Genomic DNA, 72089 nt, shown 5'->3' on the forward strand with positions numbered 1-72089 from the left:
TGCAAAGCAGGTGAAAAAAAAAAAAAAATCCACTTTTTCCACAAATGTGTTATTGTAAAGACAGATTTATTTGTAAAGCGAACATGAGAATGAAGAAACACACCCCAAAATCCATCACCCTGTTTCTCCTGTTTTCAAAAGTACCCTCATTGTGGCCCTAAAACGCTGCCTGGACGCATGGCAGGGCCCAAAAGGAAGGGAGCACATGGAGGCTTTCAGGGCACAATTGAATAAATTATAGGTCCCATATCATGCATTTAGAGGCATTGAGCTGCCGAGCTGCCTGAACAAAAAAAAAAACACCCAGAAATGACCCCATTTTAAAAACTAGACCCCTAAAGGTATTCATCTAGTGGTGTAGTGAGCATGCAAAAGAGAAGTGAAGCTGTGTATTCATAACGGATGCATGTCGCTATAGACGTATTTGCCTGTATGACTATATCTTGCTAAAGAAGCAGTTGTCCCTCATCTGTGCCATTATGATGTCATTGTGGACAGAATTCTGTCCTAATATAAAATCAGTCAGAGAGGAAAAAATAAACTGTACTGGAGTGACGGGCAATATCTTCAAAAAAAAAGGGAGGAAAATGTATTCAACTATGTTGCAAACTCGAGTCTGTTCACTGAACACCTGCGCGGCTGTCATGACAAGGTTTTTTTTTTCAGTGACTGGTTGTACAACGTCTCTTTAGCTCCATCAATCCCTATATGAGGGATGAACGTGCCAAGTGACGCGGTACACCATAACAGGCCCCTGCCCGGCAAGGTAGGAACCGTATGTGCACAAAACAACCAACGGTTAAAGTATATATAAAGGGGCAGTGTCCAAAACCATCTATAGGAACAGTAAGGGTATGTTCACACAGGCGATTTTCAGCCGTTTTTCGAGCCATAAACGCCCCAAAAAACGGCTAAACATGCGTGAGCTGAACACCTCCAAACATCTGCCCATTGATTTCAATGGGAAAACGGCGTTCCGTTCCCACGGGGCGTATTTTACGCGCCCGTTTTTAAAGAAGGCCGCGTAAAATAAAGCCTCGTAAAAAGAAGTGCATGTCACTTCTTGAGCCATTTTTGGAGCCGTTTTTCATTGACTCAATAGAAAAACAGCTCCAAGAACGGCCGTAAAAAACGCCGCAAAAAACGCAAGTTGCTTAAAAAACAGCTGAAAATCAGGAGCTGTTTTGGCTTGAAAACAGCTCGGTATTTTCAGATGTTTTTTTTAAGCGTGTGAATATACCCTAAAGGATCACTAATCCCCAAAATGATGTCAGTATTTCCAGAAGCATTGTCGTGTGCAGGAGGTCCTGCGAAAACCCAAATGTAGTAAAGCCCATAGTGTATTGATTAGGAACAGCTTGATTATTAGTGATCCTCCAAATAAAAAAAAAAGATCATGCCCGTATCACCAATTAGAAATATTAATAAAAATAACAGCTTTGTTCAAAAGAAACAAAATGATCTAAAGTATGAAAGGGTTAAAATATTTTCTGAATAAATAAACTCTACTACCTCTCCCAAAATAATTCCTCCCAACTTGGAAAGCTCACAAACTAAAATGAAAATATAAATTCAAATTGAGTTGAAATGGGCACATCGGGCAGTAGAAGCGTCTATCCCTCCTCCTTCCATGCTTACTGGAAATCCGGCACCTTTTTTTGGGGATATCTTTGCGTCTCGGTGGAAGGGACGGGGTGAAGAAAATGGCGCTCTGCAAGACTTTGCACATCCTCAGACTTGTAGGGTTATGCAGGGTCATTGGAGTAAAATAGGAGACGCTCAATAACCTCCTCCTGGAACTGGAGGAAGGTGAGCGTTCCTTGTGTTTTTTTATAAAGTACAAACCCATTATAGGTAGTGATCTGAATTAGGTAGATTGCTACCTTTTTGTACCAGGCCCTGGTCTTCCGCTTCACCAAATACAGTTGAAGCATCTGGTCCGACAGATCTACACCCCCATGAATTTATTGTACTCTGTCACACAGACAGGCCTACGCTTTTCCACGATGGCCCCCTCTCTCTAACAGCCACCGTGGTGCCTGGATGCATAGTGGACAACATATAGATGTCCTTCTTCTCATTCCACTTTACTACAAGTAACTGCTCGCTAACCAGTGTGAATGACGCCCCCCTTTCCACACGTCTGGACACCAATTGCTTTGGGAATCCCACCCTGTTTTTATGGACTGTTTAGCAGGCCCCTGTATTTGCAGCATGGAGGGATTTAAAAAGGGGGACACTGCTATAAAATTATCAGTGTAGACGTGGTACCCTTGGTGCAGGAATGGCACCATTAGGTCCCACACAATTTTGCCGGATGTGCCAATTGTCTATGGGCAGCCTGGGGGATTAATTTGGCGGTCTTTGCCTTCATAGATCAAGAAACCACAGGTGTAACCTGTTGTGCTCTCGCACACTTTATATAGTTTAACGCCATATTTTGCACTTTTGGAGGGGATGAACTGCCGGAATGAAAGAGGGTCTTTGTAGCTAATCAGGGATTCATCCACCGATAAATTTTGATCTGGTGTGTAGGATTTGAGGAAAGATTCTTGTAGGAGGGAAATGAAAGGCCTCAATTTATTAAGGCGACCGTAGCTTGGGTAATTTCTTTGGGGGACTTGGGAGGTATCTGTAAAATACATGAAGCGCATTATAGATTCATATCGGTATCGGGACATAAATGCTGCAAATACAGGGGTAGTGTGGACAGCTCTTGATGCCCAGTAGGAGCGGATAGTTGTTTTTTTGACCAACCCCATATTTAGAGTTAGTTCTAAAAAAAAATTAAGCTCAGGGACACTAGTAGGGGTCCATGATGAGTAGATGGATGTGGGTTTCTGTGCAATAAACTGTATTGCATAGATATATGTCTATTGGACAATTAACTCCAGGACTTGGTCACTGACAAATATGTGGAAGAAGTTCAAAGGGGTATAATTAGCAACATCCACATTTATTCCTGGGATTGCTGACAGTTACGGGACCTGGTCTGATGTATGGAGGTCTAGACACCTGGATACACAGCAATTGTGTTACTCTAAATCTTCGGATAGACTCTCTCTGATAGATCTAGCAATTGCTAATGAGAAAAATGCGAGAATAATTAAAAAAGTTCAATATGAGACAAGAGGTTTATCCAATCACTTGCCAATGTTGGTAGAGATCCTTTCTAGAAAATGGGGACAATGCCATTTTGAGATTAAGTATTTTACAATACAGGACATTTGGACAACACCATAAAACAGTAGTTCAGCTTTTTTTTTCTTCCGTGAACGTAGGTTCTGCTCCTATATCCGTTGTCTGGGAGGCTTTTAAAGCATTCTTTAGAGGCACGATGGCTTCTTTACAAACATGGAATCCCATATGAGGAGTATATTGGGTATCAATATTAACTTATGACAGTTATTCCTCTATTGGTGAGTCCGGACCAGACTGGTTTCCTTCCTGGTAATTCAATCTCCTGTAATCTTAGAAAGGCCTTCACTAATATCCAATATGGCGGTATCAGTTTTCCAAAGGGTGCATTATTGTCTCTAGATGCTTGTAAAGCGTTTGATACGGTGGAATGGGACTTGTTATGGGAGGTACTTCGGTCATTTGGCATTGGGGATAATTTGGTGAAATTGTCTCGAGGCACTAGACAGGGGTGCCCCATTTCCCAATTTCTGTCTCTCCTGCTTATCGAGGTCTTGGCTGTTAATATAAGAAAAGATAGTCGTATAAAAGGCTTTTTGAGGGGCGATATTAAAGAAAAATATTCTTATATGCTGATGACATGTTATTATTCCTTAGAGATACATCTGATATTGTTCATGTCATTGAAGTATATGAGACCTTTGGCGAGTTTTCAGGAGTTCAGATCAACTGTGATAAATCATTATTGATGGTTTTTTACTCCAAGTATGTATTAAAGGCTTCAGCTGGTCGACTCTATTCAATACTTACGCATTAGAATTTCAAGGATAATAACAGATTATGTGCCACTAAATATTCTTCCATTATTTTTTACTTTATGACACAAGGTTAGAATCTGGAATATGATATTACCCCAATATGCGTCACGAATAGCACTAATTAAAAGGGTAATTTTGCTGTTGGTACTTCATACTTTTGATAATGCGCTATTATGGATACCTAGAACTATTTTTATAACTCTCCAAGCAATTATTCAGGAACTTATTGTATTAAATATAATAGACTTTGTCGACCAGTTCAGGAGGGGGTTTTGCCCTCCCGGAATTCTCGAAATATTTTTTGGCATCTCAATTGCAACCCTTTTTGTATTGAAAGCACTTGACTGTCAACAAAATAATATTGCTTGAGAGGGGGGTGGGTGGTCAGGATTGGAGTGTTTTTCAAATATTAGAGCTAGGGGCTTTGAATAGTTCCCAATACTTCTCTGACCCTTTGTTAAAATTATATGTTAAAGTCTGGCAGGAGACCAAAAGTATCCTTTCTTATGGTGGATATCTAGAATTTGCACCTCTTTGGAATAATCTTCATTTATATTAATTTTTTAAAATAAAGGACTCACAGTTGTGGAATAAATACGGGATAACGCAATTATCACATTTATTTGATAATTGCAACCAGAGGAGCTTCCAGGATCCCCAGATGGATTTTGGATTATCAAAAAATTGCTAGTTATCGTATCTTCAATTATATCCTGCATGGAATGTCACCAAAGATAAACACAAATTTAGAATTAAACCATTTCCCGTTGGGGATATGTTATAAAATAAACTAAGTAATAGGGTAATTTCACTATGCTAAAATTTGGGATGTAAAAATAATATGGAATTAACGAACAAAAATAAGTGGATGAGTGATTTGGGTTCAATTAATGAATCTCAATATGAATCGATTCACAATAATTTGGATTATGTTTCACATAATATGGCACATAGATTTTCTCACTATATGGTACATGCCTAAAAAATTAGTTAACCTGGGATTTAGATCCATTGATAGCTGTCCAAAGTGTGGCTCTTTGGGAGCAGATTTGATTCACTTACTTTGGAGATGCCCAAGTTATTGGTGTCACTTACTCAGGGATCACAACTTTTGATACAGATTATGATGAAAGTTTGATTTTGCTAGATGACTGGAATTGATACTATATATAATAAAATACAGGTAATACTAACTCTTCAATTACTGTTCTTGGCAGGTTAGAAATACTTAAAACATGGATATCTGGTAACCCCCCACTTTTTCTCATATGGAAGAAGCAGATTTACAAGACAATACTTTATGAAAAGGTTTACTATGCTGAGGAGGCTAGAAGTAGTTATTTCAAATCTAAATGGCAACCATGTATTGAAACCTTGGAACAAACTGACAGAAACTTTGTCCTAGAGATTAAGTACATTTGTGGTATTTATTTATGAATTTATTTATTTATTTATTTATTTATTTATTTTTAAATGTTCTCCTTTCCGTTTAAGGGGTGGGGGGAGTTGGCTTTAAAAATAACTGAAATTTGGGTAAATTATATAGGAAGCAATAATAGTTATACTATTCTAAAAAATGTTTTGTTAGGAATCAAATATTGCTCTGTTTTGGATAAAATAAAACAAATAAACTGTTTAAAAAAAAAAAAAAAGGCCCCATGATGTCCCATCTGTTCAACCGCCAATTGCCATATAATAGGGGACTTGAAAATGATGTGAAAGGAATGTAACAAGGAGATATTAAAGAAGGACAACAAAAAAGACAGTAGGAACCCCACTATCGACAACTGGGTATAAAGAAATATATCCAGCTAGGTCTGGGAGATTCCCCAAACCAGAAGCTTGATACCTACATGGGGAAAGTGACAGGCGTAGAAGGCGTAGAAGGTGACTCAGCTCCTATTCGTAGTAACAAATTACGTAAGGGTAGAGTAAGCGGGTCCAAATTTACAATTACAATACTGATAGCGTTTTCTGATCAATTACGTGTGGACACAGTAGGAAAGGAAACAAATCTCGACCGAGCACGACCACCAGGCCACCGCAGGAGAGGGTCAAGCCCTCACCCTCAGCGACCCCCACCGAGCAAACCCGAGATTCATCAATTCAAGTATTAATAAATGCAATGCAATACAATAACTCAAATCAGCTATCTTCACTTGAAGAAAACAGAACATTAAATGGAAAGTAAAGCATTGTTGAGACATTAAGCAGACATTGAGCGGGTTCTCAGGAGGTGGTAACCTCCGGCCATGAGGTCAGAAGTCATAGGGATATCGTCGCCTTGACAGTCTCTGAGGCAACCCGGTAGGTGATGAAGGGGTCTGAGGATGAACTGGTTGGGCTCTCGGCTCAAAGTGAAAAACTATATCCAGTGAGACAATTGAAGATGTGGGAGATAGCAAGTCACCTGGAACACGAAGAGTCAAAGAGCGTCCATCATGGCGCACTGTTAGAGCGAAGGGGAATCCCCAACGAAATGGCAAGTTGCGGTCTTTGAGGACATTAGTGAGAGGGCAGGGAGCTGCTCTCATAGTCAACGTGTATCTGGAAAGGTCCGGGAGAATCTGGAGTAAGTGACCATCAAATGTAGCTGCAGGATGTTCTCTGGCTTTCATAAGTATCTCCTCTTTTATCCTGTAGTGATGCACTCGACAAATGATGTCTCGCGGTTTGTTGGGGACTGGATCCCGAGGACGGAGGGCTCTATGGGCCCTGTCAAGTTCAATCTTGGTGGAAGGAGGAGAGTACAGGATGCCATTGAAGATACATACTAATGTTCAAGCACGATCTTGGGTGGTTACAGTTTCTGGAAGGCCTCTGATGCGGAGAGTATTCAGCCTGTTACGGTTTTTTAAATTGTCTAATTGTGATTGTAAGGCCACAATATGCATAGTGTGAGTTCTAAAAGTGTTCTGAAGAGATGTCACACACAGTATATTTAAGGTTGTGTGTTCACTGTCATTCTTATCGACCAACATCAAAAAGCGTAACCTTGTTATTTAATATAATAAATTATCATAATTTTATACATCTTTATTTTGAATGAGTAATGTATAGCAGCGCCAGGTGTGGTCCCCTTTTTTCCTATTAACCTCAAATCCTATATCCTGAGGTAACAAAACCTGTTACCGGGTTGGACCGTGGTAGCAGCTTACTATCTGGTCTTTTATTCTCCGCTGACATCAGGGTTGTGCCCGAATTAGCACAACTCCATTTGGTTGAGCATACTACTTATCTCATCTATCTAGACATCCCTCCCTGCGTCATCTGCACTATGTGGCGCCGTGCATCTCTACTTTTTCTCTTTTAGCTCTGAAGAGATGCCATCATAGTTTGTTCCTTGGTGTCTACATGAGAGGACAGATAGGTCCGATTGAAATTTGGAGATTTCTTGTGTGTGCATTTAGCTATGATACATCTGGCATATTCTGCCATGTCGTCCCTGTACAGAGAAGTACGTAACAACATCTGTATGTCCGACAATTTGGAAGCTCTGTTATTCTCCTGACTTGAGGAGGTAGAGTTGACCTGTGATCTTGACTAGCTGATTTGATCTGCAGGGCATAAGCCATCCGTGAGACCGGGTGATTCAGGAAGGTGCTCAGGTACCGGAGATTGTGTGGTCAGTAGGCTTGGGAACCCTGATAGGTGGTCCATGGGAGAAGCTATGCCATCTGGCACAAGACGAGATGGCTTAATCAGCCGGGGGGGGGGGTCTATAATAGAGCCCCGGGTTTGACCAGCAGTGGCCCTTGGTGGAGAAATAGCCCCAATTCGTGCCGCATTACCTCCCACCTGATGCACCCCAACGTCCAGTGGTCATACTTGGGGTGATGGAGGAGATGTTGCTTCTCCTCCCTGCCCTGCAGCAATGATGGAAAGGCTGTCCGGTGATCGGTCGCACGAGCCAGGCACTTGTGTCACTGGAGGGGTCCGCAATTGAAGGCTGGACTGAAATGTAGAAACACCCAGCTGCAGCGGAACTTGCACAGCAGTCAGCAGTCCCAGACAGGGTTCAGAGTCTCCCAATGGTCACTGGCTCGGGCTCCTCCACCTTACATAGTTACATAGTTACATAGTTAGTACGGCTGAAAAAAGACACATGTCCATCAAGTTCAACCAAGGGACGGGAAAAGGGAAGGAAAAATTTCTACACATAGGAGCTAATATTTTTTTGTTCTAGGAAATGATCTAACCCTTTTTTAAAGCCATCTACTGTCCCTGCTGTGACCAGCTCCTGCGGTAGGCTATTCCATAGATTCACAGTTCTCACGGTAAAGAAGCCTTGTCGCCTCTGCAGCTTGAACCTTTTTTTCTCCAGACGGAGGGAGTGCCCCCTTGTTTTTTGAGGGGGTTTTACAAGGAACAGGATTTCACCATATTTTTTGTATGTGCCATTAATATATTTATATAAGTTAATCATGTCCCCCCTTAGTCGTCTTTTTTCTAGGCTAAATAGGTTTAATTCTTTCAATCTTTCCTCATAACTTAAATTCTCCATGCCCCTAATAGTTTCGTTGCTCTTCTTTGTATTTTTTCCAACTCCAGGGCATCCTTTCTATGAACTGGAGCCCAGGACTGAACTGCATATTCTAGATGAGGCCTCACTAATGCTTTGTAAAGTGGCAATATTACATCCCTGTCCCGCGAGTCCATGCCTCTTTTAATACACGACAATATCCTGCTGGCCTTTGAAGCAGCTGATTGACACTGCATGCTGTTATTGAGTTTATGATTTACAAGAACACCCAGATCCTTCTCAACAAGTGAATCCGCCAGTGTAGCTCCCCCTAGGACATATGATGCATGCAGGTTGTTGGTACCCAGATGCATAACTTTACATTTATCTACTAAACTTCATCTGCCAAGTGGACGCCCAAACACTTAGTTTGTTTAAATCTGCCTGCAATTCATGAACATCTTCCATAGACTGAACTATATTACATAGCTTGGTGTCATCTGCAAAAATAGAAATAGTGCTATTAATCCCATCTTCTATATCATTAATAAATAAGTTGAATAATAGTGGTCCCAGCACTGAACCCTGGGGTACACCACTTATTACCAGGGACCATTCAGAGTAGGAATCATTGACCACAACTCTCTGGATACGGTCCTTGAGCCAATTCCCAATCCAATTACAAACTATATTTTCTAAACCTATAGTCCTTAATTTACCCATTAGGCGTCTATGGGGGACAGTGTCAAATGCCTTTGCAAAGTCCAAAAACACTAAATCCACAGCGGCCCCTCTGTCTAGACTTCTGCTCACCTCTTCATAAAAACAGATTAGGTTAGTTTGACAACTTCTGTCCTTAGTAAAACCGTGCTGGCTGTCACTTATAATACTATTTATTGTCACATAATCCTGTATATAGTCCCTCAATAGCCCCTCAAACATTTTCCCCACGATGGATGTTAAGCTTACTGGTCTATAATTACCCGGGGAAGACCTAGAGCCCTTTTTGAAAATAGGCACCACATTTGCGCTGCGCCAGTCCCTTGGCACTATACCAGTCACTAGAGATTCTCTAAATATTATGAAAAGGGGGACAGAAATAACTGAACTAAGCTCTTTAAGAATTCTAGAGTGTAACCCATCTGGTCCCGGGGCCTTGTGCACATTTATTTTATTTAATTTAGCTTGGACCATATCTACATTCATCCAATTCAGTATATCAACTGATATATTAACAGCACTGGCACCGGCTACATCAGCTGCTCTTTCTTCTGTTGTATATACAGAGCTAAAGAACCCATTTAGTAACTCTGCCTTCTCTTGATCCCCTGTGATCAACTCCCCATTACCATTATCTAGGGGTCCTACATGTTCAGACCTTGGCTTTTTAGCATTTATATACTTGAAGAATTTTTTGGGATTTGTTTTACTATCCTTGGCCACCTGCCTTTCATTTTGTATTTTTGCTAATTTTATTACATTTTTACAGATTTTATTAAGCTCTTTATATTTTACAAAGGCTACAGCTGTACCCTCAGATTTGTATTTTTTAAATGCCCTTTTTTTGTCATGTATTGCCCCTTTCACAGAAGGTGTAAGCCATGTGGGGTTTAATTTGAGTCGTTTATACTTGTTACCTATAGGAATAAATTTTGCACTATAATAACTCAAAGTAGATTTGAAAATCTCCCATTTATCATTTGTTCCATTATTTGACATTAGTTCTTCCCAGTCCATATCCTGAATTGCAGCCCTCATCCTGGGGAAATTGGCTTTCTTAAAATTAAATGTTTTTACCTCCCAGCCTGCGTTTGTTTTTTACAGTATAGGTAAAATGTAACTATATTATGATCACTTTTACCGAGGTTTTCACGAACATTGACATTCCCAACAAGATCTGCATTATTAGAAATGACCAGATCCAACAGAGCTTCACCTCTAGTCGGGTCTTGCACAAACTGGCCCATAAAATATTCCTGCAACAGGTTGAGGAAATGTCTCCCCTTTGCAGTTCAAGCTGAACCATGACACCAATTAATATCCCGGAAATTAAAATCTCCCATTATCACTACAGTACCCGCCTGTGCAGCTCGCTCCATCTGTTTATATAGCTGAACTTCCATCTCCTCAGTTATATTGGGGGGTCTATAGATTACACCAAAAGTAATTTTTTCAGTGTTTACCTCCCTTTCTAGTTCCACCCACAAGGTTTCAACCTCCTCACAGTATTCACCCACTATTGTCTCTTTCAGACTCGCCTTCATATCATTTCTCACATACAGACATACACCACCACCTTTCCTATTTGTCCTGTCTTTCCGAAAAAGTGTAAAACCCTGTAGATTTACAGCCCAGTCATGTGAAGAGTCCAGCCATGTTTCAGCAACACCAACTATATATATATTTTCTTCCAGTATCAAGGCCTCCAGCTCCCCCATTTTGATTGCTAGACTTCTGGCATTTGTGAACATACACTTTAACTTGCCTGTCAGTTTTTCACTTTTATTATCAGAAATGTGATTTGACATTAACCCCTTAACGCCGAAGGACGGATATATCCGTCCTCAGCAGCTGCTAGTTCGCGCAGGAGGACGGATATATCCGTCCTGTGATCGCGCGGGTACTGACAGTTTACCCATGCGATCAGCGGCAGGAGCACGGCTGTTATACACAGCCTGGCTCCTGCTGCAACTGCCGGAATCGAAGCACGCGCCGATTCCGGCAGTTTAACCCATTAAATGCCGCTGTCAATAGTGACAGCGGCATTTAATGTGTTTGACAGAGGGGGGAATTCCCTCTGTCTCCCGATCGGCGCCCCCGCAAACAAATCGCGGGTCGCCGTCGGGTTTCCATGACAGCCGGGGGTCTAACAAAGACCCCCAGGTCTGTCTTCAGCATCTGCCTGTTAGGCGATGCCAGAGGCATGACCTAATAGGTTGCCTGTCAGTTTTACACTGACAGGCAATAATGCTTTGGTATACGAAGTATACCAAAGCATTATATATGCGATCGGCATATCGCATAGTGAAGTCCCCTGGTGGGACTAAAAAAAAAAAAGTAAAACCGTTAAATAAAGTTTGTGAAAAAAAAAATAAAAAAAATTACAGTCAAAGTCAAATAAAACTACTTTTTTGCCCCAAAAAGTGGTTTTATTTAATAAAACGGTCAAAACAAATCACACATGCACATATATGGTATCCCCGCGATCGTAACAACTTGACCAATAAAATGAACACATTAATTAAACCGCCGGATGAACGGCGTCCAAAGAAAACGCAAAAAACAACGGCAAAATTCTCTCTTTTCTCCCATTCCCCCCATAAAAAATAAAATAAAAGTTCATCTATAAGTCCTATGTACCCCAAAATAGTACTAATGAAAACTACACATTGTCCCGCAAAAATCAAGCCCACGTACGGCCACATCGACGGAAAAATAAAAAAATTACGCCTCTTGGAACGCGGCGATGCAAAAACAAGTAATTTTTTTCTAAAAGGGTTTTTATTGTGCAAACATAGAAAAAACATATAAAACCTTTACACATTTGGTATCCCTGTAATCGTGCCGACCCATAGAATAAAGTGAACATGTTATTTACGCTGCATAGTAAACGGCGTAAATTTATAACGTGAAAATTAATGCTGGAATAGCTGCTTATTTTCAATTCTCTCCTAAAATAAAGTTAATAAAAGTTAATCAATATGTTATAAGCATCTAAAAATGGTACAATTACAAAATACAACTCGTCCCGGAAAAAACAAGCCCTTATACGGCTATGTCGACGGAATAAAAAAAGAGTTACGACTCTTGGAATGCGACCGTGAAAAAACAAAAAATAATCCTTGGTCATTAACGTGCAAAATGGCCCGGTCATTAAGGGGTTAATTGGGCCTTTTTATTTACACTGATGTTTTGTAATGAAAGGATCTCCTTATCTTGTTGTCTAGTCCTCTCCCCACATTCTGTTTCTCCCCCCACCAATATAGTCTGACCCCTCTCTAACCTGGCTACCCCTTTTTTTCTACATTGACCTCCCTCCTCAGCCCTAGTTTAAATACTCCGCCACCCCAGCTAGAATTCTCTCCCCCAGCACAGCAGACCCCGTTCCATTTAGGTGCAAATCATCTGCAGAATACAGTTTGTACCCCAATGAAAAGTCAGCCCAGTGCTCTAGGAACCCAAATCCTTCTCCTCTACACCAAGACTTAAGCCATGCATTTAACTCCCTGAGCTCCCGCTGTCTTTCCTGTGATGCGCATGGCACACCTTGTGTCTGCATGGTGCGTGGACCACACCCGTTATGGAAAGATGGCGTCATTTCCGGTCTGGAGCGCGTGGCATTGTGACCGCTCCTGGTGACCGATTTCGCAGTCACCGCAGAGCACTACGCAACCCCAGAGAGTGTAAGGCTGGGAGGGGAAGCCCTCATCAGGCATTCCTCCATGGAGGAGCGGCTCAGTCGGCCATCTTGGGGTGAGTATGGAGCTGGAAGTTCCAGCGGCTCGTGCCGGTGGAAATAGGACTGAATGTCCCCCTGTGTGTCCTGTGGAGGTGATGGGGGTCTTGACTTGCCTTTTTTTGTGCTTCCCATGTTGGATATAGGCAGCCAAAAACCTGCTTTAGTGCTGGATACCAGAGGAGCTCAGACGTGCATCCTTACTCATTCATGACTTGCTACATCCCTGCAGTGCAGTTTTTTTTTACTTCGCAGCATGTCAATTTACTTAAACGTAAAGAAGGGGATTATGATATGGAAACATACCCTGGAAAAAGCTGTGTGGTGAAACTCGAGTCGGGTCACATGCTGGACCTCGGTGTTTCTCTATATTACTTTTATCTACATACTCGTTTATTGTGTATGTTTGTGAGTATAATTAACTCTTAGTTTTTACCATTGCGTTATTACACCATTGGAGGTCGGTGTTTTTCTTTTCCCTTTTTAGAGGGAAACAGGTATGGAGGAAACAGACTCACGTTGGGAAGACATGTCCTCATTATGAACAATGGAGATCCTTAAAGTACAACATGCTTTGAGGGCATGTGACCAGATGTGGCGGAATTGCTCTGGAATTCCGCTGCGGGCAGTCTGCTGCGGAAATCCGCAGCGGACATTTTCTCCATTGCTTTCCACAGCTTTTTAGTTAGGTTTGTGCACACGTTGAGGAAAACTCCGCTACGGACCATAGGCTGCGGTGCGGAATTTGGTGTCCGCAGCATACACTGGCTGTTGCGGATGTGTAGTGGACTTGTTGCGGACTCATTGCGGAATTTCTCCATTGACTTCAATGGAGATTCTAAATTCCGCAATGAATTCCGCAGATGTTATGTGTGTTGCGTAGCGTATTGGTTTTACCAACATGATATTTCTTCATTCTGGCTGGACCTATGTATTTCTAGGTCTATAGCCAGACTGAGGCCCTATGCACAAGAAAGTAAAAACGCCCGTAATCACGGGCCGTTATTACGGTACGGGCAGGCCCATAGAAGTCTATGGGGCTCCCGTAATTACGGGTGACTACGTGTGTGCGTTGCTAGGCGACGTCAGGAGATAGTCACTGTCCAGGGTGCTGAAAAAGTTTAACGATCGGCAGTAACTGTTTCAGCACCCTGGACAGTGACTACCGATCACAATATAGATCAACGTGTAAAAAAAAATAGAAGTTCATACTTACCCAGAACTCCCTGCAGCCAATCATAGGCCAATCACAGGCCAATCCCAGGCTGCAGCAGTCACATGGACTGCCACGTCATCCAGGAAGGTCGGGCTGGATGTTGAAAAAGGGACGCGTCACCAAGACAACGTCCGGGTAAGTATGAATTTCTTTTACTTTTACTAGGGAAAGGGCTGCCCCTTCTCTTTATCCTGCACTGATAGAGTGTAATGGCAGGGTAAGGAGACAGACAGGTGAGCCCTAATCTACCTGCCACTCAGTCCCCGCCTACTTGCAACAGCCTGTCCTAAGCGACGGCACACAACTGGGCGACGGTCCCCACGCTCACTAAGTGCATGACAGACAAACAGACAAGGGTACACAGAAGCTAAGGGAAATGGGGCTGTTGCCAACGGCAACCCCGTGAGCAACAAGAATAGCGAACGAGCCGAGTAAAACCAGGAGTGGACAAGGTACAAAACGCAGAGCAGGAGAATAGTGAACGAGCCGAGTCAAACCAGGAGAGGACGAGGTACAAAACGCAGAGCAGGAGAATAGTCAGTCAAGCCATGGTCAATATGAAACAGAAGACAAGTAGTAAGTGTCACGAAGCAGGTTAGTGGACCCACTAGGCCGTACCGCCGCAGCGGGGAGGCAGCTGGCCAAACAACAGGACACCCCAGAAATACAATGTCCCACACAAGGGTACCTGATTAGTCCAGATTGTGGCCGCAGTTCTGGCACAGATGAGATGGGTGCAGCAGATGGCGCCAAACGTGGTGGATGACACAGGAGCCGCAAGTTGCGCCAGATGTGGCGGATTCCTCCGGATGTGGCAGATAACACAGGACGTGGTGGATTCCTCCGGACGTGGCGGATTCCTCCGGACGTGGCAGATGACACAGGACGTGGCGGATTCCTCCGGACGTGGCAGATGACACAGGACGTGGCAGATTCCTCCGGACGTGGCAGATGACACAGAAAGTAGCGGATTCCTCCGGACGTGGCAGATGACACAGGACGTGGCACGGCTAGACACTAGGGCAAAGCACGGGAAACAGGAACGGGGAACAAGGTACGGGTAACAACAGGAACGGGAAACACTAAGGGACCATTTGCAAGACAGACTGGGAAAACTAACAACGCTCAGGCATCGAACTAGGGGGCTGGACCCCTCTTATAGCCCAGGGTACTCACGGGTCAAAGGTCGTTCAAGATGTCTTGCGGGCTCCGGCGGAGGTGAGTGGATGCAAGCGCTGGCGTCTCCTGAGGAGGAGGCTGGGGCCAGCGCTTGCCGACTCGTGGGTGCGGCTGTCAGCGGGAGGCTGGAGCTGACAGCCCGCAGCCACGGACATTACAGTAAGCAGCAGCAGCAAGGCCAGGAAACAGACTGAAAAGAATCACAGGCAAAGGAGGAGCAGGAATTGAGGGTATAAATAGACAGAGGGTGGGAGCCAGCTCCGTCTGGCCAGGCTGTGATAGGCTCTCCCACTCCTCATCCTCCCAGGCTGATTGGTGGACGAAGGGGGTCACTCGACCAGACTTAGGAGCAGGTGCAGAGTGAGTAACCACGGGCGTCGACACAGAAGCTGTGTCTGGCCGATCCTTTACAGTAACCCCCTATTATGAGGGGCCACTGGACCCTTACTAGGTGGACCTGGCTTATAGGGGAACCGAAGATGGAACCTCCTGAGCAATACTGCAGCGTGAACATCCCGGGCGGGTACCCAATTCCTCTCCTCAGGCCCGTATCCTCTCCAATGGACCAGGTACTGGAAAGAGTCTTGGACCATCCTTCTGTCCACAATCTTGGCCACCTCGAATTCTACCCCTTCAGGGGTGAGAACAGGGACCGGAGGTTTCCTCGCGGGAGCCAAGGATGGGGAGCAGCGTTTCAGGAGGGAGGCATGAAAGACGTTGCGTATTCGAAAAGACGGGGGTAACTCCAGTCGGAAGGAGACAGGGTTAAGTACTTCAATGACCTTGTACGGCCCTATATACCTGGGAGCAAATTTTTTGGACGGGACTTTAAGGCGCAAATTTCTTGAAGACAGCCACACCAGATCCCCGACTGCAAACAAGGGGTTAGCAGAACGTCTTCTATCTACCTGGGTCTTTTGTATGCTCTGGGACACCTCTAGGTTCTTCTGAACCTGGGCCCAGACTGTGCACCGTTCACGATGAACGACATCTACCTCAGGATTGTTGGAACCACCAGGTGAAACGGAGGGGAACCGTGGATTGAACCCAAAAATACAGAAAAAGGGGGAGACCCCTGACGAGTTACTGACCCAGTTATTAAGGGAAAATTCAGCGAGGGAAATGAAGGAGACCCAATCATATTGACAGTCAGAGATAAAACACCTTAAATATTGTTCTAGAGACTGATTAGTCCTCTCCGTTTGGCCATTAGTTTCAGGATGGAAGGCCGAGGAGAAGGACAGATCAATCTCCAACTTTTTACAGAAGGCTCTCCAAATCAATGAAACAAATTGTACCCCTCTGTCAGAGACAATATTGACAGGAACCCCATGGAGACGCAGGAAGTGTTTGATAAAAAAGGTAGCTAACGTCTTAGCATTGGGTAGTTTCTTGAGGGGCACAAAGTGGCACATCTTACTGAAGCGGTCCACTACCACCCATACCACCGACTTGCCTTGAGATGGAGGCAGATCGGAAAAAAAATCCATGGAGATATGGGTCCAAGGTCTCTGGGGAATGGGCAAAGAACATAGTAAGCCCGCTGGTCGGGACCTGGGAGTCTTGGACCTAGCACAAATTTCACAAGCGGCGACGTAGGCCTTAACGTCTTTAAGCAACCTAGGCCACCAATAGTCTCTGGCAATGAGGTGCTTGGTGCCCAGGATGCCTGGATGGCCAGATAGTGCAGAGTCATGATGTTCCCTGAGTACCCTTAGCCAGAATTGCAGAGGAACAAACAGCTTGTTCTCAGGAAGGTTCCCGGGAGCTGAACCTTGATCAGCCGCAATTTCGGAGACTAAGACAGAATCAACAGAGGAAATGATTATACCTGGGGGCAAAACACAAGCAGGATCTTCCTCCGAAGGAGGGCTGGCCATGAAGCTACGCGACAGTGCATCAGCCTTAATATTTTTAGACCCAGCCCTATAGGTGACCAAAAAGTTGAATCTAGTAAAAAATAACGCCCATCGAGCTTGTCTCGGGTTTAGCCTCCAAGCAGATTCTAAGAAAACTAGATTCTTGTGGTCGGTAAGGACCGTAACCTGGTGACTAGCCCCCTCCAGGAAGTGGCACCACTCTTCAAATGCCCATTTAATGGCTAAGAGTTCGCGGTTGCCAATGTCGTAGTTACTCTCAGTGGGTGAGAACTTCCTGGAGAAGTAGGCACAGGGACGGAGATGGATGAGGGACCTGGTACCCTGGGACAAAACAGCACCCACTCCCACCTCGGACGCGTCAACCTCCACGATAAATGGCTCCATTTGGTTAGGCTGAATCAGCACTGGGGCCGAGATAAAGCATTTCTTAAGGATCTCAAAAGCCTGGACCGCCTCTGGAGGCCAATGGAGGAGATCAGCACCTTTGCGAGTGAGATCCGTAAGAGGCTTAGCGATGACCGAGAAGTTAGCAATAAATCTCATGTAATAATTAGCAAACCCCAGGAAGCACTGTAACGCCTTCAGGGAGGCAGGTTGGACCCATTCCGCCACAGCCTGAACCTTGGCAGGGTCCATGCGGGATTCATGAGGAGTGAGGATTTGACCCAAAAATGGTATCTCCTGCACCCCAAACACACATTTTTCGGTTTTAGCAAACAGTTTGTTTTCCCGAAGGGCCTGGAGCACCTTCCTGACATGCTCAATGTGGGAGGACCAGTCCTTGGAAAACACTAGGATGTCATCAAGGTACACTACAAGAAATACCCCAAGGTAGTCTCTTAAAATCTAATTTATGAAATTCTGGAAGACCGCGGGAGCATTACACAACCAAAAGGGCATGACGAGGTATTCGAAATGACCTTCGGGCGTGTTAAACACAGTCTTCCACTCATCCCCCTCTTTGATGCGGATAAGGTTATAAGCCCCCCGTAGATCAAACTTAGAGAACCATTGGGCCCCCTGAACCTGATTGAAGAGATCAGGAATCAAAGGAAGGGGATACTGGTTCCTTACAGTGACCTTATTCAAGTTTCGGTAATCAATGCACGGCCTAAGACCACCATCCTTCTTCCCTACGAAGAAGAAGCCAGCACCTACCGGCGAAGTAGAGGGGCGAATGTAACCCTTGGCCAGGCATTCCTGGATATATTCTCTCATGGCTTCACGTTCGGGACAAGAGAGATTAAATATCCTACCCTTAGGGAGCTTAGCTCCTGGCACCAAATCGATTGCGCAATCGTATTCTCTATGAGGAGGTAACGCTTCAAAGGCCTTTTTAGAAAAAACATCAGCGAAATCCTGAATAAACTCAGGTAGAGTGTTCACCTCCTCAGGGAGAGAAATAAAATTAACAGAAAAACGTGACGTCATTCATTCATTACCCCATTTGGTAAGATCCCCAGTATTCCAGTTAAACGTGGGATTATGCAACTGCAACCAGGGAAGGCCTAATGCCAAATCGGACGATATACCCTGCATAACCAGTACAGAGCACTGCTCCAAATGCATGGAGCCAACAAGGAATACAAAAACAGGGGTATGCTGTATAAAATAACCATTAGCAAGAGGAGTGGAGTCGATACCCACTACTGGGACAGGTTTAGGCAAATCAATCAATGGCATAGCTAGAGATATAGCAAATTCCACAGACATAATATTAGCAGAAGACCCTGAATCCACGAAGGCACTGCCGGTAGCAGACCTACCACCAAAAGAGACCTGAAAGGGAAGCAAGATCTTATTAGGTTTCATATTTACGGGAAATACCTGTGCGCCCAAGTGACCTCCCCGATGATCACTTAGGCGCGGAAGTTCTTCTGGCTGCTTATTCTTACGCCTAGGACAGTTATTCACTTGATGCTTGTTCTCCCCACAGTAGAAGCAGAGACCATTCTTCCTCCGGAAGTCTCTACGTTGTTGGGGAGACACGGAGGCCCCGAGTTGCATTGGTTCATCCGAGTTTTCCGTGGAAGAACGAAGCAACGGAACTTCGGGAGCCATCATGGGGGAGCCAGAGGAGAAGGCACAAAAACTTTCAAGTCGTCGTTCCCTGAAACGTCGGTCAAGTCGTACCGCTAAAGCCATAACCTGATCTAGAGAGTCAGAAGAGGGGTAGCTAACTAACAGGTCCTTCAGGGCGTTCGACAGACCCAATCTAAACTGGCACCTCAAGGCAGGGTCATTCCACCGAGAAGCTACACACCACTTCCTAAAGTCTGAACAGTACTCCTCAACGGGTCTCTTACCCTGACGTAAGGTCACCAGCTGACTCTCGGCAAAGGCAGTCTTGTCAGTCTCGTCATATATGAGCCCGAGAGCAGAAAAAAAAGGTCAACAGAGGAAAGTTCAGGGGCGTTGGGAGCCAAGGAGAAGGCCCATTCTTGGGGCCCGTCCTGGAGCCGGGACATAATTATACCCACTCACTGGCTCTCGGAACCTGAGTAGTGGGGCTTTAGACGGAAATAGAGCCTACAACTCTCCCGAAAGGAGAAAAAAGTCTTCCGGTCCCCTGAGAACCGGTCAGGCAACTTGAGGTGGGGTTCAAGAGGTGAGGTGGGGGGCACTACCAGGGTAGCATCTTGCTGGTTGCCGCTCTGAGCCAGGGCTTGGACCTGTAGGGAGAGGCCCTGCATTTGCTGAGCCAGGGTCTCAAGGGGGTCCATAGTAGTGACAGGGACCAGGGTAGAAAAGGTTTATGGGCCTGTTATTATGTAATGGCGGGGTAAGGAGACAGACAGGTGAGCCCTAATCTACCAGCCACTCAGTCCCCGCCTACTTGCAACGGCCCGTCCTAAGCGACGGCGCACAACTGGGCGACGGTCCCCACGCTCACTAAGTGCACGACAGACAAACAGACAAGGGTACACAGAAGCTAAGCGAAATGGGGCTGTTGCCCACAGCAACCCCGTGAGCAACAAGAATAGTGAACGAGCCGAGTTAAACCAGCAGTGGACAAGGTACAAAACGCAGAGCAGGAGAATAGTGAACGAGCCGAGTCAAACCAGGAGAGGACGAGATACAAAACGCAGAGCAGGAGAATAGTCAGTCAAGCCAGGGTCAATATGAAGCAGAAGACAAGTAGTAAGCAGCAGCAGCAAGGCCAGGAAACAGACTGAAAAGAATCACAGGCAAAGGAGGAGCAGGAAGTGATGGTATAAATGGACAGAGGGCGGGAGCTAGCTCCGTCTGGCCAGGCTGTGATAGGCTCTCCCACTCCTCAGCCTCCCAGGCTGATTGGTGGAAGAAGGGGTCACTCGACCAGACTTAGGAGCAGGTGCAGAGTGAGTAAAAACGGGCGTCGACACAGAAGCTATGTCTAGCCGATCCTTTACATAGAGAGAAGGGAAGTACTCTTCACCTGAATACGCAACGGCTAATCCGCATCAATTTAAGGCCTGGTTTACACGAGCATGTGCGTTTTGCGCACGCAAATAACGTGGCATTTTGCGTGCGCAAACGGCACTTAACAGCTCCGTGTGTCATAACCATCTGATGTGCCGCTGCGTGCTTTTCGCGCAGCCGCCATCATTATGACACTCCGTTTGGATGTTTGTAAACAGAAAAGCACGTGGTGCTTTTCTGTTTTCATTCATACTTTTTACCGCTGTTACGCAAATCACGCTTGTCCCACGGAAGTGCTTCTGTGTGACATGCGTGGTTTTCACGCACCCATTTACATCAATGGGTGCGTGATGCGCGAACAACGCACAAATATAGGACAAGTCGTACGTTTTTTGCAGCGGACTCACGCTGCGCAAAACTCACGGACTGTCTGCACTGCCCCATAGACTAACATAGGTCTGTACAACACGCGTGAAAATCACGCGCGTTGCACGGACGTAATATACGTTCGTGTAAACAAGCCCTTATGCACATTTTAGGCAAAGCCGCAACAAAATCTGCAACGCAGATTATGTGCGGCATTGATGCGGACAGTGTCTGTAGAAAGACGCCACGTCTGGTCATACCCTTAAAATAGACTAAAGCAGCAAGTCTTCTAACATTCTCAATCCTTGTCTGAAATCTCAAATAAGCATGAGCTGCGCAAATCATATATTTGTATTGACTGCCTATACCGACATGTGGACCTGCTTTATTTTTTATTTTCCTGCGTTTAGGGTGCTATTGCAAATTTTAACTACACAGACTTTGTTTATTCCAAAAGTTATTTTTTTTTACATTTTTACATTTTCTTCTTTCAAATACAAAATTCTTTCAATAATTTTCATCTATAAAATTGCTTCGCACTGAAAAAAATCGCATTCCCCCCCCCCCCCCACGATAAAAAGAGAGCAAAAAAATAAATAAATATATATATTTTTTTATTATTATTTTATTTTCCTGCTTTCAACCAAACAGTTTTTTTTAACATCTGGGGATACCTCATTACACCATCTTCCCCATTGCTGAGAACATTTTCTAGTTGCCTTCATGTTTTTACATGTAATACCTTTAAGATGGATGTATCTCAGGACCGCTACCTTCCATTCTGGGGCTCATTAGAGATCCATTGTTTCAGTATCATTTTTCTAGCAATATATAAACTACACCCTAGAGATCTTTTTGGGGAATTATTTAGAGTTGTCCCAAGACTACATCAAAGTATACATGTAATTGGACTGCAATCTATCTCAACGTTATAAATTCTATTCAAAACTTCTATAACCCTGTTCCAGTATCTTCTTAACTTTGGACAATTCCACAATAAGTGGATCAAATCTCCCTGCAAGCCCTAACATCTTGTACAACTATCCGTCTCTCGATAACCCATTGAATATTCCAAAGTTAACTACTTGTTTGAGATGGATTGGTCAAATCCTTTGTTAGAAAAGCACACAAAACAGTTCTTTGAGACGAGGTTATGTTTTATTGATAGAGAGAATATAGAAATGATAGCTGTTTGTACTGCTATTTCTCTTTCATTAAACCCTTTTTTAAAGATGTTACTTTTTGCACACATGGTGCGGGTCGGTGCGGGAAGTTCTGATATTTGCAAAAAACTTTTGATTGTTTTTCCTGCTTTGCACTTTTGAATTGTAAACATTAGGTTTTTTGAGATTTTGTTAGGAAAGTTTTATTTAAAATGTATGCTTATTTGATGCAATGAAATGAAATATACACTGAGCTATGCAGAACTTCTCAGGAAATGATTTTTCTGATAAAGTGTTAAATATGCTTTGCTTTCAAGTTTGGGGCAGTTGGATTTCTCAATAGAGACAGATGGACTTTAAGGAAGTTCAACTTTATCCCAGTTTCAGTTGTTAGTGTCAAAATATGCTATATGAAGCAAAACTGCATTAGACTAGTATTTTGTGTAAGATACTCACTGTCATGTGCAAAATGTCACCTGGTTGTGGTTAAAGCCTATATAAACGTGTGCTTATGTGATGAAGCTCAGACAACTGCTGATCTGCCATTTGTCTCCTTGCCGCAAGAATAAAAGAAGCACTTATTCAGATGAATCATTGAATTTTTATTGATAAGAATGGAAAATTCGTCTAACAGATTCCTGAAAGCGGATGGAAGGGTCTGATTTTGTAACCCTCTGATAAAGCAGAATTATAGGCTGATCATTTCCCACCAGCCAGATAGTCTCCAAGTTGTTGTATAATCATTGTCATATGTTAACCCGAGATTTGAGCGTGGTCTCACAATCTGTCCATTCTGCACTTCTATGATCCTCTCTCTCAGGTCCTGCTCCTCAGATCTTAATAAGTTGATGTTTTCCTTAGGATCTTCTACCTCTTTCAGGACTAGCTCTGTAAGGTCATCCTGCACGGTGGGCTCTGGGTCTGAGCTCTCTGGTTGAGATGATGAAGAAGAGGAGGGTTCTTTAATGTTTTCTGGTCTTTCTTTGCTCTCTCTACTTTTTTCTTGAGTGACTTTCTTTCCAGAGATTTTAGATTTAGCAACTTTCCACCAATATCTGACATCATCACTCATTCTTAGCCAGCCCCCTAAAACAAAATAACACAATTATAAAGCCGCAACACAAAGTACCTGCAATACCTTTATATACCTACAATATATAAACTATGCCTCGTTCACACTTTGCAGTGTTGGTTAATTTTTTGTGCAGTGAATGGATAGTTATGACTACCCATTTACACAACTGTTTGTGAATGCTGTGGTTTTGAGTGCCTATTGCATTTTTAACCTCATCATGCCTAAATCCTGGAATTTTTGTACACACAGGTTACGTGTATGGTGGGGTGCGGTGTACATCACTATCGCTGAGTGAGGACGAGCTCCAGTAATATTCTAGTAAATATTGTGGGCCGCCCAGAAGGATACAGGAATAATGTATATAAACAATTGTAGGTAGGAACAGCTGACTTTGTTTATGGCGACCAATCAAATTTAAGTTTCCATTGTACTATTGAAGGTTAAAATATGAAAGCAGAGATATGATTGGTTTCCATGAGCGGCAGCATTGTATTTTTCCTCTAAATTAGATTTAGACCCCCTGTGTATTCTTCTGAAGAGAACGGCGTATTCAGCGATGCACATTTAAGATTTATTAGGGCATATGGACATAATAGAGGGGGACCCCTTAATCAGTAACACCCTCTATTACCCGGGTTGTGTAAAGTAATCAGGTTCCGATACTAAACTCCTGCATATTACTTCGTCTTGTAGCACCTTCTGTTCACATGACATTCACATAGGAAGCAGCGTCTTATCCAGGAGAAGACGGAATAACTGCAGTCACACTTTCTATAAGAGCTTGATGTACAGACACCATACACACTATAAAAGACGACTTACTTCTCTTTATATTCTCCTCTTCTATCCAGCATTCAGGATCGATATTACGGATCTTTTCATTGAATTTCCAATCCATTGACCTGTGAAGTGCAAAAAAGGAAAAATGAAAAGATATGTGAATTATTGTATGTTATAGAACAACTTCTGGAGACACAGTCCTTTCTTTTACTGAATTTTATGTTACCCTATTTCTCATACTTGGGGTTTAAATTTATACTATGTTTTAATTAAAAAAATGGTACCTTGTCCTGACTCAGCCTCTAGGGCCTCATTTATTAATATAACCTGTGGGGTCTACATGTCCCAGCACAAAACATAAAAAAGACATAAAATAAAATGATGAGAGTGAAATAAATAACATACCTTGTATCTGCAGATAATATGTCATCAAGATGAAACTGTGAAAGACAATGAATAAAGACGTTAGTTCCTATTTGTGACATACAAGGAACCCCACAATCCGGCATCTCTAGATTGTAAGCGCTAACGGGCAGGGGCCGCTCATTTGTCCCGTGGAATATATTATACCTGCTGTAGAAATGAAGGTTATTACTATTACTATTATTATTAAGGCTGGGTTCACACACCCTATTTACGGACGTTAATCGGGCGTTTTAGCCCCGAATTACGTCCGAAAATACGGTTCCAAAGCATCGGCACACATCTGCCCATTCATTTGAATGGGTTTTACGATGTTCTGTGCCGACGGTCATTTTATTTACTCGCGCCGCTGTCAAAAGACGGCGTGTAAAAAAGACGCCCGCGTCAAAGAAGTGCCTGTCACTTCTTGAGATGTAATTGGAGACATTTTCCATTGACACAATGGAAAAACAGCTCCAATTACGTCCGCGAAAAGCGCCTGCACTTGCCATTACGTCTGAAATTGCGGAGCTGTTTTCTCCTGAAAACAGCTCTGTGATTTCAGCCGTTACGGACGTGTACGTGTGAACATACCCTAATAAAGCATGAGCGGCTGAGCTGCAGGAAACATTATGTCAAAGATACAGGAGAAGGCCTTCAATCTCCATTAGACTTCACCAGAACGTCCTAATACAAGTCTCTTTGTTCTGTGCCATCAATTTCTCCTTTTCCATCACTAAACCTACAAAACCCCAGTAATTCAGTGGATAAAATCTTGACTCACAGGTTCCTGCTGGTTGATGTGATGGATTATATATTCCCACTGAAGGAAGGTTTTGTCACGTTCTTCTTTTGGGGAATGAACATGAAATAAATGTTCTCCTTCAGTTTCCACAGACACAATTTGATATAATTGGTGAAGCTGTTTTGTGGCCATCTTGATTTTGGACACCGGCCACATCCTGCAAGAAATGAAGAAGACAGAGAATAAGATTTAGCGGAGAATCATTGTTGGAACAATTTCTCTATATTATAAGTTATAATTCTTACTACATTATAGTTCATATTATTATTATCAGCCTTTATTTAGACAGCACCACATATTACACAGCTCATTATGGGGGAGGGGGCTGTTATAACACAAAGTATATTGAGATTTATAGTAGATAAGACTTGTGGCAATATACCATATGATGCATTACTGCAAAATTAGTGAGGTTTTCTATGGTAATGTGATCAGTTTAGTGGACATATGGAAGGATATATAATTCCCATGATCCCTTACCTTCTAGGCATGAATTCATCCATTAGAGGGTTGTAATCTATCCATAGGAGTTCCTCCGCCAGAAATGAATCCTGCTGCCTTGATATTACAGCCAGCACTGTTATTAGAGGCGCTCTCCTAAACTCGATAATTTTCTCCCTCTTTCGTCCGATCTTCTCTTTTTTAATCAGCTGCGTAAGTAAATGGAGACAGAATTACACACTGGGAGTATACACTTGTTTCATATATAGCCTTCCCTATCCTAACCTCTGTATACAGCTACTAGTCACCACTGCTGTATACAGAGGACAGTGCTGTACAATGTATTGGACAGATCTACAACTTCTCTCACAGCAGAGCTTCATTCTCAGCCCAACCAGGAGATCAGACAGAACATATGGAAGATGTATGACCAATATTACTCTGAATATATTCACTGATAACATTCATAAAGCATCTATGAAAATAACACTCGTCCATATACAATCATCTCTTCATATACAACCTGCTGGTCAGATACATAGAACTGAAATTACCTCAGAGAAGATTCCATGGACGATCTGGGATGTTTTCAGGAAGACCAGTTCTCCAGATAATCTCTCCTTAAAGTCAGGGACATCGGTGATCACTGGGTTTATAAGATGGTCACTGAACTGTCTGCCTTCCCTTTGGAGGCGTTCTTCCGATTCGTCATCGGCGGCCCTAAAAGTTGAATAAATAATTAGGAAAATGAGAACATTGAATGACTGGATCATTATTGTACATGCAGCATTAGCAGTGACTTTAAAGAGAAAGCTGAATGTATTCTGTATACTGCATCTACTATACATGGAAACAATACAATAAATAAACAATGTCTCCTCTGACAGATCCCATTTATTCCATCAGGATGAAAACAAATGGTAAGTACATTAGTTGGAATCAGTGTGCACATATTCTGTATGGATGTCTTATAGGATCCAGGAACTTGGCAGACAGAACTATAAAGTATAATGTCGTCTCTGTTTTTGCTAGAAGCAACCATTGAGGACCATCATAACAACTTAACCCTTTCAAGACCGAGCTCATTTTGACCTTCATGACCAGCCCCATTTTCTCAAATCTGACATGTGTCTCTTTATGTGGTAATAAGGGGGGATTCACACGAGCGTGTATTGGGTCCGTGCGGGCCGCGTGGTTTTCACGCGCCACGCACAGACCAATACAAGTCTATGGGGCAGTACAGACAGTCCGTGCTTTTTGCGCAGCGTTTGTCAGCTGCGCAAAAAGCGCGACATGCTCAATATCTCCGCGTATTTCGCGCATCACGCACCCATTGAAGTCAATGGGTGCGTGAAAACCACGCTGGTCGCATGGAAGCACTTCCGTGCGAACCGACTGAAACAGCGCACCAGCTGTCAAAAGGATGAATGTAAACAGAAAAGCACCACGTGCTTTTCTGTTTCCAAACATCCAAATGGAGTGTCTTTGAGATGAGCGAACCCGGACAATCGAACCGAACTTCACCGGGTTCGGCCGAACTCGTTTTGGCCGAACCCGGCAAAAAAAATTCCGGTACGCGACGTCAGGAGATAGTCACTGTCCAGGGTGCTGAAAGAGTTAATTATGATTTTTCTCATTTTAAATGTATCTGCTTGTAAAACAGATAGTAATACCACACAAAATAGTTACTATTTTATATATTCCATATGTCTACTTTATATTTGCATTGTTTTTTGAACATTATTTTATTTTTCTAGGACGTTACAACGTTTAGAACTTTAGCAGCAATTTCTCACGTTTTCAAGAAAATTTCAAAAGGCTATTTTTACAGGGACCAGTTCAGTTCTGAAGTGGCTTTGAGGGCCTTATGTACTAGATAGACCCCATAAATCACCCCATATTAAAAACTGCACCCCTCAAAGTATTCAAAATAGCATTCAGAAAGTTTCTTAACCCATTAGGCACTTCACAGGAATTAAAGCAAAGTAGAGGTGAAATTTACAAATTTACAAATTCATTTGTAATACATTTTTTTCTGTAACACAGAAGGTTTTACCCGAGAAATGCAACTCAATATTTATTGCCCAGATTCTGCAGATTTTAGAAATATCCCACATGTGGCTCTAGTGTGATAATGGACTGAAATACCGGCCTCAGAAGCAAAGGTGCACCTAGTGGATTTTGGGGCCTCCTTTTTTTAGAATATATTTTAGGCACCATGTCAGGTTTGAAGAGGTCTTGTGGTGCCAAAACAGTGGAAATCCCCCAAAAGTGAGACGGTTTTGGAAACTACACACCTCAAGGAATTTATCTAGGGGTATAGTTAGCATCTTGACCCCACAGGTATTTTGCTATATTTATTGAAGTTTGTCTGTGAAAGTGAAAATCTACTTTTTTTTCTGAAAAAATATTAAAAAAAATAATATTTGCAAGGAATAAAGATTAAAAAGCCCCCAGAACTTGTAAAGCTACTTCACGCCAATACCCCATATGTGGTACTAAACTGCTGTTTGGACCCACGGCAGAGCTCAGAAGGGAAGGAGCGCCATTTGGATTTTGAAGCGCAGATTTTGCTGGATTGGTTTTCAGTTCCATATCGCGTTTGCAACGCCCTGGAGTAAGCAAAACAGTGGAATCCCCCCAAAACTGACCCCATTTTGAAGACTACACCCCTCAAGGAATTGTTCTAGGTGTAAAGTTAGCATTTTGACCCCACAGTTTTTTTGCTGAATTTAGTGGAATTAGGCCGTGAAAATGAAAATCTACTTTTTTCTGAAAAAACATAGAAATTTTTAATTTTCACAATGAATAAAGGAGAAAAATTACCCCAAAATTTGTAAAGCATTTTGTCCTGATTACAGCAATATGCCATATGTGGTAATAAACTGCTGTTTGGACCCACGGCAGGACTCAGGAGGGAAGGAACAATATTTGGCTTTTGGAGCTCAAATTTAGCTGGAATGGTTTTCGGGTGTCATGTCGCATATGCAAAGCCCCTGAGGTACCAAAACAGTGGAAACCTCCCAAAAGTCCCTTTAGGGGACTGGAACGAGCGATCATTAGGTCGCTGGTACAATACACTGCAATACTAATGTATTGCAGTATAATGTCATTATACAGGCTCCTGTAACAGCGCGATCGCTGTTCCTGTCCGTTAGTCCCGGGTGTCAGCTGTAATACACAGCTGACACCTGCAGAATATGGAGCGTGCACAGCGCATGAGCCCGCTCCATAAATAACCCCTCGCACCACGACATGCTATTAAGTCGTGGTGCGCCAAGGCGTTAATGCGCAGCGGATGGTGCAAAGTGAAAATTAAAATTTTCCACTGATATGCCATTTTAATGTACAATATATTGTGCCCAGTTTGTGCCACTGAAGACAAATACCTCATACAATGTTGAGCGGGTTCTCCCAGATATAAAATGTCATATATGTGGACGTAAGCTGGTGTTTGGGCACGCTGTGGGGGGAGGGAACACCATTTGGCTTTTGGAGCGCAGATTTTGCTTGGTAACTGTTCTGTTTGGGGTTTTGCTGGTATTTCAGTTTATGATGTGGGGGTATATGTAATCTGTGCGGAGTACATCAGGGCATAATAAGAGGGTATAATAATGGGGTACATAAATAATAATTCGCAGATATGTGGCCGGTGTCGCACTGATAAATGGTGCCCAATCTTATCCGCTTTTGGAACACTCTGCACATTTTGCATCGCCATATTCTGAGAGCCAGAACTTTTTTATTTTTTCTCCAACGGAGCCGTGTGAGGGCTTATTTGTTGCGGGACAATCTGTACTTTTCATTGGTACCATTTTAGGGTACATGTGATTTTTTTAAATCACATTTTGTTAGATTTTTTTGGAAGCAAAGTGACAAAGAAACATTAATTCTGACAATGTTTTTCGTATATTTTTTTTACAGTGTTCACCGTGCGGTATAAATGACATTTTACTTTATTCTGCGGGTCGGTACGATTACGGCGATACCATATGTATATAGGTTTTTTATGTTTTGTGGCGATTGCGCAATAAAATCACTTTGATGAAATTATTTATTTTTTGTGTATTCTGAGAGTCATAATTTTATATTTTTCCGTCAAAAAAGCGGTGTAAGGGCTTGTTTTTTGCGGGACAGGTTGTAGTTTTTATTGGTATTATTTTGGGGTACATGCGACTTTTTGATCACTTTTTATTCTATATTTTGGGAGGGTTGATGACCAAAAAAAAGTGATTCTTGACATTGTTTTTTAATTTATTTTTTTTGCGGTGTTCACCGTGCGGGAAAAATAATATTATAGTTTTATAGTTTGGGTCGTTACGAACGCGGTGATACCAAATATGTGTACTTTTTTTTAACATTTTCATTTTTTTCCTATAATAAAAGACTTATTATAGGGAAAAAAGCATTCTTTTTTTTTGTAACTTTTATAACTTGTTTTTACACTTTTATAAAACTTTTTTATTACTTTATTTTTTACTTTTTACTTGAAGCCTGGCAGCACTGATCGCTGCTATAATACATTACACTACCTAGGTAGTGTAACGTATTATAAACTGTCAGTGTGACGCTGAGAGTCACACTGACAGGAAGCTTATGAGAGCCAGCATCCGGATGGTTCTCATAGGCTGCTGTGCATGGCAGACCCGGGCGCTGTTATATGGCCCCCGGTTCTGCCTTATAACCGACTGCAGCACCCGCAATCGGTCCCCGGGAAAGTTTGTTGTAGCAACAAACTTTCCACTTTGTTATAGCAACAAACTTTCCAGTTCGTTGCTACAACACACTTTCCCTGCGATCACATGACCGGGACCTGAACTAATCAGGTCCCGATCATATCTCCGGGACCAGAGGCAGGTGATAACAGCGCGATCCGGGTGTCAGCGCTACTCTGAGACACCCGGATCGCGCTTTTAACACCCACCGTGAATTCACGTCGGCACTGCACAGAGCCCAGCAAGTGCCGACGTGAATATACAGTGGGCGGTCGGGAAGCGGTTAAACTGTGTGACTGTAGTTTCCCTCCTTATTTCAGGTTCTTTCCACGATTGAGTTGGCTCCGAGAGGAGATTATAGATCTGGACACTGCAGATTCTGCAGCCAACTCAATCGTGCAAGGATTGAAATTAGGAGGCTTGACGACTAAAGTGGATAACATCATTCATTACCTGTAGAACCGAATTTGTTGTGTGTATTGTCATGTGTCCCTGTAATCTCTATTACATCAGGAGGACCATCCACCCGATATTCAAGAGATTCAGGCAGCATGTACGATCTATTGGGTACAAGGTAGGGCTCTCCTCCTTTTAGTGAACGCATGCTTACATATCATGGAGGTAATCCCAGGGGAATGTGGATTGCGGGCATTTTGTGCATTAAACACGCTTTCACAGGGGGGGAATAGACATAACCTTTTGCTTCAAAAAAGAGGCAGAAATTGATCTTACAGGCGGAAGCCCTCGTTCCATTAGGTCTTATTGATCGCAAAGATCTAAGTGCATTTTTTAAGTTAAAGTATGTTATTCTATTCATCTTATACAGATGTAACTGCGTAGACTCTGTCCAAACATTTGTTGTGTCTTATGTATCACTGTAATGTACGATTTAAAGTTGCCTTGTTTCTATATAACGCCGAGGCCTTTACAAAGTATAAGGGTACACGTGAAACTGCCGTAGGTTAACACTCCACATCCCACTACTGCTTATGCTGAATAAAGTAGAAATCAACATTGCTAAATAGTGAGCACAGTGGTTTTTCTCATCATACAAATACTTGATCTAATGCTGCACCGCAGGGTCTAATGACTAATGTCTAATTTTCTTAAAGGGAAGCTCTAACCGTGAAAGTGCAGGTGTCTCTAAGAAAGTGGCCATTCAGTACATAAATATACTGATAGAGATATATATATATATATAATACAACACATTCCTCCATAAATCATATCTAAATAGCAGTATTAGGGTAGTGGGGGTTATTACTCCATGCAAACAGCCCTTACAAGCTTGTCCACCATTAACCCCTTCCCGACATGCGCCGTACATGTACGGCGCTGTCGGGAGGTGCTTCCCGCAAAGCGCCGTAGATGTACGGCGCAGTGATGGTGCGGGCTCAGAAGCAGAGCCGGCACCATCACCGCTGGGTGACGGCTGTATTATACAGCTGGCACCCTCCTGTAACTGCCAGCACCGGAGCTACTCTCCGATCCGGCAGATTAACCCCTCAGATGCTGCGCTCAATAGAGCGCAGCATCTGATAGGTTTTCACCCTACCGGCAACCCAGTGATGCAATCGCTGGGTTGCTGTGGCAATCGGACGCCAGAAAATGGCGTCCGAGTTTGCCTTGTACGGGAGCCGATGAGGACCCGCCTGCGGCGTGTCCTCATAGGCTTGCTGTCAGTGAATAACTGACAGCGCTAATACACTGCACTTCGTATGTAGTGCAGTGTATTAGAGTAGCGATCGGGGCATCAGGCCCTCATGTCCCCTAGTGGGACAAGTCAGAAAAGTAAAAAAAAGATAATAAAAATGTGGTAAAACAATAAAAACACACACATTTCAAATAAAAATAAAGCTAAACTGACTTTTTTCCCATAGTAAGTCTTTTATTATGGGAAAACCCATAAAAAAAAAAAAAAACTATACATAATTGGTATCGCCGCGTCCGTAACGACCCAAACTACAAAACTATTATGTAATTTATCCCGCACAGTGAACGCCGTAAAAAAAAACATGAAAAACAACGCCAGAATCTTTGTTTTTAGGTCACATTTCCTTCCAAAAAATGCTATAAAAAGTGATCAAAAAGTCACATTTACTCCAAAATAGTACTAATAAAAACGACAATCCGTCCCGCAAAAAATAAACCCTGACACCGCTTTGTGCACGCAAAAATAAAAAAGTTATGGGTTTTAGAATATGGCGACATAGAAAACAAATGATTTTATAAAAAAAGTGATTTTATTGTGCAAAAGCTGCAATACATAAAAAAAACTATATAAATTTGGTATCGCTGTAATCGTATCGACCCGCAGAATAAAGCTAACATGTAATTTATGGCGCACTGTGGATGCCGATAAAAAAAACAATAAAAAACGATTCCAGAATTGTTTGTTTTTGGTAATTTCCTTTACCAAAAAATGAAATAAAAAGTGATCAAAAAGTCGTATGTGTTCCAAAATGGTACCAATAAAATCTACAGCCCGTCTCGCAAAAAACAAGCCTGCACACCGCTCAATCAACTGAAAAACAAAAAAGTTACGGCACTAGTAATGCGGTGATGAAAAAACATCTGAATGTGCAGGCCGGAGGGGAACATTCCTTCAGTTTCAGGGCCCTAGTATTTAGGAACTAGGAAAGGGAAGAGACATAGCACATCCGCTGGAAGCGAGGGCGCCCGTATTATACCAGCAGAAAACTTTCCCAGCAATATTTCCCAAACAACGAAGGAGAAAAAGTCCCCAAAAGGTGCAGAGCGTTACAAAAGGGGGATAAGAAAGAAAACCGTTTATCAGTGTTACACTGGCCTGTGCATAACGGATCGCTTCACAGCGTAACACACATCTATGGAGAATTGTATTATTTACCCCATTATTATACCCTCTTATTATGCCCTGATGTTCTCCGCACAGATTACATATATCCTGATGTTCTCCGCACAGATTACATATATCCTGATGTTCTCCGCACAGATTACACATGCCCCCACATTATAAACAGAAATACCAGCAAAACTCAAACAAAACTACCAAGCAAAATCCATGCTCAAAATGGCGGTCTATTCCTTCTTAGCCCTACAGCGTCCCCAAACAGCAATTTATGGCCACAAGTAAGGCATTACCATACCCGGGAGAACCCGCTTAACAATTTATGGGGTTAGATTCTCCAGGGGCACAACATATTGTGCGATGAATAGGCAGATCAGTGGAAAAATTGCAATTTTCACTTTGCACAATCCACTGCGTATTCATTTCTGAAAAACACCTGTGGAGTCTAAATTCTCACTACACCCCTTGATAAATGCCTTTAGGGGTGTAGTTTCTAAAACGGGGTCACTTTTGTTTTGTACATCAGGGGTTTTGCAAATGCAACATGGCGTCCGCAAACCATTCCAGCAAATTCTACGCTCCAAAAGATAAGTACCGCTCCTTTTCTTCTGAATGCTACCATATACGTAAACAGCCGATTATAACCACATATGGGGTGTTACCGTACTCGGGAGAAATTACTTTACAAATGTTGGGGTGCTTTTTCTTCTCTATTCCTTGTAAAAATGAAAAATGTTGATCTAAAACTACATCTTGTTGGAAAAAAAAATTATTTTTCATTTTCATAGCTTAATTCTAATTAATTCAGCAAAAAACCTTTGGGATCAAAATTTTCACTATACCCCTATATGATTCCTCAGGGGGTGCAGTTTCCCAAATGGAGTCAATTTTGGGGTGTTTCCACTGTACTAGTACTACAGGGGCTGAGCAAATGTGACATGGCGCCCAGACACTATTCAAAATCCAAATGGTGCTAGTTCCATTCTGAGCCCTACCGTGTGTCCAAACAGATGTTTGTGACCACATGTGGGGTATTGTTTTACTCGGGACAAATTGCTCTACAAATATTGTGGTGCTTTTTCTACTTTAGTTCTTTTGGAAATGAAAAAAAATTAGCTAAACCTACATTTTATTTGAAAAAATGTAGATATTCATTTTCATGGCCTAGTTCCAAAAATTTTTGCAAAAAAACTGGCTGGTCAAAATGCTTGCTACATCCCTAGATAAATTCCTCGAGGGGTGTAGTTTCCCAAATGGGGTCACTTTTGGGGGGTTTCCACTGTTTTAGTTCCACTAGACCTGTTCAAAGCTGACATGGTGCCTAAAATATATTCTAATAAAAAGGAGACCCAAAATCCACCAGGTGCTCCTTTGCTTCTGAGGCCGGTGCTTCAGTCCAGTAGCACACTAGAGCCACATGTGGGATATTTCCTAAAACTGCAGAAACTGGGCAATAAATATTGAGTTGCATTTCTTGGGTAAAACATTCTGTGGTACAAAAAAAATGGATTCAAAATGAATTTCTGGAAAAAAATAATGAACTTTGTAAATTTCACCTCTACTTTGCCTTGATTCCTGTGCAATGTCTAAAGGGTTAAGAAACTTTCTAAATGCTGTTTTGAATACTTTGAGGGGTGCAGTTTTTAAAATGGGGTGACTTATTGGGGGTTTCTAATATCTAAGGACCTCAAATCCACTTCACAACTGAACTGGCCCCTGTAAAAATATCATTTTGAAATTTTCTTGAAAATGTGAGAAATTGCTGCTAAAGTTCTAAGCCTTGTAACGTCCTAGAAAAATAAAATGATGTTCAAAAAACGATGCCAATCTAAAGTAGACATATGGGGGATGTTAGTTAGCAGCATTTTTGTGTGGTATAACTGCCTGTCTTACAAGCAGATACATTTAAATTGAGAAAAATGCTAATTTTTGCAATTTTTCGCTAAATTTTGGTGTTTTTCACAATTAAATACTGAATGTATCGGGCAAATTTTGCCAGTAACATAAAGTCCAATGTGTCACGAGAAAACAATCTCAGAATCACTTGGATAGGTAAAAGCATTCCGGAGTTATTACCACATTAAGTGAAACATGTCAGATTTGAAAAATGAGGCTCTGTCAGGAAGGTCAAAAGCGGCCAAAGAGGGAAGGGGTTATACTGACCTATTGGGCCATATGAGGTAATAGAGGGGGGCCCCATACTCATAACTCCCTCTATAAGACTGGAGATACATTTATTATTTGTGGAGTGATGGCTCCAATGTAAACTGCGAGTGACAGTTACAGTCCATAGAGTTACACTGAGTTACATGTACATGAATATTAATCAGAAAGACATGGACATAAAGAAAAGTTGTGCACAAGTTAAATGCATGTCAAGTGCAAGGTCTGTGTCTATATATATTCTCCACATACATATACTGTACAAATATGATTACTGCTCAATAGTCATTGTAATGCAGGAGAAATCAGTATCTGAACATCCCAGGGCAGATTGTCTGTAGCTGGGATCCAGCAGCTCTGGGGGTAAAACACACAATCCCTTGTTATGATTCCTGATGGAACAGCAGATCTGGGATATCTACTTCTCTTACAGAACCTGAAGAAATAAACCTTTGTTCACACTATAAAATACAGGATTTATTTATTCCCAGTGTGAACAGGGACAAGCTTCGTAGAGACAAAATGTTTCTACAAAACATCATCTCGTGTTTAATAATATTGTGGAAATCTAAACATTTTAGAAACACTTGAGATTCTCCTCCTTCACTTACCAGATATTTTTTTCGGCCCGGGTCAGACTGGAACTCTTATCGAGTTTCAAACCTTTCTTCACTTTCCTCAACATTTTGTAATCACTTTGCTAATTAACGAGACGTGCAGCGCACAAGAACCAATCAGCAAGATTCTAAAGGCCCCGCCCTGGGAGAGCTGCCCTTATAGTAGTAGTGATGTCACAATGAGCATTGGTATGTAGTAGTGATGTCACAATGAGCATTGGTATGTAGAAGTGATGTCACAATGAGCACTGGTATGTAGTAGTGATGTCACAATGAGCATTGGTATGTGAGCAGCAGGTACATTGATGAAGAACATATCAGTGAATATTATATACAGAGCTGTGTAGATAGTTCTTCAGTGTCAGTAATCATGGATCTTTCCGGAAGCCAGAGGCGTAGCTAGGTTCACCAGCACCCGGGGCAAAGATTCCGTTTGGCGCCCCCCGCAACCTCTTTCCCGACATCTCCTTCCCCCTCGCCGTGTTTGTTTTCTCTACCAATCGACGTGTCATTTCTTTTTATGTAACGCGAGCATATAAACATTTGTACATTTCACAAGCAATATGGTTCTATACACAACACCAGAACCAAGCTCAGTACATATATACAGCCCCAGAAGCAAGCTCACTACATATATACAACACCAGCACAAATACAGCTCAATTTAGTGCAACCCCTGGTGTATAGGTGTGTACGGCGTACAACTACAGCTCCCAGCATGGCCCAAACAATGATAAGGATATGCTGGGAGATGCTGTTTCACAAAAAATAAATCCTATCATAATCATACCACCCATCATCTCTCTGCAGATCATACAGTGACTACAATACTGATTAGAGGCAGAACAAACATTTACATTAAGTGACTCACCGGTGACGTCTCAGATTCTAGTTCTTCCTCTCCATCCGGTCCAGACCTCTATGATGACTTCTCCCGGTCACAGCCCATTTCTGCAGTTTGCCGCTCAGATGTCTTCAGCTTCTCACTTTACCTACATTTCTGCACCTATAAATAAATATAACGTTATCATTATACCACACACTACGCCCCTACATATAATAGCGCCATACACTGCACCTCTAATTATAATAGCACCATACACCGTGTCCCACACACACACTGTGCCCCCTGTAGATAGTGCCTGCCATAGGGCCCCTGTAGATAGTGCCCCCATATAGACCACCCCTGTATATAGTGTCCCACAAATAACTCCCCCTATAGTGCTCTACAGATAGCCCACCCCTGTATATAGCCCCCTGTAGATATAGCCCACCCCTGTATATAGAGCTCTACAGATAGCCCAACCATGTATGTAGCCCCCCTGTAGATATAGCCCACCCCTGTATATAGTGCTCCACATATAGTCCACCCCTGTATATAGTGTTTCACAGATAGCCCACCCCTGTATATAGCCCACCCTTGTACATATAGTCCACCCCTGTATATAGTGCTCCACTAGATAGTCCACCCCTGTATATAGTGTTCCACAGATAGCCCACCCCTGTATATGCTATATACAAGGGTGGGCTATCTGTGGAGCACTATATACAGGGGTGGACTATATGTACAAGGGGGCTATATACAGGGGTGGGCTTTCTGTGGAGCACTATAGGGGGAGCTATTTGTGGGATACTATATACAGGGGTGGGCTATATCCACAGGGGGACTATATACAGGGGTGGGCTATATCTACAGGGGGACTATATACAGGGGTGGGCTATATCTACAGGGGGACCATATCTACAGGGGGACCATATCTACAAGGCTGGGCTATACACAGGGCTGGGCTATACACAGGGCTGGGATATACACAGGGCTGGGATATACACAGGGGGGCTATATCAACAGGGGTGGGCTATACACAGGGGGGCTATATCTACAGAGGGGCTATATCTACAGGGGGCTATATACAGGGGTGGGCTATATACAGGGGGAATATATCTACAGGGGGGGCTATATCTACAGGGCTGGGCTATATACAGGGTGACTATAACTACAGGGGGGCTATAAACAGGGGTGGGCTATCTATGGAGCACCATATACAGGGGTGGGCTATATCTACAGGTGTAGCTATAGCCCACCCCTGTATATGGTGCTCTATAGACAGCCCACTCCAGTATATAGCCCCCCTGTAGATATAGTTCCTCTGTATATAGCCCAGCCCTGTAGATATAGTTCCCCTGTAGATATGGTTCCCCTGTAGATAAAGCCCCCCCCCGTAGATAAAGGCCCCCCGTGTAGACAAAGTCCCCCCCCCCCGTGTAGACAAAGTTCCCCCTCCCCTCGCAGATACAGCCACACACTTTTATTACAATTTAAAAAAATAAAAAAATTCAAACTCACCTTATTCCCGCTCCCACGCCGTCCGGCAGCCATGGAGACCTGCTCTCTTCTGCGCAGGTCTTCAGGGAGTTGAACACAGCATCTAAGAAAGGCGCTGATTGGCTGGGCAGGATGACTTTCCCTGTCAGTCAGTCAGCGCCTTTCATCGACGGAAGCTTTACTGGTACAAAAGGTACCAGTTGCTTCATTCGTGGAAAGGCGCGGAAAGGCCGGGCACGGAACGTGCCCGGTCATTCATTGCTTCTAATTGTACCTGTGTCCTTGCGACACACGTACAATTATAGTGCAGGAGGAGGTGGCGCTGGCGCCCCCCTCTGAACTGCGCCCGGGGCACATTCCCCGCCTGCCCCCCCCTAGCTACGCCCCTGCGGAAGGTATTCTGTTATATGTTATGTGATTTTTTCAGTTTGTTTAGTATTTGGTTCTGTCACTTGATGTTTTTATTTCAGTCCAATCCATTTTTGGGAAAACACCTCATAGATTCCATCTATAGCCTAGATTCTAATAATTTCATAATATAAAGTGTACCCCCAATTATATGTAATAAATAACATTGTGCAGCACTTACTGATTACTGTAATATACTCTACTACTGTGTTTTGTCCTCTTGGACTGTTCCGCATGGACTTTTATATTACCCATACTGCACACCTCTCATGTAATACACAGAAGGAGACAGCAGGGCCGCACTGTTCATGAGATGAGCATCTGAATTCAATGGGAGAAGAAGGCTGCAATACCTGTGAATCGCCACTAAATGTGTCGAACATTCACAGTGAGCAAGAAGAAATGAAGGGGCTTACGAGCGCTGCAGCCTCTTCAAAATAGCTGATCGGCGGGGGTCCCAGGAGTCAGCCCCCGACCCATCAGCAATTGATGGCCTATGCTGAGGATAGGCCATCAATTTTTATTGGCTGGTAAAACCCCTTTAACTTTATTAACAACACACAGAGGAGACAGGGAGAAGAGCTGCTCCTCACAGACACTGACAGGCAAGATGAGATGTTGCTGTAGGTAGAAATACTTTATAACTTCTGCTCTTCAATAACCTATTATTCACCTGTTATATACCCGGACAGTATTACCTGAATGCCAGGGGTCACATGACTGCCGCCATCCTTAGTCTATTCAGTTATCCTATAAATTCATTTCTATGGACTAATCTGTGAGCAGTACCACTACAACTACACTGGTATAAAAAGGCATATGATCCAAATTTAAAATACATATATATCAGAAAGCTGTATAATTTCCTACTCTAGAAATAAATCGATAAAAAAATTGAATAAAAAGTAATGAAAAAGTCAAATTTACCCCAAAATAGTACCAATAAAAACGACAGCCCTTCCTGCAAAAAATCCCTGACATAGCTTTGTCGACGTAAAAAATAAAAGTTATGCGTCTTAGAATAGGGAGACACAGGAATTTTTTTTTCTTTTTAAAAAGTGATTTGTGTAAAAGCTGCAATACATGAAAAAAACTAAATTTGGTATTGCCGTATTTGTATCAACCCGCAGAATAAAATTAACATGTAATTTATGGCGCACAGTGAATGCCAAAAATAATCACAATAAAAAACTATTCCAGAATTGCTTGTTTTGGTAATTTCCTCTTCTAAAAATGAAATAAAAAGTGATCAAATAGTCGTATATGTCCCATAATGGTACCAATAAAATCTACAGCTTGTCTCACAAAAAACAAGCCCGCGCACTGCTCCATCAACCGAAAAATAAAAAAGTTATGGCACTAGTAATGCGGCGATGAAAAAACATCCCGATCTGAAGACCAGAGGGGAACATTCCTTCAGTTTCAGGGCCCTAGTATTTAGGAACTAGGAAGGGAAGGGACATAGCACATCTGCTGGAAGCGAGGGCACCCGTGTTATACCAGGGCAACACTTTCCCAGTAAAATTTCCCAAACTACTGTAGTATATCTGGGGCAATAATGGGCTGCATATTGTTACAATGTTATATGACTTGACCCAGAGTGCTGGGTGTGGTCACTCAGCAGTGGCGGATTAAGTGTACCCTGTGCCTTGGGCTGTTGACACAACTTGGGCCCCCTTCTCTCCCCTCGCACGCAATTCGACCCCCCCCCCCAACCCGCTGACACAGTACCCGTCAGTGCCACTAACCTGACGGATACAGGTTTTAGCACTAGATACAGACGCTATTTATTCAGGATATAAAGCAGCTGTATCTCAAAAAGTAAAAATAATTTTTAATAAAAAGTATTTAGAAAGTTGCACCAAACACACTGTTTTATTAGAGAAACAAAAAAAAAGAATAAAAAAAAAGGTATCACCTCTCTTTAACCCCTTAATGACCAAGCTTGTTTGGACCTTAATGACCAAGCCAGATTTGTCAAATCTGGTATGTGTGACTTTATCAGAGAATAATTCTGCAATAGTTTTGCATATCCAAGGAATTCTGACATCGTTTTTTTGTCCCACGTTGTACTTTATTTTATTGGTAAAAGTAGACTGATACGATTTGTGTAAATTAATGAAAAAATATCTAAATTTATGACATTTTGTAAAAATTAACATTAACATTTTTCCCTATTTGGAACTGGCAATATGTCACATATGTGTACATACATACTGTACATTTTTTTTATTAAATATATATTTCCATCTCTTTACTCTATTCCAGCAGCAATTTTGAAAAAATAAAATACATTTTGAACAATTTAGAAGACTTACAAATTTAATAATCATTTCATACATTTTGAAGTACATTTTGTTTTCCTGCACCAGGTTTTCAGGGCCTCATAGGGGTCAGAATGATGGAAACCCCCACAAATGACCCCATTTTGAAAACTATACCTATTAAGGTATTTATCTAGAAGTGTAGTGAGTATTTTGACCCCACAGTTTTTTTGTAAGAACTCATGCAAAGCAGGTGAAAAAAAATTAAATTCCACTTTTTCCACAAACGTGTTATTGTAAAGACAGATTTCTTTGTAAAGCGAACATGAGAATAAAGAAACACACCCAAAAATCTATCACCCTGTTTCTCCTGTCTTCATAAATACCACCATTGTGGCCCTAATACGCGGCCTGAACACACGGCAGGGCCCAAAAGGAAGGGAGCACCTGGAGGCTTTCAGGATACATATTTTGCTTGAAAATGTTTTAGACCCCACCGCATATTTGGAGAGGCTTTGAGCTGCTAGACCGATAGAAACTCCCCATAAATTACCCCATTTAGAAAACTAGACCCCCTTTGATGCCACAAACATTTTGACCCCACAGTTTTTTGCTAAATTTAATGTAAAGCACGTGGAAAAAAATAAAATTCCACTTTTTACACAAATGTGTCATTGTAAAGACAGATTTCTTTGTAAAGCGAACATGAGAATGAAGAAACACACCCCAAAATCCATCAAGCTGTTTCTCCTGTTTTCAAAAGTACCCTCATTGTGGCCCTAAAACGCTGCCTGGACGCATGGCAGGGCCCAAAAGGAAGGGAGCACATGGAGGCTTTCAGGGCACAATTGAATAAATTATAGGCCCCATATCAAGCATTTAGAAGCAATGAGCTGCCTGAGCAAAAAAAAAAAACACCCAGAAATGACCCCATTTTAAAAACTAGACCCCCTAAAGGTATTCATCTAGTGGTGTAGTGAGCATGCAAAAGAGAAGTGAAGCTGTGTATTTATAACGGATGCATGTCGCTATAGACGTATTTGCCTGTACTTATGACTATGGCTTGCTAAAGAAGCAGTTGTCCCTCATCTGATGTCATTGTGGACAGAATTCTGTCCTAATATAAAATCAGTCAGAGAGGAAAAAATAAACTATACTGGAGTGACGGGCAATATTTAAAAAAAAATAATGGAGGAAAATGCATCCAACTATGTTGCAAACTCGAGTCTGTTCACTGAACACCTGCACGGCTGTCATGACAAGGTTTTTTTTTTTCAGTGACTGGTTGTACAACGTCTCTTTAGCTCCATCAATCCCTATATGACGAACGTGCCAACTGATTCTGCCCAGCAAGGTAGGAACTGTTATGTGCACAAAACAACCAACGGTTAAAGTATATATAAAGGGGCAGTGTCCAAAACCATCTATAGGAACAGTAAGGGTATGTTCACACAGGCGATTTTCAGCCGTTCTTCGAGCCGTAAACGCCCCGAAAAACGTCTAAACATGCGGGGGGCTGAACGCCTCCTAACATCTGCCCATTAATTTCAATGGGAAAAACGGCGTTCCGTTCCCACAGGGCGTTTTTAAAAACGGCCACGTAAAATAAAGCAACGTAAAAAGAAGTGCATGTCACTTCTTGAGCCGTTTTTGGAGCCGTTTTTCATTGACTCAATAGAAAAACAGCTCCAAGAACGGCCGTAAAAAACGCCGCAAAAAACGCAAGTTGCTTAAAAAACAGCTGAAAATCAGGAGCTGTTTTGGCTTGAAAACAGCTCCGTATTTTCAGACGTTTTTTTTAAGCGTGTGAATATACCCTAAAGGATCCCCAAAATGATGTCAGTATTTCCAGAAGCATTGTCGTGTGCAGGAGGTCCTGCGAAAACCCAAATGTAGTAAAGCCCATAGTGTATCGATTAGGAACAGCTTGATTATTAGTGATCCTCCAAATAAAAAAAAAAGATCATGCCCGTATCACCAATTAGAAATATTAATAAAAATAACAGCTTTGTTCAAAAGAAACAAAATGATCTAAAATATGAAAGGGTTAAAATATTTTCTGAATAAATAAACTCTACTACCTCTCCCAAAATAATTCCTCCCCACTTGGAAAGCTCACAAACTAAAATGAAAATATAAATTAAAATTGAGTTGAAATGGGCACATCGGGCAGTAGAAGCGACTATCCCTCCTCCTTCCATGCTTACTGGAAATCCGGCACCTTTTTTTGGGGATATCTTTGCGTCTCGGTGGAAGGGACGGGGTGAAGAAAATGGCGCTCTGCAAGACTTTGCACATCGTCAGACTTGTAGGGTTATGCAGGGTCATTGGAGTAAAATAGGAGACGCTCAATAACCTCCTCCTGGAACTGGAGGAAGGTGAGCGTTCCTTGTGTTTTTTATAAAGTACAAACCCATTATAGGTAGTGATCTGAATTAGGTAGATTGCTACCTTTTTGTACCAGGCCCTGGTCTTCCGCTTCACTAAATACAGTTGAAGCATCTGGTCCGACAGATCTACACCCCCATGAATATATTGTACTCTGTCACACAGACAGGCCTACGCTTTTCCACGATGGCCCCCTCTCTCTAACAGCCACCGTGGTGCCTGGATGCATAGTGGACAACATATAGATGTCCTTCTTCTCATTCCACTTTACTACAAGTAACTGCTCGCTTACCAGTGTGAATGACGCCCCCCTTTCCACACGTCTGGACACCAATTGCTTTGGGAATCCCACTCTGTTTTTATGGACTGTTTAGCAGGCCCCTGTATTTGCAGCATGGAGGGATTTAAAAAGGGGGACACTACTATAAAATTATCAGTGTAGACATGGTACCCTTGGTGCAGGAATGGCACCATTAGGTCCCACACAATTTTGCCGGATGTGCCAATTGTCTCTGGGCAGCCTGGGGGATTAATTTGGCGGTCTTTGCCTTCATAGATCAAGAAACCACAGGTGTAACCTGTTGTGCTCTAGCACACTTTATATAGTTTAACGCCATATTTTGCACTTTTGGAGGGGATGAACTGCCGGAATGAAAGACGGTCTTTGTAGCTAATCAGGGATTCATCCACCGATAAATTTTGATCTGGGGTGTAGAATTTGACGAAAGATTCTTGTAGGAGGGAAATTAAAGGCCTCAATTTATTAAGGCCACCGTAGCTTGGTTAATTTCTTTGGGGGACTTGGGAGGTATCTGTAAAATGCATGAAGCGCATTATAGATTCATATCGGTATCGGGACATAACTGCTGCAAATACAGGGGTAGTGTGGACAGCTCTTGATGCCCAGTAGGAGCGGATAGTTGTTTTTTTGACCAACCCCATATTTAGATTAGGCCTAAAAAAAAATTAAGCTCAGGGACACTAGTAGGGGTCCATGATGAGTAGATGGATGTGGGTTTCTGTGCAATAAACTGTCTTGCATAGATATATGTCTATTGGACAATTAACTCCAGGACTTGGTCACTGACAAATATGTGGAAGAAGTTCAAAGGGGTATAATTAGCAACATCCACATTTATTCCTGGGATTGCTGACAGTTGCGGGACCTGGAGGTAAATTAAATTGCAGGATCCCAGAACATGGGAGGCCCTGCACCACTTGACCCTGCACCGGGGATTTGACAGCAACAATTGATTCCACCACCATAGGGCCTGGGGTCCAGAGGTAGAAGTATAACTTGAGCCGTCACTGTCTGAAAAAAGTTCCACCTCTGAAGCAGTCGGTGTGGCTGCCTGAACTGCCGGAGCATATCAAGGTGTACGCTTGCTCCACAGTAAACCTTCTCTGAGCCATTATTTAGGTAGAACTGTAACCATTAGGCTACTACGTTTTTTTACGTTTTATGTCTAAAAAACATTTTCTTTGTTTTTTGGTATTTTTTTTCAAACTAAGAAAAAAAAAAAAAGTTTATCACTAGGTAGATAAATAGATTCCTAAATCCAGCGCCAAAAAATATATGTAAAACTGGCTGATCACTTGTGCTCACACAGGGGATGAGGGGGCACAAATGGGGTGATCAGGGGGCACAGACATGAAAAGTTTGTGTTTTTTTTCACTTTACTTCATTTGTACAGCTCAGGATTTGGTTATAGTGTCTCTCTCTTCACTCACAGATCAACTACAGTGAGGGGAGAGGAAGACAGCCAATGTCCTTGTTGTATTTTCTAAACAGACTTACATAGATCACTGCAGGGACCACTCAGATTGATCCCTGGCTGTTACTATTTGCCATATGCTGCCACAGGCAGCATTGGCAATATACAAACGGCGCATACCGTTATCAGGGACAGGGTGGTGGGCGGGCGAGGGTCTAATAGGTGCTGGCCCTTATTTTTACTATTTCTCTCTTTTCTCACAGAATATATTCTTAATATAAAACTTTTGACATGTCATAGTGATATGTCAGACTTTTTAATCGGTGGGGGGTCTGAGCACTGAGACCCCCACCGATCGCTAAAGTGAAGCGGCAAAAGCACTCGATTGAATGCTAAGCCGCTTCGTTTCTGATCGTCATTCCTCGGAGTGGTACACCACTTGCTCGGCTTTTCAAGAAGAGCAGATCAGAAACTAAGCGGCACAGCGGTCCTTCTGCCACTTTGTTATAGCGATCCATGGGGGTCTCAGTGCTCGGACCCCCACCGTTCAAAACTTCTGACATTTCACTATGACATGTCAGAAGTTTTTTAGTAGTTTAGTTACACTTCAACCCCTTCCCGCCGGATCACGTATATTAACGTCATTAAAACCGGTGTCTTACCGCATTTTGACGTTACTGTACATCATGGAGATGAAGCTGGCTCAGGAGCTGAGCCAGCAACATCACCGCCGGGTGACAGCTGTATGTTACAGCTGGCACCCTGAGGTATCGGCCAGGACCGGAGCTGGCCTCCGATCCGACCGATTAACCCCTCACATGCTGCGTTCAATAGAGATCGCAGCATGTGAGGAGTTTATAGCCACCGACACCCCAGCAACGTGATCGCTGGGTTGCCGGTGGCTGCAAAGGCGATCGGAGGGCTAATGCTTACCTCCCGATCAGCCTGTAACGGAATCCTCCTATGCCTCGTCGTCGGCGGGGCCCAGGAGGCTTCCGGTACCATCGGCAAGATGGTGCCGCCTTAGCTTCCGGCTCAGAAGCGGAGCTGGCGTCATCAGCAGTGGGTGTCCACTGTATGTTACAGCGGACACCCCGATCTATCACCAGGAACCGGAGCTAGCTCCGATTCCTGGCATTAACCCCTTCGATGCAGCGATCCATTGTGATCGCTGCATCCTAGAGGTTTGTAGAAAATCGGCAGCCTTGCCATGCGATGGCAAGGCTGGCGACTGTTACTATGGCAACAGGAGCCCTAACAATGGGCTCATGTCTGCCATTACGTAAGCTGATTAGGCCCCGCCCAGAGGCGGAGCCTGATCGGCTTGCTGTCAGTGAACAACTGACAGTTCCAATACATTGCACTACATAGGTAGTGCAATGTATTAGAACATCAAACAAACAGTTGGACATTCAAGTCCCCTAGTGGGACTAAAGAAAAGTGTAAAAAAAAAGTGTAAAAAAGTAAAAATAAAAGTTGTAAAACATACAATAAAAGTTTAAAATAATAACACAAAACACAATCGCCCTTTTTCACTTATCAAGTCATTTATTATAGAAAAAAATAATAAAGCCATACATATTTGGTATCGCTGCGACCGTAACGACCTGAACTATAAAAATATTATGTTATTTATCCAGCGCAGTGAACGCCGTAAAAAAAAAACCTCAAGAACACTGCCATAATTACTGGTCACTGTCTTCCAAAAATTGAAATAAAAAGTGATCAAAAAGTCGCATGTATCCAAAAATGGTACCGATAAAATCTATACCTCGTCTCGCAAAAAACAGCTGCATCGACGAAAAAATGTAAAAGTTATGGCTCTCACAACTTGGCGACAGAAAAAATACATTCTCTTTCCAAAAGTAATTTTATTGTGCAAAAAGTTATAAAAAAAGTTCTATAAATTTGGTATCGCCGGAATCGTACTGACCCGCAGAATGAAGGTAACATGTAGTTTATAACGCATGTTGAACGCTGTATAAAAAAAAAAACAACTAAAAAACTATGGCAGAATTTCTTTTTTTTTTGTCACCTTGCTTCCCAAAAAAGGATAACAAGTGATCAAAAAGTTGATTGTACCCCAATATGTACCAATAAAAGCTACAGCTCGTCCCGTAAAAAAAGAGCCCTCATACCACTACGTCTATGAAAAAATAAAATAAGTTAAGGCTCCAATGATTCAGGAAAGAAAATTATCCAGTTGTGCCGGCCCGAGGGGAACATTTCTTCTGTTTCAAAAGGCGATGTATCAAGGCACTAAAATTAGGGAACCAGGAAGGGGAGGGCCCAAACATATCTGCTGGAAGCGACGGTGCCCGTATTATACCAGGACAACACTTTCCCGGCAAAATTCCCCAAACTGCAAAGGTGCGGAGTGTGGACCAAAAGGGGCATAAGGAAGGACATTTATCAGTGCGACACCGGCCTGTGCAGAAAGGATCGATCACAGCGTAATACACATCTATGGATCATTTTATTATTTTTTTTACCTTATTATTATACCACCTGACTATGCCCCTAATGTACTCTGCCCAGCTCAGATGTGCCCCACATTATAAACGGAAACAACAGTGATACTCCAAACAAAACTATTACCAAGCAAATTCCACGCTCCAAAACCCAAATGGCGCTCCCACCCATCTGAGCCCTACAGTGTGCCCAAACAGCAGTTTACTTCCACATATATGGCATCACCATACCCGGGAGAACCCTTTTAACAATTTTTGGGTGTGTGTCCCCAGTGGCACAAGCTGGGCACGACATATTTGACACTGAATTGGCATATCTAGGGAAAAATTTAAATTTGTACCTTCCGCAGCGCGATCGTTTATGGAAAAGACACGTGGGGTGAAAATGCTCACTACACCTCTTAATAAATGCCTTGAGGGGTGCAGTTTCCAAAATGGGGTCACTTCTCAGGGGTTTCTTTTATTATTTCACATCAAAGCCTCTGCAGTTGTGAACCAATACTTTATATGTCGCCAAATTAGGCCTCAATTTTACATGGTACTCTTTCACTCCTGAGCCCTGTCGAATGTCCAGGCAAAAGATTAGGGCCACATGTAGGGTGATTCTAAAACAGGGAAACACCGCATAATAATTGAGAGCTGTCTTGTTATGGTGGCACAAGCTGGGCACCACATATTGGCGTATCTAAGGAAAAATTACCATTTTCATTCTCCCACATCGTGTGCACACGAATTTCTGCAAAACACCTGTGGGGTTAACATGCTCACTACACCCCTAGGTGAATACCTTGAGGGTGTTGTTTCCAAAATGGGGTCACTTCTGGGGGGGATACACTGTTTTGGTCCCACAGGGACTTTGCAAATGCAACATAGCGCCCAGAAACCAAACCAAATGCAGCAAAATCTCTACACCAAAAGCAACTGGCGCTCCTTCCCTTCTGAGCCCTGCCGTGTGCCCAAACAGCATTTTATGACCACGTGTGGGGTATTGCCGTACTCCAGAGACGTTGCTTTACAAACGTTGGGGTTCTTTTTTTCCTTTATTTGTTGAGAAAATTAAAAATTTGGAGCTAAAGCTACGTCTTATTGAAGAAAAAGGATTTTTTTTGTTTTCACTGCCCAATTCTAATAAAATCTATGAAACACCTATGGGGGCAAAATGCTCACTACACCCCTAGATGGATTCCTCAAGGGGTGTAGTTTTCTCAATGGAGTCACTTTTTTGGCGTTTTCACTGTTTTGGTACCTCAGGGGCTTTGCAAATGCGACATGGCCTGCGCAAACCATTCCTGCTAAATTTGAGCTCCAAAAGCCAAATAGCGCTCTTTCCCTTCTAAGCTCCGCTGTGTGTCCAAACATCCGTTTATAACCACATGTGCGGTATTGTTTTACTCGGGAGAAATTGCTTTACAAATGTTGTGGTGCTTTTTCTCCTTTAGTCCTCGTGGAAATTAGAAAAAATTAGCTAAACCTACATTATCTTTGAAAGAATGAAGATTTTTATTTTCACGGCCTACTTCCAATAATTTCTGCAAAAAACCTGCGGGGTCAAAATGCTCACTATACCCCTAGATAATTTCCTCAAGGGGTGTAGTTTCCCAAATGGGGTCACTTTTGGTGGATTTCCACTGTTTTGGCACCGAAAGAGCCCTTGAAACCTGACATGGTGCCTAAAATATTTTCTAATAAAAAGGAGGCCCCAAAATCCACTGGGTGCTCCTTTGCTTCTGAGGCCTGTGTTTCAGTCCATTACCGCACTAGGGCCACATGTGGGATATTTCTAAAAATTGCAGAATCTGGGCAATAAATATTGAGTTGCGTTTCTCTGGTAAAAACTTCTGTGTTACAAAAAAAATAGATTAAAAATGAATTTCTGCAAAAAAAAATGAAATTTGAAAATTTGCTCTTGCTACCGCCCAGCCTCTTCCTGACTTCATGGAAGTCACCCTCTGTAACTTTCCATAATTCTCATAGTAGTGAATGGCAGTTACGGAAGCAGCGTAGCATGCGAGCTACGCTGCTTCCGTAACTACCATTCGGTTCTATGGGACTTACGGAAACAGTGTAACTCAGCAAACTATGCTTTTTTTTGTAACTCCCGACATTGAAGTCAGGAAATGGCCGGGAGGCAGCGAGAAAGAGGTAGAACATGGTTTAGGGGGCCCCGTTCTTAAGATAGGTGCGGGTCCCAGAGGTGGGACCTCTTTGGCCACTTTTGACCTTCCTGACAGAGCCACATTTTTCAAATCTGACATGTTTGACTTTATGTGGTAATAACTTCGGAATGCTTTTACATATCCAAGGGATTCTGAGACTGTTTTGTCATGACACATTGGACTTTATATTACTGGCAAAATTTGCTCCATCATTCAGTATTTAATTGTGAAAAACACCAAAATTTAGCGAAAAATTGCAAAAATGAGCATTTTTCTAAATTTAAATGTATCTGCTTGTACGACAGGCATTTATACCACACAAAATAGTTGCTAATTAACATCCCCCATATGTCTACTTTAGATTGGCATTGTTCTTCTGAACATCCTTTTACTTTTCTAGGACGTTACAAGGTTAGAACTTTAGCAGCAATTTCTCACATTTTCAAGAAAATTTAAAAAGGCTATTTATACAGGGGCCAGTTCAGATGTGAAGTGGGTTTGAGTCCCTCATATATTAGAAACCTTCAATAAGTCATCCTATTTTAAAAACTTCACCCCTCAAAGTATTCGAAATAGCATTTAGAAAGTTTCTTAACCCTTTAGACGTTTCACAGGAATTAAAGCAAAATAGAGGTGACATTTACAAATTTCATGTTTTTTTTCAGAAAGTATTACCAGAAAAATGCAACTCAATATTTATTGCCCAGGTTCTGCAGAGTTAGAAAATATCCCACATGTGGCCCTAGCGTGGATTCTTTGGGCCTTCTTTTTGTTAGAATATATTTTAGGCACCATGTTTGAAGGGCACCACTAAAAGTGACCCCATTTGGGAAACTACATCCACCAAAGAAATTATCTAGGGGTATAGTGGGCATTTTGACCCCACAGGTTTATTGCAGAAATTATTGGAAGTAGGTGATGAAAATGAAAATCTACATTTTTTCAAAGAAAATGTAGGTTTAGCTAATTTTTTCTCATTTACACAAGGACTAAAGGAGAAAAGGCACTGCAAAATTTGTAAAGCAATTTCTCCAGAATAAAACAATGTGGTTGAAAATGGCTGTTTGGACACAGCAGGGCTTAGAAGGGAAAGAGCGCCATTTGGCTTTTGGAGCTCAAATTTAGCAGGAATGATTTGCAGAGGCCATGTCACATTTGCAAAGCCCCTGAGGGACCAAAACAGTGAAAACACCCAAAAACTAACTCTATTTAGGAAACTACACCCCTTGAGGAATTCATCTACGGGTGTAGTGAGCATTTTGACCCCACAAGTTTTTCATAGAATTTATTAGAATTGGGCAGTGAAAATAAAAAGACGTAGATTTAGCTCAAAATTTTTCATTTTCTCAACAAATAAAGGAAAAAAAGAACCCCAACATTTCTAAAGCAATTTCTTCCGAGTATGGCAATACCCCATTTGTGGTCATAAACTGCTCTTTGGGCACACAGTAGGGCTCACAAGGGAAGGAGCGGCATTTGGATTTTGAAATGCAGATTTTGCTGGATTGGTTTCTGGTCGCTATGTCGCATTTGCAAAGCCCCTGTGGGTCCAAAACAGTGGAAACCCCCCCAGAAGTGATCCCATTTTGGCAACTACACCTCTCAAGGTATTCAGCTAGTGGTGAAGTGAGCATGTTAACCCTGCCGGTGTTTTGCAAAAATTAGTGTGCACTCGATGTTTCAGAGTGAAAATGGGATTTTTTTCTATAGATATGCCAATATGTGGTGCCCAGCTTGTGCCACTATAACAAGACAGCTCTCTAATTAACCCCTTCCCGACATTTGACGTATCCATACGCCAAAGTTGGGTAGGGGAAGTATGGAACGAGTTCACAGAGTGAACCCGCTCCATACGATGCCAGTGTTTGCTGTATGTTACAGAGTAAAGAGCGGCATCTCGCTCGAGTCCGATCCCGCTCGTTTATCTCGTTAAATGCTGCGGTCAATAGCAACCGCAGCATTTAACTCATTAGAAAGAGGGGGGCGACCCCCTCTAACAGCTCATTGCGCCCCCCGCAACGCAATCGCGCGGGGGTGGGGCGATGGTTTCTATGGCTGCCTGGGGGCCTAATGAAGGCCCCCAGGTCCGCCGTCTTTGTGCATCTATTGAGCCCTTACATAAGTACTTACATTAGTATTGCAGTATATTGTGCAAGCGATCTGACGATCGCTGGTTGAAGTCACCTAGGGGGACTAATAAAAAAAAGTAAAAATGAGTTAAACAAAGTTTTTTTTTTTATGTAAAAAAAAAAGAAAAAAATTAAAAGTGCAAAAAAAAAACATTTCCCCATTTTCCCCCTAGACAGAGGCGTAGCTAGTTTCTCCTGCACTCGGGGCAAAGATTCACCTTGGCGCCCCCCCCCCCCCCCAAACTCTTTCCCGACATCTCCTTCCCACTCACAATGTTTGCTTAATCAACCAATCAATGAGGTGTAACTTTTTTTTCACTTTTATTTTAATGTAACTGGAGCATAAAGCCATTTGTACATTTTACAAGCAGTATAGTTCTATGTGCGGTCCTTGTTTTGCGGATCCGTGATATGAAGCCGTATAAATGGCAACGGTTGTGTGCTTGAGGCCTTGGGCCTCATGCCCACTTCAGTTTTTTTCATCAGGGTGCTATCCGTTGTTTGAACTGATAGCACCCTGACAAATTTATTTCAATAGGTCCATGCACACTTCCATTGTTTTAACTCAATCGTGCCGCCGTTCCCTCAAAAATAGGGCAGGTCCTACTCCTGCCCGTTTTTGACGGAACAGTCTCTGCATTTGCATTGATTTGGTCCGTGAAACAACGGACTGTACACGGAAGCCATCCGTGTGAGGTCCGTGATTCACGGAAACCGTCATTAGCGGCAGTACAACGGCCGACGGAAGTGTGCATGAGGCTATACAGTCAAATCCTTCCTCCCCACTAAAACAGATTATACAGAATCCCCTCACCCAACTTATTTATATGCATACTCACACACCTCCGACACAAAAACGATTTATAAACACACTCACACACCTCCACACACACCTCCACACACACACACACCTCCACACAAACGCACACACACACACACACACCTACACACACACACACCTCCACACACACAAACCTCCACACACACACTTCCACACACACACCTCCACACACACACCTCCACACACACACACACGCACACACCTCCACACACACACACACACACACACACACACACCTCCACACACACACACACACACACACACACCTCCACACACACCTCCACACACACTTCCACACACACCTCTATACACACACACATACACCTCCAGACACACACACAAACACACACCCCCAAACACCTCCAAACACCTCCACACACACACCTCCACACACACACAGACACACACCTCCACACACACACACACACACACACACACCTCCACAAACACACAACTCCACACACCTCCACACACCTCCACTCACACACACACACCTCCACACCTCCACACCTCCACACACACACACACACACTTCCACACAGCTCCACACACACACACACACACACACACACAACTCCATACACACACACTTCCACATACACACCTCCACAGACACACACACACACAAACACACCTCCACACACCTTTACACACCTCCACACACAGCTCCACACACACCTCCATACACACACACCTCCACACATACCTCCACACACACACACACACACCTCCACACACAAACACCTCTACACACACACACACACACACACACACACACACACACAGAAACCTCCACAAACACACAACTCCACATACACACACACACCTCCACTCACACACACCTCTGCACACAAACACCTCCACACACAAACACCTACACACACACACACACCTCCACACACTTCCACACACACCTCCACAAACACATACACATACCTCCATACACACACATACACACACCTCCATACACACACTTCCACACACCTCCACACACACACCTCAACACACTCACACACACACACACACACGCGCGCGCGCGCGCGTGCGCGACACACACACACCTCCACACACACACACACTCACCTCCACACACACCTCGACACGCACAAACACACCTCCACAGACACACACACACCTCCACCACAGATACGCCTCCACCCACACACACACACACACACACACAACTCCACACACACACTTCCACACACACACCTCCACACACAAACACACATGCACACCTCCACACACCTCCACACACCTCCACACACCTCCACACACACACACACACACACACACACACACACACACACACACACACACACCTCCACAAGCACACAACTCCACACACACACCTCCCCACAAACACACACCTTCACTCACACACACCTCCACACACACACACACACACACACACACCTCCACACGCACACGCACACACACACATACACACACGCGCGCGACACACACACCTCCACACACACACACAATTATACACACCTCCACACACACACACACACAGACACACGCACGCACACACCTCCACACACACACACACACCTCCCCACACATACCTACACACACACATACGCACACACACACACGCACACCTCCACACACACACCTACACACAGACATACACACACACACACACACACCTCCACACACACACACACACACACACACACCTCTACTCACACCTCCACACACACCTCCACACACACCTCCCCCTACTTGCACATACACAGCTGTACTTATCAGTTCGGAGCTCCGTAGTGGGATCTTCATGTTATGAGGGGTCACACGTTGCAGGCAGGAGAATAGCTGTGGATAAGACTGCTCCTCCCCATCCCTCTCTTCCTCCATCCTCCCTGCTTGTCTGTCTGCTAGCTGGAGCTGAACACTTCAATGGTGTTCTCCTCACAGGCAGAGTGTATGGCCGGCTGCATTATATGACGTCACATGTGACGTATAATGCAGCTGCCCGGAGCACACACACACACGCTCTGCCTGTGCAGGAGAACATCGTGCATACATTACACAGCTCCCACTCCTGTCCCATGTGCTGCCCATGGCACTAAATGTCTATGGGGGTATCGGCCCGGAGGGCACATGCCTCCACTCCCCTGGTCGGCGCCCCCCCTTCCTTCCGTTGTAGTTGCATCTGGGGCACATGCCCCGCCTGCCCCCCCTAGCTATGCCCTTGCCCTAGAGCATAGTAAAAAAAAAAAAAAACTTAATTGGTATCGCCGCGTCCGTAAAAGTCTGAACTATTACAATATATCATTATTTAACCCGCACGGTGAACGCCAGAGCCTCTATTTTTTTGGTCAACTAATCTCCCACAAAAAATGAAATAAAACGTGATCAAAACGTTGCATGTACACCAAAATGGTATTATTAAAAACTACAGCTTATCCCGCAAAAAATAAGCCCTCATACCACTTAATCGACGGAAAAATAAAAAAGTTACGGCTCTCGGAATTTGGCGACACAAAATACATTTTATTTTTTACACTTAGGTTTTTACTTGTAAAAGTAGTAAAATATAGAAAAAACTATATATATTTGGTATCGCCGTAATCGTATTGACCCAAAAAATAAAGTTAACATGTTGTTTTAATTGCACAGTGAATTCCGTCAAAAAAACTACGCACAAAAAACCATGGAGGAATCGCTGTTTTTTTCATTTTCTACCCCACAAATAACTTTTTTTCCCATTTTCTACTTCATTATATAGCACAATAAATGATGCAACGGAAACCTACAACTCGTCCCGCAAAAATCAAGCCCTCATAGGACTATATCGACGGAAAAAACGAAAATGAAAATCTGAAAAAAGGGCTGCGGCGGGGAGGGGTTAATATGCTGTGTTTCCCGGTTTTAGAAACACCCTACATGTGACCCTAATCTTTTTCCTCAACATTTGACAGGGCTCAGGAGTGAAAGAGTACCATGCAAAATTGAGGCCTAATTCGGTGATTCACAGAGTATTGGTTCACAATTGCAGTGGCTCTGATGTGAAATAATAAAAGGAACCCCTGAGAAGTGACGCCATTTTGAAAACTGCACCCCACAAGGCATTTATTAAGGGGTGTAGTGAGCATTTTCACCCCACAGGTCTTTTCCATAAATGATTGCGCTGCAAATGATGCAAAGTAAAATTAAAATTTTTCCCTAGATGTGCTATTTCAGTGCCAAATATGTCGTGCCCATCTTGTGCCACTGGAGACACACACCCAAAAAATTGTTAAAAGGGTTTTACCGGGTATGGCGCTGCCATATATGTGGAAGTAAACTGCTGTTTGGGCATGCTGTAGGGTTCAGAGGGGAAGGATCACCATTTGGCTTTTGGAGCATGGATTTTGCTTGGCAGTAGTTTTGTTTGTACTTTTACTGGTGTTTCCGTTTATAATGTAGGGGGTACATGTAAGCTCGGCGGAGTATATAAGGGGCATAGTCAGGTGGTATAATAATGGGGTAAAAAAACCAATAAAATAATCCATAGATGTGTGTTACGCTGTGACACAATCCTTTCTGCACAGGCCGGTGTCTCACTAATAAATGGTCCTTACTTATTCCCCTTTTGGTCCACACTCGGCATCTTTGCAGTTTGGGGAATTTTGCCGGGAAAGTGTTGTCCTGGTATAATACGGGCACCCTCGCTTCAAGCAGATATGCTTGGGCTCTCCCCTTCCTGGTTCCCTTATTTTAGGGGCCTTGATAATTCGCCACTTGAAACAGAAGAAATGTTCCCCTCGGGTCGGCACAACTGCATATTTTTTCTTTCCTGACTTATTGGAGCCTTAACTAATTTTATTTTTTCATAGACGTAGTGGTATGAAGGCGTTTTTTTTTTTGCGGGACGAGCTTTTATTGGTACCATTTTGGGGTACATGCGACTTTTTGATCACTTGTTATCCTTTATTTTTTGGGAGGCACGGTGACCAAAAAACAGCAATTCTGGCATAGTTTTTTAGTTTTTTTTTTATACAGCGTTCACGAGGCGTTATCAATTACATGTTACCTTTATTCTGTGGGTCAGTCCGATTCTGGCGATACCTAATTTATAGCAGAGGCTGGACGGCAGCACGGAGGGCTTAACGGGAAGCCTCCATGACTGCCGTAGGAGGGAGGGTTCAGCCAATAGGAAGGACAGGTTAGGTGAGGGAGGAGGGAGAGATGGGAGGAGCCAGGGTGTGGTAACTGTTCCTCCCGCTGTTTTCGGCATTGAGCCGGAAGAAGCGGGAGGAGAAACAAGCAAAAAACTTAGCTTCCACCCACCCGCCCTGAATTAGGTTCCATTTATGGGATTGGGGTGTGGGTTTATCTGTTTCTTGTGCTTTTGATGTATGCTTATGTAACTTGTGTTTTGTTTTATTTCTTTTAAGCAGGTCCGGGTGTCATGGCAGCTGGCGGGGGGAGCCTTGAGGTTGGTCAGTACAAAATGTTGGGGGGGTCGCAACGGGGGTATGCGTCCCCCAAAAAATGGTAGATCATTTGAAGACTTCATAGGGTGTTATCCCTTTGAAGTGGTCTTCTGGTGGTTGGAGCCATCTACAGGGGTGAGCGGTGCTTCCGAGCTGGTTTACAGCTGGAGGTAAATAGTTGGTGGTGGTTTGCAGATGGCTAATTTAAAGGAAATCGGAAAAATGGCTTCAAGGACTTCCCCTGCTCTGTTTAGTGTTAATTGACCCATGTTGAGTCATGTGAATTATAGTAGGAATTCTCTGGTCGAATTCCTAAAAGAGTTATTTGAATGTTTCGGATTAAATTGCATTTAATCAATGTTAAATAAATAAACGGCTGCTGTGGCCATTTCACATCCAACCTCGGTTGTCACGTATCTTTATTGGGAAGGGGGCGAAAAAAGGGGAATAAAGGTAAAATGGTTAATCAGCACATGACTCTACTTAGGCTAGTCAAGCACTTTTTTATGTTTTACAACTTTTTGCACAATAAAATAACTTTTGTAAAGAGAATGGATTTTTTTTGTCGCCAAGTTGTGTGAGCCACAGCTTTTTAATTTTTTCATCGCAGGAGCTGAGGGCTTGTTTTTTGCGAGAAGAATTATAGTTTTTATAGGTACCATTTTTGGGTACATGCAACTTTTTGATCACTTTTTATTTAAAGTTTTGGAAGAAAAGTGACCAAAAAATAGCAAGTATGTCAGTATCTTTTAGTATCTTTTAGTTTTTTTTTTTTTTTACGGCGTTCACTGTGCGGAATAAATAACATAATATATTTATAGCTCAGATCGTTACGATCGCAGCGATACCAAATATGTATGTCTTTATTATTTTTTTCAATAATAAAAGACTTGATAAGGGAAAAAGGGCGATTGCGTTTTATGTTATTGCTTGAAACTTTAAGGGTATGTGCAAACGAGAACTGGCTTTTACGTCTGAAAAGACAGACTGTTTTCAGGAGAAAACAGCTGTGTCGTTTCAGACGTAAAAGCTCCTCCTCGCATTATTGCGAAGCGTCTTTGACGCCCGTAATCTTGAGCTGCTCTTCATTGACTTCAATCAACAACGGCTCAAATTTCGTTGCAAAGAAGAGTCCTGCACTTCTTTGCCGAGGCAGTCAATTTACGCGTCGTCGTTTGACAGCTGTCAAACGACGACGCGTAAATGACAGGTCGTCGGCACAGTACTTCGGCAAACCCATTCAAATGAATGGGCAGATGTTTGCCGACGTATTGTTGCCCTATTTTCAGGTGTAAATCGCCTCGTTTACGCCTGAAAATAGGTCGTGTGAACCCAGCCTTATTGTATTTTTGGCAACTTTTATTTTTTCTTTTTTTGCACTTTTTTTTTACACTTTTCTTTAGTCCCACTAGGGGACTTGAAGCTCCAACTGTTTGTTTGATGTTCTAATACATTGGCACTACCTATGTAGTGCAATTTTTTAGAACTGGGCGGGGCCTAATCGGCTTCCGTAATGGCAGATAGGAAGCCATTGTTAAGCATACTGTTGCCATAGTAACAGTCGCCAGCCTTGCCATCGCTTGGCAGGCTGCCGATTTCATACAAACCACTTTGATGCAGCGATTGCATTGGATCGCTGCATTGAAGGGGTTAATGACAGAAATCAGAGCTAGCTCCGTTTCCTGCCTTTACAGTGGGATGTCCGCTGTAACATACAGCGGACACCCACTGCTGATGACGCTGGCTCAGCTTGTGAGCCGGAAGCTGAGCCGGTGCCATCTTGCCGATGGTACCGGAAGCCTTTTGGGCCCCGCCGACGACGGGTCATAGGAGGATTTCGTTGCTGGCAGACCGGGAGGTATTGGGCCTCCGATCGCCTTTGCAGCCACAGGCAACCCAGCGATCATGTTGCTGGGGTGCCGGTGGCTATAAACTCCTCACATGCTGCGATCTCTATTGAACGCAGCATGTGAGGGGTTAATCGGTTGGATCGTAGGCTAGCTCCAGTCCTGGCCGATACCTTAGGGTGCCAGCTTTAACATACAGCTGTCACACGGTCGTTATGTCGCTGGCTCAGCTCCTGAGCCAGCTCCATCTCCTTCACGTACAATTACGTGGTATTGCATGAAAACACCATCTCCCATCACGTAACTGTACATGAAAATGCGGGAAGGGGTTAAAATCAATTTGGCGAACCTCTTTGAAAGAGAAAGGGCTTCTCTGTGGATATCTTCCTGCAGGGGATGGTTTCGGCCTACCTTCCAGGAATGGGAGACAGGAGGCCAAGCGAAAGACCTGCGTGCACCCCATGGGCACCTCCCGACTCATGCCGCCCCGGTTCTGAAGGTTGTTCGTCGGTGGGGTCTGGAGGCGAGGGAGATCAAGACCATGTCGAGAAAATTTCTTGACAGAAAGGTCTTGTTGACCTGCTTTCAGAAGCCCCTGGCGCTCAGGAACTGCCCAAGTAGAGACCTCGTGGTGGGATTAAAACTTTTAAACTCTGTGAGGATTCCCCAGAAGTTTTAGGATCTGGCTTGGCGCTGCTTCCATGGAGGCTGTATGTAAGGGGCAATCTGAAGTATAGAAACTCAGATGAAAGAGGTTGTCCTCGGGAGGAGTGCGGTGACACGCTGGAAAGCATGGACCATTTCTTGCTTCGGTGTCCCTTCAATGAAGAGGTTTACAAACGGGTGGGAGCTTCCATCGGTTGGCCCGGTCTGACTAACCTCTCCTTACGCTGGTTGGGGCTATGGGGCATTCGGAGAACTGGGTGGAAGGGATCATTGCACTTATTTTTTAGTTAGTTTAGTGATCAGGTATTTTTGTGTTTCGTGTCGACTCAGTTTAAAATCCTCCTGGAGGACGAGGTGTGTAGGAATATCATGGGTGACCTGGTGAAGGTCCGGTCTCTGGAGGTTGAGAGACTGGGTGCATCCAAGGCCTCTCGACTTTGGAGGGGCTTTAATTTTAGGTGCCTTAGGTCGAACCAACCTTTAGGGGGAGGGGAGGGGGTGCCCCTGGGTATTAGACTGGGGGTAGGGGTCTACACCTGGCCATGACACCGTGAAATAGTGATAGGGACAGAATGAGGGACAGCCGGAGGGACAGATTAGTTTATAAAGTAATAAGGGATAGAGATAGGGAAGCTGGATAAGTTTAGCGATAGGGACCGGGGTGGTGGTTGGGGGTGGCTTTGGCCTCTGGGCTGGTGCTCTAGGGGGGCTTTCCTCTCCTTCCCCTCTGTTGATGGGCTGAGTAAGCACAAGTAGGTGTTTGTTTTGAGCTTTTGGAGACAGAAAAAGGGTTTACAAGCGGCCAAACTTAGGTTTTCGGGTTTATGTATATAGTATGCTATTTGGTTATAGTTATGTGTCTGTTATGATTTGAATGGTGTATAGGTGTATGCATGGGTTTGTGTGAATGTTGAGGTAAGATGGGCAGTACATAGGTGGGGGGCCTGGGGGTGTGCCCAGCCTGATTCTGGACTACGTGGACGTGAAGAGGAGATGTGACGTTGGATCGGGCTGGGTCGGTGTGTTGGGTGTTGGGGGCCAGCATCCGAACTATGCGGACATGGGAGGACATGAGGCGTGATGCTGGTCAGGGGAGGTGATGGGTGGTGATGAAAAAGTTAGTATGTATAAGGTTAGGCATGAATGTGGATAAGTTAAATTAAATTAAAAAAAAAATAAAAAATCTAAAATAAAAAATCATTTAAAAAAAAAAATCATTATTTTTTTGAGGGTTTTGTACTTTTTTTTCATTTACATAATGCACTGAAGTAAGTGCACCATGGGATGGTAATTTTTTATTTTTTAGAGTTTATTATTATTATTTTGTTATTTCTATTATTAGTGTGATTATTATTCATTTTGTTTTATATATGTGGTGATTTTGGTTTTTAGGGGGCCATTGGTTGGCACAAGGTTATAAGAGTATGTTATAATAAGTATGCTGTATATAGTGTTATAGTTATGTTTCCTTGGGGTTGGGGGGTATAGGTGTGTGTATGAATGAGTATGGGATTATAGTTATGTATGCATGGGGATGTATGTAAGAATGGTCAGGCTGGGTAAATTAATTTTGATGTACAGAAATGTACATACATTTTTTTTGTTGTGTTTTGCAAATATTGTATATTTTGTAATGTTTTATATTTTTTATTAAAAGAGTACCAGCAGTGACTAATGAGGAGGGAGGTTGTGTCTGAGTGCTGCTGCTGTGTCTGATTTGTGAGGACCACACCCAGGATGGAGGGAGTTTCCTTTTTTCACCAGCCCAGGTTCATATCACCTGCCTGGGCTAAGGAAACGTCTGTGAAGGAGGCTCCATTCATACATGGAGCCTCAGACCTCTACCCCCTTGAGCATGCAGGCGGGGGGTAGAGGGTCTTCCCAACCTGTTGGGAAGATGCAGCCAGCATCAGGGGTGTGAAGGTCATCCCGTGGAAAGATCTGTGTGGCCCCCCCTGATGCTGGGGCTCTGGAAGGTGTCGAGAGGAGAGACGTGGAGGAGGAGATGGAAGTACGCCCAGGTGGAGGCCCAGGAGAAGGCCCAGGAGAAGGCCCAGCAAGGCAAGATACCCGACCCAGGGACCAGAGTACGGTCGAGGAGTGGGGGCTACTGCGGTCGGGGAAGTCGGTGGAAACCTTCAGCCCCCGCCTAGCTGCCCGACTGGAAGAATACCGGGACCTCAGTAAGTCCCTGCGGCGGCTACGGGAAGATCTGGCAGTCGCCAGGGGACGAGCCGCGAAAACAACAGGCGCCAAGAGGTCCCGGTATAGTTTCCAGGTAAAACAAATTCTGGAGGAAGTGAAGGCGGTGGAGGAAAGGAGATTGGAGATCGTGGCCGGTGGGGGAGCCTTCGGGGAGAAGCTGGAGAATGACGAGAGGTTTTCCCTGATGGCATCCCCCACGCTATGTAACCAAACCCCCTACAAAGGGGAAGAAAGGAAAAATGAAGAGGCTGCTAAAAGTGCAGAGGCATTGGAGGCTGCAGAAAAGGAAGCCAGGATTACAGAGGCCGCAGAAGTGGAGGCCGCAGAAGTGGAGGAGAGTCTGGAGGTGGAGAGGATGCCAATCCGGGAGGAGACGAAGATGGGCTCGGAGGCCCCCTGGGAAGGCAGTAATGGAGGGGCAAGTGGGGAACTTTCCTGCAGCCAAGGTGTACAAAACTTTGAATCGGGCAGTGAGCAGCCCCCGGGGGTTGCTCACGCAAATACGGCTGCAGGAGTCCCCAGTGTCCCTCCAGAACATTTGTTTTGGAGCTCAGTTGCCACCGGAGGAGGACAAAGTGCAAAAGAAAAAGCTATGGAAGATAAGACGGAAGAAGACAGGTGGGGTATCCTATAAGTATTCCTACCTGTCTTCCTTGCGTTTCGGACCAGGTGAGAGCTCCGTTCGGGACGCAAGCCCCGCAAATCCCCCAGCTTCGGCCTCTACAGTGGAGTCGGAGCGGGAAAGCGGGCAGAATAAAATGGTGTCGGTTCAACTCAATGTGGCCAAGATGGCGCCGGACGCCGTCTCCTGTAAAGGAGGCGGTGCAAGCGGCCAAGAGGCGTTAGGGGGCGTATCCCAGTGTCCAGTGTATGGGGAACCTCAGAAGCCGGCCTTTGGTCCAATACCCTATGATGACAGATGAACCAACACATGGATGCAATGGTAAGTTTGGTTTCCAGGTTCTGGGTTGTCCCTGGGTACAACAACACTGCTACCCGATATGTGCAGACATGTCTTCTCTGTGCCGGCCATAACACAGGGAGAACAGTAAAAGCCCCCGAGTAGCATACCGCAAGGCCATTGTACCCATTGCAGCGACTGCAGATTGATTACATACAGCTACACAAGGTTGGTAGGTATGAATATGTCCTTGTCTGTGTTGATATCTTTTCAGGATGGCCTGAAGCATGATCTGTGGCAACAGCCAATGCAAAAAAACGGCTAAGAAGCTGCGTAATGAAGTGATATGTAGGTCTGGTGTTGCAGAAACCATAGAAAATTATCCAGCTACACATTTCACAGGGGAAATATTTAGAGAAGTAATGTCAGCATTAAACATTGAACACACGTTCCATAAACCCCATCACCCCCAGCGTAGTGGGGCGGTAGAAAGAATGAATTGGTACACTGAAGTTAAAAATTCAAAAGGCAATGTCTGAGACAGGAAAAACATGGACAGAATGCCTTCTAATAGCGTTACACTCAGTCAGAGTCACTCCAAACAGAAAGATCTTACTGCATTTGTGGGAGCACTGAATAAAAATAGAATTTCTTTGTATTATCGTGTTTATGGTTCCCTTCCAGATCCAGATTTCCTTGCAGGGTCTCATTATGTTAAGCCCAGAGATTGGATAATGGTAAAGACACACGTCTGGATAACTCTTGAGCCCGGATGTAACGAACCGTATCAAGCCAGCTGACCATTTCCAGTTCGGTAAAACTTGAAGAGAAAGCTTCCTGGATATTTACCGGTCACTGCAAGAAGGTTCTGAACCCCGAGGCTTCATCATTGTAACCTATCTTTTACTCCAATGTATTACATCCTTAAATCCCAAAGGAGAATTGAGACAAGATTATCAAATATCATCAGACTGTCGTAAAAAATGACTAACTTGTGTCCGATGGTTGGAACTTGACATTGTACGATTACCATATGTGGACGAATGTCAGCGTCCCTCATACAATAGTAGGGCATGTTTTTGACCCTTGATGGGTGGTCAACATTACTAAAAGAGTGCATCCGTGGATGATGGACTACAGATAAGGAATCCCAGGAAATTGGAAAGGGGTCAATATGATGGCACTTAAGCTGGGAGATACTACTAGTAGTAAATTGAAAATTAGCTTTTAGAAGGCCTCAGATTATCTAGGCTGTCACATGCCACATTCAAATGACTGTTTAGGTTGGTATGTGCACGATTAAGCTTGTGGATGGGCATCAAATTTTACGAAAAGAGAAAATACCACCTGTACCCAAAGGGGAGCTATTCCTGATCTTGGGGATAATTCTAATCAAAGTGATCCTTCCATATACAGACAGGAAAGATATCATAGCCCCATGGGTAACAAGACTAGTGAACCCTGGTGCCTTTTCCATAATTCACTAAGACTTGTGGAATTAGCAGATATGATGGTACATCATAGGAGTGGCGCCTTTAAGCTTCCGGATGATATCTATATAGTGTGGTAATAATGCATATAAATGGATACCTATGGGAGCAGAAGGAACCTGTACATTAGCTAGACTCCAGTCAGCCACATGGGTATGGGAAGATAATGATTATCCTTACAGTAACATATCAAACCATATGTTGTTCAAGAGGGAAGCTAACCCGAGTAAGGCTAAATCCCTAGTATATGTTCCCTGGCAAGAAAAGTTAGGCCTATCACTCATACTAGTAGGGCTATCTGTAAGAAATGCACATAATATTGAAAAGCTTGCTGACTTATTTGACAATATTACAGAATATGTTTTTGATGCTTTAAAGAGGCTCTGTCACCAGATTTTGCAACCCCTATCTGCTATTGCAGCAGATAGGCGCTGCAATGTAGATTACAGTAACGTTTTTATTTTTAAAAAACGAGCATTTTTGGCCAAGTTATGACCATTTTTGTAATTATGCAAATGAGGCTTGCAAAAGTCCAAGTGGGTGTGTTTAAAAGTACAAGTCCAAGTGGGTGTGTATTATGTGCGTACATCGGGGCGTTTTTAATACTTTTACTAGCTGGGCGCTGTGAAGAGAAGTAACATCCTCTTCTCTTCAGAACGCCCAGCTTGTGACAGTGCAGATCTGTGACGTCACTCACAGGTCCTGCATCGTGACGGCCACATCGGCAGCAGAGGCTACAGTTGATTCTGCAGCAGCATCAGCGTTTGCAGGTAAGATCGACTTACCTGCAAACGCTGATGCTGCTGCAGAATCATCTGTAGCCTCTGGTGCCGATGTGGCCGTCACGATGCAGGACCTGTGAGTGACGTCACAGATCTGCACTGTCACAAGCTGGGCGTTCTGAAGAGAAGAGGATGTTACTTCTCATCAGAGCGCCCAGCTAGTGAAAGTATTAAAAACGCCCCGATGTACGCACATAATACACACCCACTTGGACTTGTACTTTTAAACACACCCACTTGGACTTTTGCAAGCCTCATTTGCATAACTACAAAAATGGTCATAACTTGGCCAAAAATGCTCGTTTTTTTAAAATAAAAACGTTACTGTAATCTACATTGCAGCGCCTATCTGCTGCAATAGCAGATAGGGGTTGCAAAATCTGGTGACAGAGCCTCTTTAAATATAACTAGCACATTTACCAGTTAGCTTATCTTAGTAACTATCCAGCATGCTGTAGTTCTGGACTATCTCATACCATCCCAAGGAGGTATGTGTCAGATAGTAGGCCCTGCCTGCTGCCATTATATAGAACCCTCTGGCCTGTTGCAAGTCACGTATGATATCGAGCAGGATAATAGCTATAATTAGTTATAAAAACCCAACGCAGATTAAAGTTCTATGTGTAGAAAAAGGAGAAACATTGGGACATAAAATAACTTCTACATCCCTGCTTCCAGTAACAGTTCCCACGCCTCAATTCATTAAGGATGATGGATGGATATGCGCCTACTGTGATGGATGAAACCCCTCTCAGGTCGACATATGTGTCCATCGTGGTGGTGTTAGGAAAGAATCATATAATTAGGAATAGATTTGTGTGGCCAGGAACACCCCACTCTTAGGTAAATGATTTATAGATGATCTGTGGGAAAGGATCTCAAGGCAAGTTTGATGATCCCACTGTTTATGTGGCTACCCGTGTAATCCGTGATATACCTGTAAAGGATCTGCCAGACACAGCTTCTGTGTCGACACCCGTGGGTAATCAGTCTGCACCTGCTCCTAGGTCTGATAGAGTGACTCGATCTGCTACCACTCAGGCTGGTAGGCTCAGGAGTGGGAGAACCTATCACAGCAAGGCCAGACGGTTCTAGCTCCCGCCCTCGGTCTATTTATACCTGCATTTCCTGCTTGTCTTTGCCTGTGATTCTTTCCTGTTTCCTGGCTCTGCTGCTCCTGCTATTATTATTGAGCTTGCTTCATTTTGACCCTGGCTTTACTGACTACGCTCATGCTCTGCGTTTGGTACCTCGTACACTCCTGGTTTGACTCTGCTTTTTCACTACTCCTGTTGCTCACGGTGTTGCCATGGGCAACTGCCCCATTTCCCTTAGCTTCTGTGTGCCCTTGTCTGTTTGTCTGTCGTACACATATTGAGCGTAGGGACTGTCGCTCAGTTGTACGCCGTCGCCTAGGACGGGCCATGCAAGTAGGCAGGGACTGAGTGGCGGGTAGATTAGGGCTCACCTGTCTGTCTCAATACCCCGTCATTACAATACCACAGTTTCAGCTGTAACTCATGATAGGTAGATTCCCCAATCTAATGGACACCATACTAGGTTAGGAAGGGATAGGAGGATCCGAGTTTTCACCTTCAGAGGATATCGGTTCCCATAGGGATAGAATAGTTGGATGCAGTATTTTGTCAAAAAGAGGGGAACTGTCAGTAATAAATCTAATACCTGTTAGATTTATTTTGTATTAATATTATCAATACAAAATGACTGCATTATATTGTTTGAGATATGTATTAGATGTGTATTAGATATGTTTTTAATCTTCTCTTAAATGAATGTATTCCCTATCCCCTAAGATAGGGTAAAGATTACATCATCTGGCATTCCAAACAGATGAGTACCAGGAATAAAGTCATTACCTTATATGGAAGTATTGTTGGGTGTATACCTATATGTACTTGGCATCATCTGATTGGTTGTGTCTTAAGTGAAAGCATGAACCTATAAATAAAGGCTCCGTCCACAGCCATTTTAGATTTCTGTACATCAAACCATTGTATGTGCAATCTCTCCCGATCGGTCATTTTTGTAAATATGAATGAATCCTGGACAAATTCTGTTATGGAGAAAAGGAACTCAAGAGTGATGGGGATTAATTTCACAGTTGGGCATATGTGAGCTGGGCAAAGTACATCAGGGGCATAGTCAGGTGGTATAATAATGGGGTAAAAAAAAAAACAATAAAATAATCCATAGATGTGTGTTATGCTGTGACACAATCCTTTCTGCACAGGCCGGTGTCGCACTGATATATGTCCTTCCTTATCCCCCTTTTGGTCCACACTCGGCACCTTTGCAGTTTGGGGAATTTTGCTGGGAAGTGTTGTCCTGGTATAATACGGGCACCCCAGCAGATATGTTTGGGCCTTCCCCTTCCTGGCTCCCTAATTTTAGGCCCTTGATTCTTTGCCTCTTAAAATCGAAGAAATGTTCCCCTCGGGCTTGCACAACTGCATATATTTTATTTCCGGACTTATTGGAGCCTTGACTAATTTTATTTTTTGATAGACGCAGTGGTATGAGGGCTGTTTTTTGTGGGACAAGCTGTAGTTTGTATTGGTACCATTTTGGGGTACATGCGACTTTTTGATAATATTTTATCAAATTTTTTTGTGAGGCAAGGTGACCAAAAACCGCAATTCTGGCATAGTTTGTTTAGGGTTTTTTTTATACAGCGTTCACCATGCATTATAAATTACATGTTAACTTTATTCTGCGGGTCAGTACGATTCCGGCGAAACCAAATTTATAGACTTTTTTATGTTTTACAAATTTTTGCACAATAAAATTACTTTTGTAAAAATAATGTATTTTTTCTGTCGCCAAGTTGTGAGAACCATAACTTTTTCATTTGTTTGTCGATGGAGCTGTATGAGGGCTTTTTTCATTGCAAGACAAGCTATAATTTTTATAGGTATCATTTTTGGGTACATGCGACTTTTTGATCACTTTTTATTCCAATATTTGTAGGTCAAAGTGACCAGAAAACAGAAATTCTGGTATAGATTTTATGGGTTTTTTACCACGTGGAATAAATAACATAATATTTTTATAGTTCAGGTTGTTACGGTCGCGGCGATACCAAATATGTGTGGTTTATTAATTTAAAAAAATAATAAAGGCCTTGATAAGGGAAAAGGACGATTGTATTTTATTTTATTACTTGAAACTTTTTTGACACTTTTTTTAAGTTCCACTAGGGGACCTGAAGGTCCAACTGTCTGATTTTTTTTTTCTAATACATTGCTCTACCTATGTAGTGCAATGTATCAGATCTGTCAGTCATTCACTAACAGCAAATCGATTAAGCTTTGCCTCCGGGCGGGGCCTAATCGGCTTACATAATAGCAGAGCAGGAGACCATCGTTAGGCTTCCTGTTGCCATAGCAGCAGTCGGCGGCCCTGCGATTGCAGGGCAGGGCTGCCGATCTGCCGCCAACCACAAGGATGCAGCGATCGCTGCATCTAAGGGGTTAATGGCAGGGATCGGAGCTTGCTCCGGTTCCTGCCATTACAGGTGGATGTCTGGCCACCAGAGGGAGTACTTCCCAGAATTACAGCAAGGTGAATAAGGTAAAGCAAGCTGACTCACAGCTGCTGTAAATGTGTAAGGGAATCTCACCCCCCTCCATATTTTTGTCTACAAGCCAGGAAAAGGTGTCTTCAAATTGCTAAGCATTGTCCGGCTCCCATTTTGGGAGTGATTGTACAATGCAGCTGGTAGACGCTATAGGACACACCAAAAGGCTAAGGGTATGTTCACACGCTTAATAAAAAACGTCTAAAAATACGGAGCTGTTTTCAAGGGAAAAAAGCTCTTGATTTTCAGGTGTTTATTAATCAAACTTGCTTTTTTCGCTGCGTTTTTTTACGGCCGTTTTTGGAGCTGTTTTTGTATAGAGTCAATGAAGAACTGCTTCAAAAACAGCTCAAGAAGTGACATGCACCTCTTTTTCGTGGGGCGTCTTTTTACGTGCCGTTTTTTGAAAATAAGGCGTAAAAAAATGCCCCGTTGGAACACAACGCCATATTTCCCATTGAAATCAATGGGCAGATGTTTGTGGGCGTTCAGCTTCTGATTTTTCAGCCGTTTTTTGAGACGTTTACTGCCCGAAAAGTGTCTGAAAACACTACGCGTGCACATACCCTAAAAATGATGAAAGTGAAGTGAATGACTTTTCAATTGACAGGTTCACATGGCGTGTATTTGGAGTGATTTTTTGGTGCATTTTACGTACCAAAGACTGCATCAAAAAACGCTTGATTGCACTTATCATTTACATAATTGGTAAAGTGCGCTGTTAGTATATACAACCCGCTTTTTTAGACACGTGTTTTTAAAAAACGCGCTGTGTAAATATAGAAGTGTCGAGTCAATTACTATGCACGTAAAACACGCCAAATGTTCCCATAGTCAATGGGAGTCCTAATTATTCGCCAAAATGCACACACAAAATGCGTCAAAAAACACGCAAACAAGGTGGCAAATGCTTGATTAAGCTTCCCATTTACATCAATGGGAAAACGAGCCGTTACTTCTTTATGCAAGCGTTTTAAAATATAATTTTGCATAAAAAAGATCAGTGTGGGGGGGTTGTGTGTGGCACAGCTGCATGTTTGGCGGGATTTGTGTGTGTGAGTGTGGTGGGGGCTGCTTGTCGCTGATTCTTCAAAGCACCTGATAAGCGGCTATGAAGGATCAGCGGCGCCCTTGCATACTCCGTTGCACAAAAATAGGACACAGTTCTTCTGCGCACACTACGCACACACACAGCTCTGCTATACACACAGCTCTGCTACACACACACACACACACACACACACATATCTCTGCTACACACACACAGTTCTGCTACACACACAGCTCTGCTACACACACAGCTCTCTTACACACACACAGCCTTTGCTACACACACAGTTCTGCTACACACACACACAGCACACAGCTCTTGTACACACACACACATACAGCTCTGCTATACACACACACACACACACACACACACACACAGTTACAGCAGGTGTGCGGGGGTGGCCACGAGGGGGGGGGGGTGTGGCAGGGGGTCCGCTAGAGACAGACATGGACAAACACCTTACCTGCAGTGCTGCCGGTCTTCCTAATGGCGCCGGCTTTCCAACTACAAACCAGCTTCTATGCTGGGTCACTCTGAACTGTGCCTGTGCAGTACAGAGTGACATAGCAGAAGCAGAGGATACAATGAACGAGAGCCGTATACACTCTAGCTGCCGTATTCCATCTGTGTATGTGTTAATAAAAAAAATTTTTATGTGAAAAAATAAATAATGTCAATATAATATTTTATTAAATAAAAACACATAAATTAATAATAATAAAAAAATCATGACACTGTCCCTTTAGGGTATGTTCACACGCAAACTCAAAAACGTCTGAAAATATGGAGCTGTTTTCAAGGGAAAACAGCTCCTGATTTTCAGACGTTTTTTAAGCCACACTTGATTTTCGCTGCGTTTTTCACTGCGTTTTTTACGGCCGTTTTTGGAGCTGTTTTCAATAGAGTATATGAAAAACGGCTTCAAAAACGTCCCAAAAAGGGACATACACTTCTTTTCCGCAGCTGTTATTTTACGCGGCCGTTTTCTTCAAAACGGCCGCATAAAAAAACGGCCCATTGTAACAGAACGCTGTTTTTTCCATTGAAATCAATGGGCAGATATTTGGAGGCGTTCTGCTTCCAAAAATAAGCCGTGTGAACATACCCTCAAGGGTTTAATGCCGGGGATCTAAGCTAATTTCGGTCCCCGCCATTACAGCCGGATGTCAGCTGTAATACACAGCTGACATTCGGCGATGATGGCACCGACTCGGCTTCTGAGCCGGTGCCATCCATTTGTCGTATGAATACGGTAAAATACAGGAAGCACTGGCTTTCCATGACGTATCCATACGACAAATGTTGGGAAGGGGTTTATATTGAAAAATGCTATCAATAAAAACAAACAATCACTTCCATTGAAAAAGTGGGGCAGGCCAGCATGTTTTTCAGCAAGGTTTTTTTCGCTTTAGGATTTTGTATGTGTAATTCAGTATTCACTCAATGGTTAAATGGGTAAAGTTATTTCACTCAGATAAGCTCCTTAGGCTGAGTTCACACATAGCGGCCACAGCACGGTGATGTGACCAATAAATTGCGCCCACATGCGATTAAACCACAAAAATGGCACTTTTTTTTAATGACTGTTAATGGCAGCGCGGTTTTTCAGGTAAAATTGCTGTTTTGCTGTCAAACCACGACACCATCCACAATCCACAACCTATTAAACTTACATGAGTGAAATATTTTAAACTATTGAGTGAACGCTGAATTGCACATACAAAGTCCTGAAACCAAAATAATAACTTTGTCGAAAAGCTCGCCATCCGCCAATCAGCTGCGCTGTGGATGCTACGTGTGAACGCAGCCTAAAGCTTGTATCTCCATGAGCAGTCTTTTAGGCCTGATTTACACGAGCGTGTGCGTTTTGCGCGCGCAAAAAACGCTGCGTTTTGCGCGCACAAAAGGCATTTGACAGCTCCGTGTGTCATCCGTGTATGATGTGCGGCTGCGTGATTTTCGCGCAACCGCCATCATAGAGATGAGGCTAGTCGACACCCGTCACTGTCCAAGGTGCCGAAAGAGCTAACTGATCGGCAGTAACTCTTTCAGCACCCTCGACAGTGAGTTCCGATCACAATATACACCAACCTGTGAATCAAAAAAAGACGTTCATACTTACCATGAACTTCCTGCTTCCTCCAGTCCGGTCTCCCGGCCGTTGCCTTGGTGACGCGTCCCTCTCTTGTCATCCGGCCCCACCTCACAGGATGACGCGGCAGTCCATGAGACCGCTGCAGCCTGTGATTGGCTGCAGGCTGTGCTTGGCCTGTGATTGGCTGCAGCTGTCACTTGGACTGAATTGTCATCCCGGGAGGTCGGACTGGAGGAAGAAGCCGGGAGGTTTATCGGTAAGTCAGAACTTTTTTTTTACACGTTCATGTATATTGTGATCGGAAGTCACTGTCCATGGTGCTGAACCAGTTTAACTCTTTCAGCACCGTGGACAGTGACTGTCTCCTGCCGTCGCGTACCCGAACATTTTTTGCCGGGTTCGGTCAAAACGAGTTCGGCCG

General features: G+C 43.4%; 1 protein-coding gene across 2 annotated transcripts; it reads right to left on the minus strand.

Moving 5' to 3' along the window:
* Positions 1–22713: 22713 nt before the first annotated feature.
* On the minus strand, positions 22714–54562 carry LOC142687189 (uncharacterized). 2 transcript variants are annotated; one of them, XM_075847554.1, is made up of 7 exons: positions 54345–54562; positions 26138–26303; positions 25623–25792; positions 25122–25299; positions 24341–24375; positions 23978–24057; positions 22714–23166 (listed from the first exon to the last, which is right to left on the minus strand). In XM_075847554.1, exons 1-7 carry the CDS (start codon positions 54464–54466, stop codon positions 22769–22771), a joined length of 1149 nt encoding a protein of 382 aa, XP_075703669.1. In that variant the 5' UTR covers positions 54467–54562; the 3' UTR covers positions 22714–22768. The 2 variants fall into 2 exon arrangements, with proteins under 2 accessions (XP_075703669.1, XP_075703670.1); XM_075847555.1 differs by lacking the exon at positions 54345–54562 and adding an exon at positions 35903–36017.
* Between the last annotated feature and the right edge of the window lie 17527 nt (positions 54563–72089).

This window comes from Rhinoderma darwinii (assembly GCF_050947455.1).
Source record: "Rhinoderma darwinii isolate aRhiDar2 chromosome 5 unlocalized genomic scaffold, aRhiDar2.hap1 SUPER_5_unloc_20, whole genome shotgun sequence".
NCBI classification, from domain to species: domain Eukaryota; kingdom Metazoa; phylum Chordata; class Amphibia; order Anura; family Rhinodermatidae; genus Rhinoderma; species Rhinoderma darwinii.

Bases quoted from the DNA above. Each gene is read 5' to 3' on its own strand.
- LOC142687189 (XM_075847554.1), bottom strand. From the start codon at position 54,466: ATGGAGGAAGAGAGGGATGGGGAGGAGCAGTCTTATCCACAGCTATTC. The intron at 24,058-24,340 runs GTATGTTATTTA...TGCACTTCACAG, and splicing joins ATATTATCTGCAGATACAAG to GTCAATGGATTGGAAATTCA. The intron at 23,167-23,977 runs GTAAGTCGTCTT...ATTTTGTTTTAG, and splicing joins AGAGGAGAATATAAAGAGAA to GGGGCTGGCTAAGAATGAGT.